General features: G+C 43.5%; 2 protein-coding genes across 3 annotated transcripts; one reads left to right on the top strand and one right to left on the bottom strand.

Moving 5' to 3' along the window:
- Positions 1–20149: 20149 nt before the first annotated feature.
- On the top strand, positions 20150–49741 carry OTUD3 (OTU deubiquitinase 3). Its single transcript, XM_029230081.1, has 8 exons — positions 20150–20447; positions 27063–27211; positions 32325–32437; positions 36037–36159; positions 41483–41614; positions 42167–42263; positions 43463–43647; positions 44653–49741. The coding sequence occupies exons 1-8, from the start codon at positions 20227–20229 to the stop codon at positions 44827–44829; spliced, it is 1197 nt and encodes a 398-aa protein (XP_029085914.1). The 5' UTR covers positions 20150–20226; the 3' UTR covers positions 44830–49741.
- A 5901-nt stretch (positions 49742–55642) lies between these two features.
- On the bottom strand, positions 55643–58925 carry PLA2G2E (phospholipase A2 group IIE). Of its 2 annotated transcripts, none has more exons than XM_029231197.1 (4): positions 58832–58925; positions 57941–58082; positions 57626–57732; positions 55643–55785 (listed from the first exon to the last, which is right to left on the bottom strand). In XM_029231197.1, exons 1-4 carry the CDS (start codon positions 58869–58871, stop codon positions 55643–55645), a joined length of 432 nt encoding a protein of 143 aa, XP_029087030.1. In that variant the 5' UTR covers positions 58872–58925. The 2 variants fall into 2 exon arrangements, with proteins under 2 accessions (XP_029087030.1, XP_029087031.1); XM_029231198.1 differs by having other exon boundaries at positions 57941–58079; positions 58832–58871.
- Positions 58926–71255: the final 12330 nt, after the last annotated feature.

Genomic DNA, 71255 nt, shown 5'->3' with positions numbered 1-71255 from the left:
AGGCAGTATGAATCAAGGGTCTCTTTGGCCATTTACAGCAATAAACACACCTTACACGTGTTTAACCCTTGTACTGTTTTGAAGGTGTGTCTTTAAGACCCCCTGGGAACATTCAGCCAATCACTCTTCACTCACATCCTATGGTGAAGAAAATCTGGGAAGCTGAGAGAGAGAGAAAGAAAGAGAGAGAGAGAGAGACAGAGAGAGAGAGAGAGAGAGAGACAGAGAGAGAAAGAAAGAAAGAGAGAGAGAAAGAGAAAGAGAGAGAGAGAGAAACAAATCAAGTAATAAATGAAATATAGGCATTACTCCAGTCCAAACTTGTTTCAAATCCCAGCCTTGCCATTTATTAGCCTTGTGATCTTAGGCAACTTAACTCCTGAGCCTCAGTGATTCCATCTGTAAAATTGGAGAGAAAACAGATATCTCACAAGTTTGTTGTGTGGATTATAAGCAATAATAGTGGGAAGAATGATAATAAGAAAACATGTAAAAGGCTTGCACAACTGTTGGAAAGATTTATGTATCATGTATAGAAAAACACTTGGAAAGCAAACAGAAATATTCACAGTAGTTAAGTAAACGACTAAATGAGGCAGATCCTGTAAAGTGCTTATCACGTAATAGTCACTCAGACATGTTAACTATCATCCTCTATTACTATTTCTTGGTGATGAGCTCACGAATGATGGTTACTTTTTTCTTTATACTCTTTGGTCTTTTTTCTCATATTTTCTAAAGTGAAAGTATAATAATGTTTGAAACAACAAATATTTGCAGGGCACCCATCAGGTCCTGGGCACTGTGTTGGTGGCTTGGCATAAATTCAGAACAGATGAGGTCTTCGTGGAAAATCCAGGCTGAGATGACAGCATGGTATCTTTACTGTTGCTGTTCTCCCTCCCGCTCTTTGCGATGCACTGTTTGTAGACTGGATACAATGCCCGGGATAAGCAACATAGCCCTCATGGGCTCAGCATTTTCTTTTAGGCTTTTGGATGACTCCTCACAATCGCAAACCCTCTTTCTGCTTCCCCCACCCCCCAACTTTTTTAACTACTTTCCCATCATAAAGTACTAGAAAGGGACATTAAAAATCATCTAGCATTGCCTATCGACTTTACAGATGGAGCATCAAACTGCAGCTTCTCTCCTCTCCCACCGTCTTTTCCATTTCTTCTGTTCTCTTTTCCTTTCTTCCTCTGACACCCCACTTCTACTTTTCTTCTCGTTGTACACAATCTTGATGAGTCTGTGGTGGTAAGAGAAGTTTCTGGTTGTGCTTTTCCTCTTGCTGGCTTGCTGTGTGCTCTGTGCCCACAGGCTGCAGGGAATCTTGCATGGAGGTGTTTACTACCTCTCCATCAATGCTCTTGCTCTTTAAGAGGCAGAATGGGGTGGCATTAAAATACTCTAGACCAAATATTAAGAGTCTCCAAGTTCAAGTCCCCAAATATCAATAATACCAGCTGCGATATTGTCTGTGCTTACTCTGTGCCGGGCTCTGTACTGAGCCCTTTTGATACGTTTTCTTGTTGATGCTGAGACACCCAGAAACGTGTTTGAAGAAAGACAGCTTCACAAAGTAGTTTATTCTAAAGAATGGATGGGGCTTCCCTGGTGGCGCAGTGGTTGAGAGTCCGTCTGCCGATGCAGGGGATACGGGTTCTGTGCCCCGGTCTGGGAAGATCCCACATGCCGCGGAGCGGCTGGGCCCGTGAGCCATGGCCGCTCAGCCTGCGCGTCCAGAGCCTGTGCTCTGCAACGAGAGACGCCACAACAGTGAGAGGCCTGCGTACCGTAAAAAAAAAAAAAAGGAAAAAAAAAGAATGGATGGATGAATGCTAGCCAGACCAATCACCTGAATCCAGTTGTTTTAAAAATTGTTCAGGGGACTTCCCTGGTGGCGCCGAGGTTAAGAATCCGCCTACTGATGCAGGGGACACGGGTTCGAGCCCTGGTCCGGGAAGATCCCACATGCCGCAGAGCAACTAAAGCACCTTTAGTCACAGTGCTCTTTGTGGAACATTATAAAAATTTTATACATACTGTCCCCAAAGAACAAATTAATGCAACTATGCTATATGCTCAACTCCACTAAAATAAAAAGAGTGGTTGAAACATGTCTTTTTTGAGCTTTCTCTCTAACTTTAAGCTGTTATTTATTTGTTTAGTCATTTATGAGCATTCATCAGATAGTAAATAAATACTATACTTATTGGGGGTCTTTTATGGGTCAGATTCTTAGTAGACAAATGGTAGTAAGTTCCAAAAGTCTGGGGGAAAAAAAATCTTTAAGTGAGAAAAAATTAAGAGTGACAAAAATTTAGAACCTTTCTGGGAATGTTCACATTTTGAAAGAGGTTTCACTTCTTTTTACCCAGAAAAGGTAGCTCTAATTGTGGAATTTAAGCCGTGTGACATTTCAAGATAGGACATCTCTTTGGAGGCAAGGATACCCTTCCAAAGCCATGCAATTGAGGCGGCACTTACCTTGTCCTGGAGAGGCCTTTCCAATGCGTGGGCCTCAGTGCCAAAACATTCTCCAAGGTTCTTCCTAAGATAAGGTGGGACTAGGGGTCCTTGGGAGCCCCCTTGGTGGGACTTGACCTTTGTACAACTCTGAAGAAATAAGAAGAGAATAACAACTGAAAGAGCATGACCCAAGCGGCACTGGCCCCGTCTGAGAGGTGGAGCAGGTGTTTCCAGGTGTGTCCAGGTTGCCATGTGGACAAGTACGTCAGTTTGCACCCACCCTGCTGTTTTCAGAGAAACCCTCTCCTCTTCCTGGTGTCATTTGCTCTGGGTTTTAGCTTCCTCAGCTATGTCTCTGAGTGAGCCTGGGCCTCAGGGAAGCCGTCTGTCCCTACTCTGTCTCTCAATATCTAGAAACACATCTGTAGGTGGGGAAGGAAAGACAATGGAAGATCACTGACTTCGGAGTGTTGAACCAAAGGTCTGCTGCTTCCTAACTAGATGGCCATGGCAAGTGCCTTAACCTCCCCAGGCCTCAGTTTCCTAATCTGAAAGGGAGGATCATGATAGAATCTTCATTACAGGGTTATGTGAGAACTAAATAAGTAATTCACGGAGGTGCTTTAACACAGTGGTGAATGCTCAGTTAATAGTAACTTGGGGACTTCCCTGGTGGGGCAGTGAAGAATCTGCCTGCCAATGCAGGGGACACGGGTTTGAGCCCTGGTCCGGGAAGATCCCACATGCTGCGGAGCCAACAAAGCCTGTGCGCCACAACTACTGAGCCTGCACTCTAGAGCTTGCGAGCCACAACTACTGAGCCCTTGTGCCACAACTACTGAAGCCCGAGCGCCTAGAACCTGTGCTCTGCAACAAGAGAAGCTACCGCAGTGAGAAGCCCACGCACCGCAACGAAGAGTAGCCCCCTCTGGCCGCAACTAGAGAAAGCCCACATGCAGCAACAAAGACCCAATGCAGCCAAAAATAAATAAATAAATTTATATATAAAAAAATAGTAACTTGGGTAGTTATTAATGTGCTGAAAATTCAAGATATGGGATCATCCAATCCTTAGGGAGACTCATGGACCCAGCATGCATCTGTCTCCTATCACTCTCTCCCTGGCGGTCCAGAGTCTACTATGCATATTTCTTAAGAAGACAAGTAGCTTTCTCTATAGGGTAATGTCCCCCACTGCTGGAGGGAATTCAGGGGGGTGGAATGGAGTGGGCATTGGAATCTGATCTCTGTGGATGACTCACCTGCTTTTGCTTGAAAGCTGCCTTTGCAAAATGGGGACAATAAAACATTTTCCCCTTCACTGCCCCACCCTCTCTCCCAATTTATGAGGCTGGCGGGAGCACTGATTAGCCTGTAAACTGCTGTGGTTTCCCTTGGAGAAAAATATCTAACAGAAGCGATGTGCACAGGGAGATCAGCTCGGTGGTTTGTGACCACCTAGAGGGGTGGGATAGGGAGGGTGGGAGGGAGGGAGACGCAAGAGGGAAGAGATATGGGAACATATCTATATGTATAACTGATTCACTTTGTTATAAAGCAGAAACTAACACACCATTGTAAAGCAATTATACTCCAATAAAGATGTTAAAAAAAAAAAAAAGAAGCGATGAGGATGGTTGCAGTTTACAGAAATGAAGATTTGTTTTCAGAGCAACACTTCCTGATACCTGGAACTGAAGACTTTGTTCTATACAGACTCAGGCAGGTGTAGGTGGAAGTAGCATGCAGCTCAATCTTGAAGAACCAATAGTCTTAGAATTGATGTTTGTGTATGAATCCATGTGGTAGGATAAGTGATTCTCAGACCCTTGGCAACAGGAAAGTTTTGTTTAAAACTTCGTGGTTAGGAGCACAGACTCTGGAGTTGGACTCTCAGGTTTGAATTACAGCTCAACTCTTTCTAGCTGTGTGGCTTTGGGCTGATTTACTTAATCTCTCCATGCCTCAGTTTCTTCATCTGTAAAACAAGAATAATGATAGTACCTAACTCATAGGATTGTTGTGAAAATTGAATGGGTTAAAAAATTTAAAGCTTTTAGAACAGAGTTCCTGACTGCGTAGGGGGCTTGATAAGTGTTAGTTTCTATCTATCTATCTATCTATCATCTGTTTATCAACATCATTATCATCTGGACTGAACAGTGCAATGTAGAGGGAAGAATCTAGGATTTGAAGCATATATACCTTTTATTCCAATCCTGCCTGTACTACTCAAAAGTTCTGTGATCTCTGGATACAACTGTTCTTAAGTTTTTGTATTCAGTAATGGCTGGAAGCTGGAGATACTTAAGTGAACTGTATAAAATACAAAAACATCTTAAAAGTATCAAATAGCTAACAAGCCAGTGAGGGGTACTGCTTGAGATCTGGGAAAAGACAGGATCCCAGAGAGGTGAGCATTACACTTAGGGCCACTTGTATTGTTCCATACATTTGCTGATATCAAGCAGGCCGCTCTCTCAGACACGGTGGAACTAAAGTAAAATACTGAATCCCATCAAGGGTAAGAATCCTGGTAAACCATTTCCACTTTTAGCTGAGACTCAAAAGGGCTATACCCTAGGAGAAGGGGTGAGATGGAAATAAACAAGCTGTATCTCAGACTGTAGCCAGTCTTTGAGTCACCAGGTGGTCCAGAAAAACGTCAGTCTTTTGAATTTGGTTGGTTAAATCATCTTAGGCAGTTAGTACCCTCAGGTGTTTGATAGAAGCTAAAGAAAATCCTCTTTTGAGAGAATATAACATCATCCTGGCCACAAATTGTTTTACAAAGATGTTTTAAACTACAATATTCTACTATTATTAGTTAATAATAGTAATAATTAGTTACTATTATTAGTTAATTAAAGATAACTAAGCACACTAAAAGACAAGGCACCATGAACAAGAGTTAAGAGAAACAAGAGACAATGAAACAGATCGATAGGGGCTAGTATTGTTAGAATGATCAGAAAACAACAATAAAACAACTACACTCACTATGTTCAAAGAGATACACATAAAACTGGAAAATTCTGTCAGGAAACAGGAAGTGATAAAAAGTGACATAGCAGATTTGAAAAAGAACCAAATAGAAATTCTAGAACTGAAAAATATAAGAACCAAAACGAAGAATGCAGTGGATGGTTTTAACATTGGATTAGACACAACTAAAGAAAGAATTAACAGCACGAACTGTAAGACAGGTAAAAAGAGTATCTCCAGAAAAAAGCATGGGGAGTCAAAAAGGCATGAACTACAGAAGAGAAGTAAGTGACGCAGAATGTCTAATTTAGGATTAATTGAATTTGGCTTTTCCAGAAAAGTATTTTTCCCAGAAGGAAAAACAGAGCAGAGCACAGGTTATATTTGAAAAAAATGACAGAAAAATTTCCAGAGATGAGGACACATCTTTCCAAAGACACAAGAAGCCCAAACATTCCCAAGCAAGATAAACAGAAAGAAATTCACATGGGAACACCTAATGGTAAAACTGCCCCAGTGATTCCCTATTCCTGGAACATTCTTCCACAATGCCCATTCTAGCTAAATCCTATCCACAAGTCACATCTTATTTTACATCTAATGTAAATTAAAATACTTCATGTCCCTCCTTCTCGCTCCACTTCTTGTTAGGTGGTCCATCTTCTTTGCTCCCACAGCATCCTGGGCTTACTCAGACTTTTTTACTTATCATACCTGAAATTGCCTCTTTATCCGGCTGCCTCTTACACCAGATTGTGAGGTCTATGAGAGCAAGAATGTGTGTGTAGTACTCATTGTTGACCCCCGCACCCCAGCACAGAGCCTGGTACACAGAAAAGCACTAAAAAAATGTGTGTCCAAGAATGATAGTCATCTAAACTCTTTGAGCCTCGGTTTTCTTATCTGGAAAATGGGTACAATAATACCAATATCATGCATTCTGTATATGGTTGTAAGAATTAAGTTTAGATAAAACGTGTACCACACCTCTACTGATACAATAATGCTATATATTTGAACACCTTAAGACTCTGTTTTCATATTTGTCTAGTGAGGAAAATAATTCCAGTTGGGTTGTTTTTAGTATAGGCTGAGACAGGCTATCCATCATGTCACAGTTGACAGTGAGCTAATGGGAATTAAATGAGCTAAAGGGAGGCCAGGCCCATTTGTTGGATTCCTACCATGTGCCGTTTGCTGTGCTAGGGGCATTATTTTCATTATCTTATTTTAAGGCGTATGAAAACATGAGACATATAGTTCTCTTCTTCTCTCTTAGATGCCTGAGAACTAAAAACCTTGCATGGATCTCATCACAGAAGTGTCCTGGAGGAGGAGGAAGAGGAAGAGAGAAAAGATGTTTTAGATTTGGGGAGAAGATCTTTTTTTTTAAATTAAAAAAATTGATTTTAAAAAATTTTTTGGCCGTACCTTGCAGCATGTGGGATCTTAGCTCCCTGACCAGGAATCAAACCCAAGTCCCCTGCATTGGAAGCATGGGAGTTTTAACCACTGGACCGCCAGGAAGTCCCAAGAAGCTCTTGATCTTCAAGTTCCACTGCAAAGTCTGATCTCAAGGAAGAGAGAGATTACTTTGTTGAGCAAGATTCTCTCCTCCTGTATCCCCAGGCAATTAAAAAAATTTTTGACAGCACAAGTCAGCAAGGTCCCAGGGTCCCAATATTCCTCATCCTATAGTCACTAACCTTTTCAGAAATAAATATTATAGTAAAAACCACCTCTTTCTGGAAAGGTGAGGGGGGCAGGGGGTCAAAACTCTCATGAGGCTGATTTCAAAGGATTCAAAGCCCTGTATTTAGTTATGTTCATCCAGCAAGCACTTTGAGTAGGCATTGTATGACATACTCATTCAATATTCGTAATGCTTTAAGGTTGTATTAGTTAGTGTTATAATACTGGATGCTCTAACAAATATAACCTAAAATTTCAGAGGTTTAACACAATCAAAGTTTGCTTTTCCCCTCACTTAACAGTCCAAAGAGGGTGTTCCTGGTCAATGGGTGGTTTTCCTCTTTATGGTGACTCAGAGACCCGGGCCTGGAAATGACACACATCACTTGTATTCACATCTCAGAGGCAAAAATTTGTCTTTGGCTGCATCTGGGTGCAAAGGGGGCTGGAAAATGGAAACCATGGTTGGGCAGTTGAAGTTGTTGATGAAACAACTTCAACTTCACACTACGGAAGAGGAAGCATAGGTTTTTGGTGGACAGCTAGTTATCTCTTCTGTAAAAGTATCATCATCATCATCCCCATTTTTTGGATGGGGAAACTGAGGCTTATTTAAATAACTTCCCCAAGGTCCAAAGCTGATAAGTGGTAGAGGCTGGATTTGAACCCAGGTAGTCCATTTTCAAATCCCACGTGCTTGCCATTGTATCCTGCTCGTTCACAGTGATGAATAAGATGTAGTCTCCACTGTCAAGAAAAAGACAAAGTCAGACACACCCTTGAAATTTTATTTTCAAGATTAAAGCTCTTGGGACGTCCCTGGCGGTCCAGTGGTTAAGACTCTGCACTTCCACTGCAGGGAGTGCGGGTTTGGTCCCTGGCTGGGGAACTAAGATCCCACATGCTGTGTGGTGTGGCCAAAAAAAAAAAAAAAAAAGCTCTTGAAATAAGCTAAATAAGTACTTGAAAACTAGTGCTCTCACAGTCATTCAGAGGTCAGACGCCACCTTCTCAGAGAGGCCTTCCCTGCTCCCCTTTTCTTCCAACCACCCTGCTCCTCCAGATACGCTATTTCGTGTAACCTTGTGTATTCTCTCTGTAGCACTATCTATCTGAAATCAGGCACATACTTGTTTCCTGTGGATTGACCGTGTCCTTGACTATAATATAAGCTCCCTGGAAGCAAGGAGCTTGTCTGTCTTGCTCACTTTGTATCCCAGTGACCATCACGGAGTCTGGCACACAGTAAATCCTCAATAAATTGTTGTGAAAAGAATGAGTAGACGTATCCACAAAGTGCAGATGCATTCATTTATTCATTCTCACATTCATTCACTCATGTATTAGTCATTCCTTCCTTCCTTCATTCATTCATAGACTCTTTCTAAAATGCCAGGGCCTAATCTAAGGATAGAGAGATGATAGTCCTTGGTCTAAGGGTAACTTGTGAAACCCTGGAAGGCTTCCGGTAGGTGGTAATATTAGAGCTGGAGGGAGTATTTAATTGTGCCTCAGAGAAGGGGGTGTCATATTACTTCTCTTGATGCTTTTACACCTTCATTTGGTCTGTAACCAAATACATTGCTTCCCTGGGCTTTGTAAACTATCATTGTTCAGCAAGGAGACCAGCCCGGCTACCACTTTATGATGACAAAGCTCCTGAACCCTGTACACCAGGGGTCCCTAAGCCCCGGGCTGCGGACCGGTACCTGTTAGGAATGGGGCTGCACTACAGGAGGTGAGCAGCTGGCGAGCAAGCAAACCTTCACCCGCTGCTACCCATCGCTCCCCATCGCTCGCATTACCACCTGAACAATTCTGCCCACCCCCCACCCCCGTCTGTGGAAAAATTGTCTTTCATGAAACTGGTCCCTGGTGCCAAAAACGTTGGGGACCGCTACTATACACAATATAAAGAGTAGAGAATGGACTCACAATGGGACAAGGTGGGCTTGCCCTTTCTGTCTTTCTTAGAGGGGGCCGAGGGCAGATGCTAGGTTCATAGCAAAGGGCTGGCACCTTTCTTTAGCCTATAAATAAAAATGACCCAGCCATCCATATGATGGTCCGCCCATCTCAAAGTCCTGATGTCACAGCAATGCAAATGTCACAGCTGTAGGCATCAGTGTCCCTAAGGAGAGGTACCCAATGTTTTTCTTAGAAATCTGAGTGCCTACTCTCCTATTTTCTTTTTGGGTAAGTTAAGTCAATGGATATGGCAGCTACTATGAATATGCTTAGATAATGTCACAAGTGACATGTCTGACGCGGATCAAAGTTAGGGTCGGCTGCTAGAGAATGAAGTATTTGACCTTTCCCCGTAAGAGGCTGCTCCAGCCTTGGCATTGTGAGTTCTGATGCCAGTGGGAAGCTTTAGGGAACAGGATAAGAGCAAAGAACCAGGTGTTCCAAGGACCGTTCACATCTTTTGGGGGATGTTTTTCTTATTACCACTGTAATAAGGTTTCGATGTCTGAAATCCAGAAAAATACAAACACGCAACAATACAAACAAAAGAAAATAGAAATCACCTCCATTTTCAAGAGCCCGGAGGTCATCAGCGAGCATTTTGATATCTACTCTTCCATTCTTTCTGTGCGTGTGTGTGTCTTTCTTTCTTTTTTTTTTTTTAACAGAAATAAGATCCTTATCTCTTTGCAAACTGCTTTTTTTCACCTAATAACACATTGTATACATTATTCCATTCCATTTCATTGGATCGATCATCTTCTACGAGACTATTTGGAATGGCGAGAGATATTCTATGGTATGGTGACATCCTAGCTTATTTGAAAAACCCACTCTTGCTGGATATCTAGGTTGTTTACCATTTTTTCCCATGATAACAAGTGCTGTAATGATTATCTTTAAGGTTAGGCATCGAGTCAAATGGTGTGCACATTTTAAAAGCATGACTAGCTCTTTACCAGCAAAGTAGAGAAATTCTAGCGGCTCTAGCTGAACAAATAAAAATAAAGGCTAATTTAAATAAAGTGGGTGTGTGTGTGACAGAGGGAGAGAGATTAACTGTAAATACAAAAATTAAATGTTCATTTCTTTAAATAGATCTACTCCACCGGGGTCATTTTGGCCCCAATTCCTTTTTCATCTAACCAAAAAAAAGAAAAGATGTTTGGTAGGGGAGTAGTAGGTATAATGGAACCACCAGATTTTACTTCCTTTTGTTACCAACCAGTGTTCTTGGCCTCCTTAATCAATAGAAATTGATCAGAGACCAGACAAGAAATTCAGGCAAGGCTTTATTGGGGCCCCTGCTACAGCAGGGGGCAGCAAGAACAAGTAACAGTTTCCCTTGCTGGCTTGCCCTTGGAGGGAGGTCAAGCTGGTTCCGTATATGGGGTGAGGGTAGGGGTGTGCCCAGGTGTCGGGCCGGAGGGGTAGCTTAAGTGGTTTGCCCACCCCTTTGGTGGTGGTGAGTGCAGGGGGCATGTGCAGGACGCTGCTTTGCTCCCGGCTCTTCAGGAGTGGCGGCTGGACTTTTTGGTCTCTTTGTATCTTCTTGTCCAGAATTTGTCCCCTAAGTTTCTTTGTATGTTGGAACTCGAGGAGGAGACGTTTGTCCAGGTGCAAGCATTGCAGCAAAGGGTTCCAGGTCCCAGCCTGTCTCACTTTCCAAATGTTTTTGAGTTTGTCCTTTTGCACCCGGAGGTTTCACAGAGGATTCTTAGGTGAGCTTGGGAACATTCACTTTTTTCTTTTTTGAGATTTGCTGATACACACCTTTTTATTCCCTGCATCTTCTACAAGAAGAGAAGTGGACACAGAACCAAAGGCAGCTTCCTGGGATGTCAGAGATGTATCTTCTTCAAGGGACAGACGTGTTGTTGAGGAGGGTTGGGGACAGTGACTTCCAGGACCAGCAGCTGGCAGCAGCTGTCACCATGAGATTCTGGGGTTTAGTATCTGAGGAGTTTTCTTTCTCTCTCAGTGACCAGGCCCAGCTTCAAGTGTCAAAGACAGTTCCCTGCCAACCCAGCCTGCCAATAAAAGCTGCTCCCATTTACGGGATGCTTGGTATAGACCAGGCAGTTTACATCCTCAACTTGCAAGGTGGGCATGAGTATCTCTATTTTACAGATGAAGAGACAAGAATTGAATGGTTAGCTAACTTACCCAGCGTCACATGTTCAGGAAGCTAAAGAGTCAGGATTCTAACTCTACTCTCAGTGATTCCAGAGCCCCTAAATTCTTGCTGCTACACCTCATTTCTACTCTGATTTATTGTTATCCTTGTGTTTTACAGGTAAACTTTAAACTCATCAGGGTTACGAAGATTTTGGCTACTAAAGGAATTGGGTTTTTTGGTTGTCTATGTTTTAAGACTCCAGCATGCCATTTTCTACCAACCATACATTTTAATTGTCCAAAAAACCTGGAGATAAATACTCAGAGAATCCTGAGAACATGTCAATGCCTTTATCTAAAAATGTGGGCTTTTGGTTGCCATCGTGAAAGGGACCCACCATCTTTCAGGAGTGGGCGCAGGACCCTCTCTGGAAGCTTTCCCAGATGCTCTTGCTCTGCTCCTTCAGTTCTGGATGGGATGCCCTAGCACCCTAAGCCTGGCACTAGAGAGGTGATATCACAACGAAATGTTCACTTTTGATGTCTGCCTCTCCCAAACATGAGAGCCTTCTTGTCACCAGTGCTCTCTGCCTTGGGTACCCAACAAAGGAGTCTAGGCTTGATTTTCTAGCACAGTGGTCCTCACTCTTTCACTTTCTGCATTTGTCCAGTCCACTCCCATTAATGGGGCCTCTTAGGCCATAGATAGAACTAAGACAGAGTTCTAGCATGGAGGAGCCTAGTCTAGTGGAGAGAGGCAGATAGCAACTCTGAATATTTAATAGCAAAAACTTGAGAATGAAACAACAAAAACTCCATGTATAAACATGGATAACTTTTAAAAATTTAATGTTCATACAGATGGCCAATAGGCACGTGAAAAGATTCTCAACGTTGCTAATTATTAGAGAAATCAATACTACAATGAGGTACCACCTCACACCGGTCAGAATGGCCATCATTAAAAAGTCTACAAATCACAAATCTGGAGAGAGTATGGAGAAAAGGGAACTCTCCTACACTGTTGGTGGGAATGTAAACTGGTATAGCCAATATGGAGAACAGTATGGAGGTTCCTTAAAAAACTAAAAATAGTATTGCCATATGATCCAACAATCCCACTCTTGGGGATATATCTGGAGAAAACTATAGTTTGAAAAGATACATGCACCTCAATGTTCATAGCAGCACTATTTACAATAGTCAAGACATGGAAACAACCTAATGTCCATTGACAGATGAACATATAAAGAAGATGTGGTACATATATACAATGGAATACCATTCAGCCATAAAAAAAAATGAAATAATGCTATTTGCAGCAACATGGATGGACCTAGAGATGATCATACTAAGTGAAGTAAGTCAGAAAGAGAAGGACAAATACCGTATGATATCACTTATATGTGGAATCTAAAATATTACACAAGTGAACTTATTTACGAAAGAGAAACAGATTCACAGACACAGAAAACAAATTTATGGTTACCAAAGGGGAAAGGGGGTGGGGATGGATAAACTGGGAGTTTGGGATTAGCAAATAAAAACTGCTATATATAAAATAGATAAACAACAAGGTCCTACTTGTATAGCACAGGGAACTATATTCAATATACTGTAATAAACCATAATGGAAAAGAATATGAAAACAAATATATATGTATAACTGAATCACTTTGATGTACACCAGAAACGAACACAACGTTATAAATCAACTATACTTCAATAAAAAATAATACATTAAAAATACAATGTTCAGTAAACAAGTCATAGAATGATACATTCACTTTGGTATCATTTACGTAAAGTTAAAAATGCTAAACCATACTGTGTATTGTGTAATGATACAAGCCTATGTATGATAAACACCAGATGTATGAGCATGGTTGCCCCAAGGAGCTAGGGAGGGGGCAGCTGTTGGGGAGCAGTGTATGTGGGGCTTCAGCTGTACGTGACATTTTGTTAGGCGTGTTAGTGTAATTGCATTATTCTTTATCCATTTTTTTCCCCAAACAGTATGGCTTGCAGCATCTTAGTTCCCTGACCAGGGATGGAACCCAGGCCCACAGCAGTGAAAGCACCGAGTCCTAATCACTGGATGGCCAGGCAATTCCCTATCCATATTTGTAGCTGTTAATATTTCATTTAAAAAGGCAGGTTTTAAAAATATACACATATAGTCCCATCTCAATTTTATATTTAAAAGTTCATTTATGTTCTCATAGAGAAAAGATAGCAGGAAATATTAGGTTAAACCACATGAAATTGTCATTTTTGTAGGTTAAAAAATGGTTGATTATCAGCAATCTCATATGGGTAAAACTGATACACTGAAATGGCAACAATCGCTATCTCTGAGAGTAGATTTATGGATGATTTTTTTAAAAAATTCTTTAATGTCTTTTCAGATTTCCTCCCATGAACAGGTTATATTTTCCATATCAGAAAAATTTCTATGTGGATCGTTTGGAAAGAAAGAGAGAAAGCTGTCTTTCTGCTGCCCCCTTGTGTGCCCTATAGCACAGGGCTCCCTTTCCTTTCACCTGCCAGGTTAGTTAATCTGCACCACAGGGTGGGGTCCTGGCACGGGCGCTGATGGAACAGTTGCAGGTGGTTTACGCAGGATGATGGTAACAACAGACTCTGAGGGCAATTAGGATCTTTGGCACAGAGATACCAGGCAGAGCAATTATTATGGAGCCGTAAAGATAAATCCTGCAGCTCAAGGACTAGCAAAGTCATTTTGAATGAGTATGGGCATCTAGTTCAGGGACGGGAACTCCCTTTCCCACACCGATCACCTTCTTCTCTCTTCAAGGGTCATTGATGAAACAGAAATCAAGCGAGGATCACATGAAAACAGAAACTGATGTCTTTTAATGCCCTCAAGAGCAGGGTAAAATATTCTATTTAGTTGCCGGAAAAATTAGCAATGGAGGATATGAAACTATTCACTTTACATATATAAATAATTTGGTATATGTAATATATTTCGGTTTTATAGCCACTTAAGGGAAAGTGGAGAGAATGGGCAGTGCTGAGGTAGAAAAAAAAGAGAAGTAAGGGAGAGAGGAGGAAGGAAACTAATACTTAATGGATCAGGTACTTTGTTAGGGTCGTGATATTAATACCTCAGAACAACTCGCAGAAGGAGCCACCACTGCTCTCATTTCCCAGATGAGGAAACTGCAGCTTGGAAAGATTATGGAAAATAGTGCTGGTCACACAGGCCGCAGAAATGGGATTTCGACTTAATTCAGCCTGACCACTCCAAAAGTCCTTTCTTTTCGGTCCGCCATATGCTGAGTGGGTGAGACAAAGGGGGCGCTGGAAATCCAGAGAAAGAGGACAAGTGGGGAAGTAAGAGGGACAGAGGCACCCATTGGGACCAACCACCACCAAGAACAGGAGCCACAAATGGAAAAAGAGGTTTGAAGGGGTGACAGAGCTTCATGTGTATGTGTGCACATGTGCCCAAGTGAACGTGCAGAGGGGGTTCTGGGTGGTGGGGTGGGGGGATTATCCTCGTCCTGAGTATTTGATGTATACATATGTGCTTTATGTCCATCAAATAGAACGATGTATCATTAACTCAAATTTAGTACTACACAGTCTGTGACAGTTTGGACATGGCTGAGTTGATATTTAATTTTGCTTAGGAAGCCCTGTCCTTACAGGAAAAGCAAATTAACAGCAAAACGAGATTGATCCAAAGATGACATGGTGAGAAAGGCAAGAAAGCAAGATGCCGAGAACTCTTTTATTATTATTATTTATTTTTATTTATTTATTATTTTTGGCTGTGTTGGGTCTTCGTTGCTGCGTGGGGTTTCTCTAGTTGTGGCTAGCGGGGGCTACTCTTCGTTGCGGTGTGCGGGCTTCTCATTGCAGTGGCTTCTCTTGTTGCGGAGCAGGGGGTCTAGGCGCATGGGCTTCAGTAGTTGTGGCTCTGGGGCTCTAGAGCTCAGGCTCAGTAGTTGTGGTGCACGGGCTTTGTTGCTCCACAGCATGTGGGATCTTCCCGGACCGGGGCTCGAACCTGTGTCCCCTGCATTGGCAGGTGGATTCTTAACCACTGCACCACCAGGGAAGCCCCTGAGAACACTTAAAGACTTAAGTAATACCCACTTCTTGGGAAAAGCAATATGCTTATTACAAATTTGGCTTAGCTGATAAAGAGGTCCCCCAAAGAAGTCTATTGGGCTTCAGTTTGAAGGAAAGAATAGATTTTATTAGTCTAGTAAAAATAATTTTATTAATTTTGTTATATACGTAATACACAATCATATTGCACTCATTTAAAAAAAACCATGTAAGTTCACTTTCACTCTTTCCTCCCTCCTCATTTTTATCAATTTGGTATTTATCTTTCTAGACCATTTTCTACATATTTAGAAGAGTCAGCCCTCTGTATCTGGGGGTTCCACACCCATGGATTCAACTAATGGTGGATCCAAGGTTGGTTGAATCCACAGATGGGGAACCCGTGGTTACAGAGGACCAATTGTACTACAGTCATTTTATATAGGGACTTAAGCACCCGTGGATTTGGTACTGCAGGAGTCCTGGAGCCATCTCCCACAGTTACTGAGGGGTGACCGTACACATGTGTACCTGTAGAAAACATATAGTTCTGTTTTGTTGTTCTGTCTTACATAAAGGCTACATGGAGTGGATCACTTTACCACGTGATCTTTCATTCCAACACACATCCAGGAGAGCTATCCATTTGAACTCATCTAGACCTACCTCTTTTCCCCTTCACCATTTTTTAAAATGGTTGCAGAGTATTTCATAAATGGCTGTTTCATAATTGAAGAAGCCATTTTCCTATTGATGGATATTTACACTATAATGATTTACTTTTACTCACCACCATGCCTTAAATATCCTTGGACAGACTTCCTAATGCATGTGTGCAAGATTTGTTTTAGGACAGTTAATGAGATGTGGTATTTCTGGGTCACTGGGCATTTAAAATGTTACCAGAGACTGCCCAAACAGCTCTCCCAGTGGCCAGACTAGTTTAGCTCCCAACAGCAGTGTGTGAGATTTCTCATTTCCCCATACCCTTGATACTATGTTCTTGCAAGTCTTAAAGCTGCATTTCTTCACTAAAATTCTACTAGTCACACTTTTTTTAAAAAACTAATTTGAACTAAATTTGAACTAAATGCCACTCAATGAGGTTTGATGATTCTTTTAATTAATTCATTTAATTCACAAGTCCTCCCTCCCTTTGGCCTTTAGATATAATTTATAAGCAGTATTGATTTGCCCTCAAAGGGAGACATTGTTTAATACAGGCCTCTGATGACAGAAGAGAAGTGAGCTTATTCAAAATTCTAGGCATGGCCTGACAGGTCAAGGGCTTATGCAAGAAAAGATTTTACAAGAAGGACTGTAATAGGGAAGAACAAACCTGACTCCATATTAGATCTGTTTCTTTTACTTTAACCTTTGTGTTCTATTGCTTTTGCTTCCAGTTAAGAATGTTGCCTATAGCCTGAAATATACAGGATAGCCCATTCTCAAGGCTCTGACTTTTAAGGGTATAACACTTTTCCATTCATACAGTGATAAAAAATTGTAGAACAGAGAAGAACATTTATCTTGTTGGAGGTTTACATCATGACCTGACCTACGTGGACAGCTGCAAGAACAAAGGATTCCTACACCAAGAAGCTTGCAAAAACCAACCATGCCCCTCCCTCAGCTTGCCTTTAAAAATGCTTTGCTGAAACCTTGGGGAGTTCAGTTTTCTGGGCATGAGTCACCCGTCTCCTCACATGGCCCTGAAATAAACATTTCTGCTCCGAACTCCAACATTTCGGTTTGTTTGGCCTCACTGTGCGTCGGGCACATGAACTTGCGTTCGGTAACAGGGCAAGTCCTTGCATTTCTGTCAATATTTCCACATGTTCCACCCACCTTTCCACATGTTTTGTGGTGACAAAACCTTCTTCCCTGGTGTCTGAAGTTTGCAATGTCACTCTTTGCCCCGAGCCCAGGCGTTTTCCACAGTCAGAAGAATGATTCAAACAACTTCACTAAGCTGGTACTTACTGTTGGCCTAGAGCTTTACACTTTTATTTAATCTTTACAACTCTCCCTCTCATTCTTATGTTATCTTAGTCATTGTATAGAATAGAAAAATGATGTTCAGGAGTCAACTCATCTGAAACCAGGATAGAAACCCAGGCCTATCAGGCTCTAAATCTTTGTGATCCGCTTTAATGCAGAGAAAGTTAACTAGAAAGTCAGACAATAGTGATATCTGACAACAGATATAGTAGAAGGACTATATTGACAACAATTATGGGCAGTGTAAGGGAGCTAATAATGAAATAAATTCAGGTATTTTGTAGAGGACTCTTCGCAGAGTAGTTTATGAAAAAGTTATATGTGTCCTATAACACGGTGGTTACGAGCATATGTATACTCTGGAGCCAGGTGGCCTGGCTTCAAATCCTGGCTCTGCCACTTACTAGCTATGTGACTTTGGGCAAGTTACTTAACCTCTCTGTGCCTCAGTTTTCTCACCTAGATGGTGGGAATTAAAAATAACACAGATTTCAGTAAGTCAGATAGAGAAAGACAAACATAATATGGTATTGCTTATATGTGGAATCTAAAAAAAGGGTACAAATGAACTTATCTACAAAACAGAAATAGAGTTACAGATGTAAAAAAAAAATTATGGTTACCAGAGGGTAAGGGGGGGGGAGTAAATTGGAAGACTGGGATTGACATATACAGACTACTATATATAAAATAGAACTAATAAGGACCTACTGTATAGCACAGGGAACTCTACTCAGTACTCTGTAATGACCTATATGGGAAAAGAATCTAAAAAAGAGTGGATATGTGATATATGTATAACAGATTCACTTTGCTGTACACCTGAAACTAAAACAACATTGTAAATCAGCTATACTCCAATAAAAATTATAAAAAAATTTTTTAAAAGTCCACTTTCAAAAAAACCCCACATATTTCACTGGGTTGTTGTAATGATTAAATAAGGTAGTATTTGTAAAGCAATTAGAATAGTGCCTTGAACACGGTCAATACCATAAAAGTTTGTCATTATTATCATTATGATCGTATGTGGTCTTCACTGTTATTCCTGTTTTACAAATGAGGAAAAGGATGTTAAGCAACTCACCCACAATCATGGAATGAGTTAGCGATAGACCTGAACCGGTACCTGGGGCTCTGCCATCCTGTGCAGTGGTTTTTCCACTCCTAGCACTGCCTCCCAACTTAACTAAATACAAGCAGAGGGGTTGTTGCAGGCCTTGGGATGTCTGTGTAAGAAAAGGCGGGGCCAGGCATAACTCACATTCTTTCTTTCTGAGACTAAAAGAGGGATCTGTAGAGGAGGAATTTCAGCAACTTCAGAGAAGCATGTGAAACATTCTACAACAATTCAGTCCAGTTCCATTTCATGAACTTTTACTAGCATGTGAATTTATCTTTCCGACCTACTTCTCTTCCCTTCCATCCCAGACTCAGCATCCCATCCCAATCCACATCCCCAACCCCATCACCATCACCTGTCCTTGGATAGCTACAGGAACTTCCTACCTGGCATCCCTCCTTCAACCCATTCTCCTAACTAGAGCCAAAGACATTTTTTAAACATAAGCCTGCTCAGGTTAGTTCCTGATTAAAGTGTTTCAATGGCTCCCCATGGCTCTGAGAACTGGGACTAAACCTGTTCACAGGGCCCACAAGACTGGTCCAGATCTGGGCCTTCCTTTCATTTCCTGTCTCATAGCTCAAGTCCTGGGCTGCTGTCAGATTGAACTTTCTTCAGTTCCTCAAAATGGAGCTCTGGTATTGCACACACAATCCCCTCTCTCTTAACTGTCGTAGTCTGGCCAAGTCCTCCTCATCCTTTAAGCTTCAGCCTAGAACCCAGCTCTTCTGGGAAGCCTTTCTGCATTTTTCACTCCACTTTTTGCCCCACTGCACCCTTGATAGAATTTGTCATGCAGTATCGAAATTGCTGTGTCCTTGCCCATATGTCTCATTGGAATCTGGGCTCCCTGAGGGCAATCGCCATGTCTCTTTGATTCAGTGTTACATCTGGTATCTACCACAAGGGCTGAAGTGAGAGTTACTTACACACTGAAGATAAGTACAGACATTAGTTGAAACTGAGGAAATGGAGGCTATTCCCAAAGGGGAACTTGTAGGTAGGGAAAGTAACATCATTAAGGGCAGAAACATTAGGAACATTCCCAGAAATGGTGAAAGAGACTGGTTAGAGGGTCAAGACGTGGAGGAGACAGTGGCATCACCGTAGGAAGAGTTAAGAAAGAGGGTCCAGGATGAGGGAGAAGAGGGGATTACAGCAGGAGAGAGGGGATTACTGCTGGAGTTAGCTTCCAGGGCACGTGGATGTGGATTAGGGTTACCAACTACCCTGGTTTACCTGGGGCTAGCCCCGTTTTAAAACTGAAAGTCCTGCACCCTCGGAAAACCCTTAGTCCAGGTAAACCTGGGCTGGTCACCTTACGGTGGAATCAAGATTACAAGAGGAGCCAGTTTTGGACAAGGGCTACCTCCCCCTGAGTTATGAGGGAAGGTAGAGAAGCAGAGAACGCCAGGATTAAGTAAAGTGTATGCGCTTTAGTTCCCCGGCTCTCCTTGACCTTTTCCTGCTTTGTTCTCTGGTCCCACCGGCGGCTCACTTGGAGTACCACCCACCGATAGAGGGAGGAGCGAAACAAACAAAGATGGGTTCCCCTCTAGCCCTCCCAGGCGAGCTCTCTATGGCGCCTGTCAACCTAGCCGGGCGGAGGGGCGGGGTTCCATCAGATGACCTGGGTCCCCGGCGCCGGCGCAGGCGGGGTGGCAGTGTCGCCGTCGCCGGGTTCCGTAGCCTACGCCGCTTCGCCTCCTCGGCACCTGAGGCGGCCGCCCGGCGGTCCTGCGGCTCTCCCTCCTGCCGCTGCGGGCCGCGGGGCCAAGGACATGTCCCGGAAGCAGGCGGCGAAGAGCCGGCCGGGCAGCGGCAGCCGGAAAGCCGAGGCCGAGCGCAAGCGGGACGAGCGGGCGGCGCGTCGGGCCCTGGCTAAGGAGCGGCGGAACCGGCCGGAGCCCGGCGGCGGCGGCGGCTGCGAGGAGGAGTTCGTCAGCTTCGCCAACCAGCTGCAGGCCCTGGGGCTGAAGCTGCGGGAGGTGCCGGGGGACGGGTGAGGCGGGCCCGGGAGCGCGGGGGGCGGCGCCGGGGGACCCGCCGGGCATGGCGACCGTCGCCGGTTCTCGCCCATCCATTCATCGGGCGGCCCCGAGCGCCAGCTGCGAGCCAGCCGTTTCCTAATGCAGGGGGTCCGGCGGCGAGCGAGGCGGCCAGGCCCCTCCCCTCGAGACGCTCGAGTAATCCCCAGTTGCCCTAATCGTGGCAAAGGCTCCAAGCAAACTGTAAAGGGGTCCTGAGAGAGAATACTGGAGCAGGTCTCCTTTAGATCGGTGCTCAGGAAGGCCCCCCTGGAAGGTGACATTTAAGCTGAGACCTGAACGAATGAGATGGAGCCAGTCAGCCGAAGAGCAGGACCGCGCGGAGAGCGGTCGTAATGACCATCAGACGAGTAGAAAGGCGTAAGCCCCACTTGGTATAACGCTTGGCCTCCTTTGAGTCCTTACTGTTGGATATTGCCCTCCTTTTACGCTTGGGAAATTAGGTCTGTGAGGGCCTGTTGTTCACTGAGCTGAAGGCAGCTTCTCTAATTCTTACTTATATGGGCTTCAGTTTCTCTGTAAGCAATGGCGTTTACCCAAGTTTGCTTGGGGTTTAGACTGGAATCTGTGTCCAACTTTTTTAGGGAACACGGGATAAATAAACGGGGTGGGAGGGAGGGACTGGGCGAAGGGAAGGAAGAATGGCCTCGGGAAGGGGCATATGGATCCAGGAGCGTGGAGGGAAGGAGAGAAAGGGTAGGGGAGAGGGCAGGAGATCAGTTAACATCCCCATTGCAGGGGTAGGTAAAAGGGGGTCTGGAGGCCAGAGTGTGGCACTCTTGAAGAGATAGTATTAATAACAGCCTGGTTGTTTTTGTTCCTCCCTTCATTTGGGCATTTTTGTTGAATGAATGAATGATAAAAATATCATAGAGGGAGGCCAACTAGACCCTCAGCAGGGCCCCTCAGAGAGGCATTTTCTTAGTGGAGTCGCTACAGTTAAAAGCTTGCTTTGCTGGGTCTTGCTTTTAGCCTAGTACCTTGATTTTTGTCAAATATAGTTAATAAATATTCAGGGCCTTATTTATCCTAAGCAAACTCACAAGCACAAGACATTGCTCTATAAACCGAAATACCAGTTGAGTACTTTCCGGTGGGATTGGGCTGGGGTCTGCTTCTTCCTTGCAAATGATTGGTTTGCTTGTGTCTGCTGTACTGGGCATGGGCTTCCCACTGGCAGGGTATCCAGGAACTGAAGTACTCAACAGAAGATTGCTTATGAGCAGGAATTGCAGCACAGAGATGCTGGGAACACATTGATGACTAAGATAACGTTCAAGCTTAGTAAGAGAGACATAGCAGCAGGTCTCAAACATTTTGGTCTTAGGATCCCTTTACACTCTTAAAAATTACTGAGAACTCCAAAGAGCTTTTGTTTATGTGGGTTATAGGTATCAATATTTACTATATTAGAAAGTAAAATAAAAATTAAAAACATAATACACAAACACACATTATATTAACTTTCAGAGTGATAACATCGAGTATCACATATCAGGTAGCCTCTGGAAAACTCCACGGGACACTTGTGGGAGAATGAGAGTGAAAAAGATAAATAACATCTTAGTTTTGGACTCATGGATACCCTGAAATGTTCTCAGAGATACCCTCCCTTCCCAAACTGGGCCACACTTTAAGAATGGATGATATAAATAATTAAAATGCAAGTTGATATATTCTTAACAGTGACCGATTATAGTGGTACTATTGAGAAGGAAGTTGCCAACACTCCCAGAAGTGGTCAGGGAAACCTTGTTCATTCATCAAACGTTCATCGAAACCTACCGTGTGCTAGATGCCTTTCAGAGGGGGTCATACTCAGACTGGGTCATGAAGGACCAATAAAAATCCAATAAAAATATGCCAAGAGAACATTCCAGGCTGAGGAGTAATACATGTAAAGGCACAGGAGCACATTATTTTTGAGACATCTGCAAGTTGTTTAGGATGACAGGAGTATAGGGTACAAGGGTAGAAGTCAGCGGCAGTGAGGCTGCAGAGGCAGAGGCCAGCTTGACTGCAATGCTCGTGTCTCTCACTTCTGACGTCCCTATTCTTTGGACAATGTTAGATGGATAAAAGGATAATGATAGTTTCTCCTTTGGGGGCTCCATGAAGCTAACGCCTTTCTGTTCACAAATTCTTCCCATGGGTGCCATGGACTGTTCAGCCCTCTTTAGTGTTGTGGTACTTTGGGATATGGTGATGACAGGCTTTATCACTGTGCAGTGGGTGGTGCTTCCTGTGTATGTTACAGGTTAGTGGGCATCAACAGATTCTTTTAGTTGTTAACATTTATTGAGTACTCTTGGTGAAATATAAAGTTACGGTAATAAAAAAATAGTTGACAATCTCCACTCTTCTGTCTTTCCATTCTGGTCTGATTACAATATTGAGCAGCCTGAGATAGCGTCTCACACTATATAGGCGTATTCATTGTTAGCAGTATGGTACTTGTAGCATTCTGGAACCTTCGGGTACTTGGGAAGAAATTAGCTGGTGTTCTCTAATGTAGCCTTTACGTGAAATCAGTGTAGCATAGATTAATCAGGGAGCTACTTATGGATTTTTGTAATGCACCATGGCCCACCTTCATATTTGTTGTGTTATCTGGAGGGTGGACATAAATTGGATTCCGTTTCAAAACAAGAAATATTTTAACCTTGATGTTGTCCTTAAAAACATGATTGGATGTAGCGTGAAAAGAATCGCTAATTGGATTAGGCAGTACAATATTAACATCTCTCTGAACTATATCCAGTTGTATCTTCCTAAATGTAGCCTCAAAGTACATTGCTAATTAGTAGTGTTCCAATATTAAAGCATTAAAGAATCACTAATTTTAGCCATTTGTCTCTGTCTCAGGTTGTTTTATTGTGAAAGTTTTACCTTATTTTTATAATCGTAGGATCTTAGCGCTAGAAGGGCATTCACACTTTGTCATCTTGTCTGATTATCCATTAGTACCTGCATCACCTGTACAGCAGCCTCATCTTTTGTGTCTGGCTCAGTGGTTTTCAACCTTGGTGGCACAATAGAATCACTTGGGGAACTTTGGAGAAAATACAGCGCCTGGGCGCTCCCTTAGATCAGCCACACCAGAATCTCAGGCAGTGGGGCCTGGTTAGGGATAATTTTTAAAAATGTCCACATGTGATTTTAATGTGCAGTATAATTGAGAACTGCTGATTTAGAGTCTAGAGTCTAGACTGGTGTTTCTCAAACTTTAACATACAACAGAATCACCTGGAGGGCTAATTAAACCCTCAGAGGGAAGAGATTGCTGGGTTCCCAACCCCAGAGTGTCTGACTCAGTAGGGCTGGGGCTGGGCTAGGCGGCTCAGAATTTTCATTTTGAACAAGTTCTCAGGTGATGCTGATGTTGCTGGTCAGGGGTCACACTTCGAGAATCAGTGATTGAGACCAGCACTGTCTGATAGAAATAAAATGAGAACCACATATGTACAATAATTAAAAATTTGTCTGTTAGCCACATTAAAAAGGTAAAATGAAACAAGTTTTTAAAATAATGTCCAAAAGTGTAAGTCTCTTACAATTACAACACACCTCAGTTTGTATTAACCACATTTCAAGTGCTTAGTAATCACCTGTGGTTAGTGGCAACCATATTGTATAACACACATGTAGGCAATTCCCGAGGCTTGTCAATAGAAATGTACAAAATCCTTAGTCTGTGCAGTCCGTCTCTATAGACCTAAAATAAAATTACCTTTTATTTGCCAAAATCTATGTCCCTGTAGCTTCCTTGTTTTAGTTTAGTTTTATTGTACAAGGATAATATCCCTTTCACCATGACGAATAGTTGGAGGCAGCTATCATGTCCCCCTGAGCTTTCTTTAGGCTAGAAGTCACTCGTTGTTTATGTTTTTCATATTATTTAGTTTAAAGCCACATCAACTCATCTGAACCTATCTTAAAATGTAGTAACTAGAATCATATACAGTACTTTAGCTGGGGTCTGACCTCAAAGAACAGAACAAAATCTGACCCCCTATCCCCCGACTTCTACATACTTACTGCCATTACTGCAGCCTAAGAGCCCATTAATTTTTTTAACGCCTAACGTTGCAGTATTGTCTCATGCTAAATTACTGAGCACCCAAAACCCTTAATTAATGTAATTGGTTAGTTTTGTGAACTCAAATGCAAGACTTTACATATATCCCTATAGTGCAGTGGTTCTGAAGTGGGCATGATTTTTCCCCCAAGGGAACATTTGGCAATGGCTGGAGATATTTTTGGCTGTTAAAACTGGCGGGAACATGGTGGTAGTGGTGTTACTGGCATCTAGTGGGTAGAGGCCAAGGATGCTCCTAAACATCTTCCAGTGCACAGGACAGAGGATTATTCCAGAATGTCAACAGTGTGTGGGGTGGTGAGAAGCCCTGCTGTAGTGTATTGGGTGAGGGTGTGGACTCAGGAAACAGCTGGGATCTCCTAGAGGCCCTTTGGGCCCTGGCCGCACTGTTCTCACGAGGATCGTGAGTGCGCTTGCTGGGCTCCCTAAGGGAACCTAGGTTGTTTGTAGAGTTTGTTCACATTTCATGTGCTACTATCTTGTAACTCTGTCAGAAAAGGAAGTGATTTGTCTATCTTGATTTTTCATTTTGACTACTTGTTTTTAGTGAGCTCAAGGAAAGTTTGGTAAATATAGAAAAGTATATCGAACTAAGTTTAACAAATAATCCTAATTCCACTCCCCAGGGATAACTGTTACTAACATTTTGGTGCCTGGGATTGAATCCTGGGTCCACCACCTACTGATTTTGTGACCTTGGGCAAGTTACCTTAGGGGGATAGTAATAGTGCCCATCTCATAGAGTTGTAAGGACTAAACACATTTAATACATATAAAGTGTTTGGAACAGTCCCTGGCACATTGTAAGAGCTGTTTAAGTGATGGTTTCAGTGCTTTTTCTTTGCATACATTTGTATGTGTTTCTACATCTGTGTATATAGTATACAGACGAACATGCTTGCGCTCATGCAGTATATACAGTTTGATACCTACTTTTTTGGCTTATGTGGAGAACATTTGCCTCTGTTGCTGAAAGTTCATGAAAAGCATGTTACTTTCTGCAGAACACCATGAATTTTGAGGTGTCAAATGTAAAGCAACTAAATATGTAATTTTGCACCAAATCATGCCTTCTTTTAAACTGGATTCAAGAATAAACTAGTGGTGGCAGGTGTTAAAGTTTTAAGAAAAGTTTGAGAGAGAAGCTTAAAATTGAGAACATCTTATCCATTAGCTTACTTTATTCCTGTGGTTGAAAAAAGACTGCCATTGTTAGATTTTAGCAACAGACCCCTCATTCTAGTGTATAGAACTGTTATGTTCCAGTCCCTTCTAGAATGTTGCCCCAGATTGATGTAGAGTTTCTTGGATTCTAGTTTGTAGAATCTGTTGTCTAAATTCTCCCCTTCGCCCCACGAAAACAAACAAACAAACACAAAATATATATATATATCTCCTTATATGTTTGAAGAGATTCCTACCTCTCTATAACTTTCTGTTGAAAACTCACTTTTCTGAGTTGAAAAACAGAAAACCTCTGTCACCTATACATTTAGGTTTGAAGTCCTTCCAGAAGTGTGATGAGTTTATATTTTGGAATTAGAATATCATAGGTTTTCATTTGGAAGAGTAAGCAGTTTGGTGTGAAAGTGGACAACTGTTTGGCTTCAGAATGGCTATTTCCTTAGTTTTGAGGATACCAGATTGTGTTTGTCTTGTTTCAGTCTCTGTGTATCTGGGCTCTGTGTTTGTGGTATAGTTTGGAATTTTAGAAGCCTTTAAGGGGTTTGAAAGTAAAGATAACTCTTACAATTTATTACCAGCATTTTAATTTTAGAAACAAAACAGAAAGAAAACTTGGAGAGTTTCCATTTGGCAGGAATAAGGACAGCATTGTGGCCCTTGGGTGAGAGGCGATGAGCCGAGGAGGGAGAGTGTCCTTGTGAACTATGCCTGTGTGTTGTCCAGGTGCTCTTCCCACAGCTTTCCCCACTGTGTCCTTAGGACTCAAAGAGGATGTTCAGCTCAGCTGTTTCTATTGGGAGCTTGACACATTGCTATCTTTTTGGTACTTGTTAGGTGAATAGCTGAGCAGCCATAGTGAAAAGGGTTTCAGAAAAGAGGCAGTAGATATGATTTATTATTTTGGAAGGGGATCTGGGAGTCATAGCCCTTAGGTGTGGAATGGCCTGTAGTGTCTGGACCCTGTCTTCAGGTGGTTAGTATATCACCAAACTTCACTTGTTGAAGCAGCGAAAGTACAGAGAAGTTCAGTATCTCTCCTGAGTCAGCCAGCTGGTAAGTGGGGAATAGGATTCTTATTTGATGCCTCTCAAAAAGGTAATGTGATTGAATATCTTCCCTAGTGCTCTCCCCCCTGGTATCTGAGAGGAACCTGGACAGTCAGAGTTGAGGCTTTATCTCTTTTCTGTGTGAAAGATTTCCATGGATGGCCTAGCAGGAAACATCATTGTTTTAGATGAACTAAGTTCATTTTTAAAAGGTCTTGACCAGCGTTTTGTTTTGATAGCAATTGCCTATTCAGAGCTCTTGGTGATCAGTTGGAGGGACACTCACGAAATCACCTCAAGCACCGACAAGAGACAGTGGACTACATGATAAAGCAGAGAGAAGATTTTGAACCCTTTGTAGAAGATGACATTCCTTTTGAGAAACATGGTAGGTTCACCGTGGGACACTGGATCCTCCAGGAGTAAATGCATTGGGTAATTAAATCCATCAGGATCCCCTACCCTTCCAGCTAGGGGTTTGATTACATAAATTATGGCATTCATTTATTCAACAAGTATTTATTTGTCTGCTCCATAATAGGCAGCGTGCTAGGCAGTTGGGAATCATTAGGTTTAGATGTAGATGCCATTAATAAAAATGATGTTGGGAACTCTCTGGTGGTCCAGTGGTTAGGGCTCCATGCTTTCACTGCCAAGGGTGCGGGTTCGATCCCTGGTTGGGGAACTAAGATCCCCCAGGCTGTGTGGTGTGGCCCCAATAATAAATAAATAAATAAGTAAAATCTGAAAAAAAAAATGTTGATGTTAATTAACCTGAAAAGCTATTCATGACTTCTTATTTAGTGGTGGGGAGGGAGCGGGGAAGCAGGTTATAAAATAGTGTGTATAGATTGATCCTGTTTTTAAAAGGTGTGTGCACACAGAACCAAATTAGGAAGTCTGGAAAGATACTAACATTTTATGGTTAATTCCCGGCTCCATCTGTTTTTCAGAAACCACTCACTCTTTCAACAACTTTTATTAAGGGGAGATAATAATAAGACCTAATTTATAGGGGGTTTTGGTAAAGATTAAATTAGTTAATACAATTAAAATAAGTTCTTAATAAGTGTCAGCCCTCTGGGGATGATGGGACTATGAGTATTTAAATTATCTTCTGTAGATTTTTCTGATTTTTTAAATGATCATGCATTACTTTTGTAATCAGAAAAATCAATAAAGTCATTTTAATTTTTCCCCCCAAACCCAAACACAACCTGGTTTCTTTGAGGCAAGTCAGTTAGTGACTTAAATTAGTTCCTTAATAGGCTCAAAGCTAGTAAGAAAATACTAGCTTTTAAGCTTTGATTTTGACAGATATTTACTGAGAATCTACTGTGCTGGGTGCTGATATATATATGTTTTACAAATAACATTTTCATTACAGGTCTCACAGTCTTGTCTGTCTCTTATCAGGCAAGAGAATCATTCTGCGTTTTAGAGCACTAACTCTGGGAACCATGTCAGGAGAGGATGGGGAGAGAGACTGAGAAGGGAGATGAGTTAGAGAGCTCTGCACATTGGCCAGATGAAAGCATAAGCGTGTCTCCACCAAGGCAGCTACTGGGGATGATGAGTGGCGTCCAGACCAAGACACAGTTTGGCAATATAATTGACAGGACTTGGGAGGTGGTGGGGGGAGGGGAGGGGGGGGGGAGACAAAGGAGATTCTGAAGTTTCTGCCTGGGGAAAGACCAAGTTGCTGTACTGTTAATAAACTAGAGGGCAGCAGGAGGAAGACATTTGGGAGGGAAGCTATCTGTGATCCCAAAGCCTTTCTCTTTCCTCAGTGGGGAAGAACTCATCCATTAGGCACAAGCAACAAAACAGAAACAGTAGCGAAACTCCTAGCGATTAGTTTATTCTAGCCATAGCCACGGAGTTCTGACGGTCTCTTCCGGGGTCACTTTTTGTCTAGCAGACACCAGTTAATCAGATGGTCACCGGTTTACAAATTAAGTGTGGGTGTATGGAGCAAGTTTGGGAGTTTAATGCCATATAAAATGAGTTGTGTCATTGATCCAATTAAAAGATTTTAGGTGAAGAGAGTTTTTAGTTTGTGACTTTGAACATCTTCAGTGATGTTCACGTGGTAGATTTGGGGGTATGGCAGGACCCTAGGTGTACGGTGGGAAGGTGTTTTCAAGAAATGTCGCTGTGCGTGCCTGCTGGTTGGTTGGTGCTTTATAAGAGTTTGAGTATCATAGAAGTGGGAAGTGACTCTGACTGCCATAGCAGAAGGGAAAAGAAACCTAGTCTACTTGTGTGTCAGTTGAAGACTAGACTTGTTACATTTATTACTCTTACAGTTATTTTTTTTTTTGATGTCGGGGGTAGGAGTTTATTAATTTATTTATTTTTGCTGTGTTGGGTCTTCGTTTCTGTGCGAGGGCTTTCTCTAGTTGTGGCAAGCAGGGGCCACTCTTCATCGCGGTGCGCGGGTGTCTCACTATCGCAGCCTCTCCTGTTGCGGAGCACAGGCCCCAGACGCGCAGGCTCAGTAGTTGTGGTGCACGGGCCTAGTTGCTCCGCGGCATGTGGGATCCTCCCAGACCAGGGCTCGAACCCGTGTCCCCTGCATTAGCAGGCAGATTCTCAACCACTGCGCCACCAGGGAAGCCCCAAGTTATGTTTTTAATGTCTACCTACCTTGTTATACTATGATATTCTTGAGGGCAGGGACTGTGTCTTTTCCCCACTGTGGCAATGGCTGGCACATGGTAGGCACTCATATTTGTTGACTGAATCATTGAATGGCTCACTTAACTCTTCAGGACCTGGTTACCCTTGCATCTGGCTGTGTCTTTAGGATTCTTTCTTTCCTTTAGACTGTGGCTTTGGAGAATCGGCATCATCTTTTCCCTAACTAAACAGATACCCAGATCAGAAACCTGAATGTTCTTAATGCCTTCTCTCCCTCCCTCCTCATACCCAGTCATTCATTAAGTCTTGTCACTTCTACCTCAATGTTTTTTTTCTCATTCTACTGTCTCATAGAATCAGGCCTCTTTGGCCATTTGCCTAGATTTCTTCAATACTGTTTGCCTCCTGACCCCTTCAGTTTGTTTTCCACATTGCAGCCAGAGTGGTGATCTAAGTGGACATCAAATAGGTCTTCCCCTGTCTAATGCCTGTTGGCAGCTCCCCGTTGACCCCAGGAAAGTACCAACTCTTTAGCCCTTTCTGATCTGTGATTTTCTTCTTTCCCTACCCTCTTCTCTTGTCATTTCCTAATATATTTTCTTGCTTCCCCACCCTGCCATCTCAGCATTCTGAGTCCCTGCCAATACTTGTGTAGTCCACAAGCTCATCATGCTCTCTTTCTCACTTCTGCTTGGAACATCACCCATTCCTCTTCTGTGTGTCTGTCTTTTACCTGCCCTTTGGGAAGCAGCGTAGTTGTCTCAGCTGAGAAGCTTATCTGGTACACCTTGCCTCCCCTCCCCACTGGTCAGACTGGCTTATGTTCCCCACCTGGAGTTAGCCAAGCTGCAAGGTTTAAGGACACGGTCTTACACGAGACTTCCCTGACTTCCGACACCAGCCGCAAGTTTGTGGTTTCCCAGAACCACTCTCAGGTTTGATAATTTGCTAGAAAGACTCAGAGAGCTCACTGAAGGCTGTTATACTCACAGTTGTAGTGTGTTACAAGGGAAGAATACAGATCAAAATTAGCCAAATGGTAGAATCTGGGAAGGTTACACCTATACAAAGAGTATTGGCAACCAGGGACCCTCACCCAAACTTCAGTGTCCAGAATTTTTATTAGGGCTTCCACTGTGTAGATGTTATTGATCGATTGCCTAAGTGGTTCAACTCAGTCTCCAGCTCCCCAGTCCCCCAGGTCGTTCTAATATCACACGGCCAGAGAGGTCCACCGTGAGTCGCCTCGTGCATAAACTTAGCATCAGCTGTCAGCTGAGGCTGAGGGGGCTCCTGTGGATAACAGACACCCCTATCACTCGGGAAATCCCAAGGGTTTAGAGGTTCTCTCACAGGAGCGGAGGGCGGGTAAAGGCCAGACCTCTCTTTGGGTAAGACCACGTTCTTTACTACATGTTTCTTTCCTAAAGCACCTACACATCAGCAGTGTCCAATTTCTTGTTGTTTGTTCCCCACTGGTTATAAACTCCTTCAGGGCAAACTGTGACAGGCTGTATAATGGAGTGGCCAGGAGCCAAGGTCTTGGATTCAGGATGCCTGGGGTGAAACTCAGCTCTGCTCTCTACCGGCTCATGACCTTGGACACAGTTGCAAACTACTGTGTGCCTTGGTTTCCTCATCTGTAAGATGGTGTACATGATAATACCTTTTTTCAGGGGATTGTTTTGAGGATTAAAAGTGATTTGTGAGTTGGTGGGAATGTAAACTGATACAACCACTATGGAGAGCAGTATGGAGGTTCCTTAAAAAACTAAAAATAGAACTGCCATACAACCCAGCAATCCCACTACTGGGCATACACCCTGAGAAAACCATAATTCAAAAAGAGTCATGTACCACAATGTTCATTGCAGCTCTATTTACAATAGCCAGGACATGGAACCAACCTAAATGTCCATCGACAGATGAATAGATAAAGAAGATGTGGCACATATATACAATGGAATATTACTCAGCCATAAAAAGGAACGAAATTGAGTTATTTGTAGTGAGGTGGATGGACCTAGAGTCTGTCATACAGAGTGAAGTAAGTCGGAAAGAGAAAAACAAATGCCGTATGCTAACACATGTATGGAATCTAAAAACAAAAAGGTCATGAAGAGCCTAGGGCCAAGACGGGAATAAAGACAAAGACCTACTAGAGAATGGACTTGAGGACACGGGGAGTGGGAAGGGTAAGCTGGGACAAAGTGAGAGAGTGGTAGTGTATAAATGGACATATATACACTACCAAATGTAAAATAGATAGCTAGTGGGAAGCAGTCGCGTAGCACAGGGAGATCAGCTCGGTGCTTTGTGAGCAGCTAGAAGGGTGGGATAGGGAGGGTGGGAGGGAGGGAGATGCAGGAGGGAAGAGATGTGGGGATATATGTATATGTATATGTAGCAGAAACTAACACACCATTGTAAAGTAATTATACTCCAATAAAAACGTTAAAAAAAAGTGATTTGTGAGAAGAAATTAATAAAATCTGAAAGAGTATGAGAAGTGAGTAGAGCGGTGCTTGCCACATAATAAGCATCATTAATGCAAACTGTTATGGTTATTGTCACATTTCCAATGTCTCTCATAGAGTTAGGCATTTAGGAAGCATTTAGAAAATGTCTATTGAAGGAATGAATAAATGAGTCCTTTCTTTATGAGTGATTGGTGCCCTTCTGAGTAGGAGTCTGTGTACTGTTTAACCAGCTTCAATTCGTAGACTGACAAAGCTAATGGACTTTTTCAGGTATGTTCACTGTTTCTCGTTATTTAGAACTAAATTATACCAAAGCATGTTTGCATTTGGATTTTTCTATGATAAAGACTTCATTTTTCTTTCTCTCTTTCCATGCAGTGGCCAGTTTGGCAAAGCCTGGAACATTTGCTGGCAATGATGCAATTGTAGCCTTCGCAAGAAATCATCAGTTGAATGTGGTGATTCATCAACTTAATGCCCCTTTGTGGCAGGTAGGTCGCCTATTCAGGCAGTTATGTTAAGCTCTTGTTTATAAATTAGCTTTGGGGATGTCCTCAGATGATGGGGCTTGACTTACGATATTGAACTATGCAGGGTGACTTTAACCCAAGATGGGAAGCTTGTGGTGGCTTGGAGTTAAACCCTGCATTACAAGTGGAGTCTGAAGTATAATTCAAAACCCTTTAAAATGCCAGAAATGTCACTCAGCAGTCAGTTAATTGGGTAGTTTGGGGTGGAGAGCCTCCTGTGGAAATAACTTAGATAATTTTGTAAAAATACCTCAGTGAGAATTTAAAGGATTTGCATACATATTCTAGTTTGAAATATATCTGTTCCATGTATATGTTTTTGTTTTTTAGATGGAGAAAAACAAAGACCAAATTCACTATAATAGCTGTTGCTAAAAAGAATTTCTGAACAACAAAATTTATTTCATGGCCTAGGGTGTCAAGCTCTATTTCTGTGCCCTGCCCGGCTATACATAGCGGTTCCAATGGTTTTTCTACAGCAAGTAAGATTTTACAACAAATGCTGCGTTTGTGCTGTGGGATGGCAGAGCACGCTGCTGCTGGGTCGCTTAGGCCTGCCTTACCCTCCTTTACCTTTGCTATTCTATTCTAAAGTACCCTAGTCTCCCAAACCGTCCATCAAACTGAACATTCTGGAGTACGGAAGGTCAGAGGTCAGGGTGAAACTGTACACAGACTGCCACCCCTTACTCGTCCTCCTTGCACTCAGAGAGCTTTTCACTTTGTGGCTCAGCTCCTGGAGACTGGTCAGGTGATTCCTATCAGTCTTCCTCTCTCCCCTGCTCCACTACTCCCCCATTTCTAACTTTGTTTTTTTTAATTAGAAAGTAAAACATAATGATTATAGAACAATTTCAAAATTCAGAAAAGCCCATTAAAGGCAAATAAAAATCACTCAGAGTCATCATACTCCCCAGAGATAATTACTATTAACATTTTAGTGTGCATCCCTGTTATTCACACACACTCTTAACTATAAAATCATTCATGTATGACTGGGAAGAGACTATCACAATGTCACACGTTTTAAGCAAGTCTACACACACACAGACACATCCATACGTGTATATATACACACACTGTGTATCCCTATATATTATATTATTATCAAGGCACCAATGGCCTTTTTTCCTCATTGGTTTCCTATATCACCTGCATATATATTTCTTTGTAAATTGCTTATTCCTTTGCTTAGCCTTTGCTCATTAAAAATAAAGTCATTTATAGAGATATAATTTACATGTAGCAAAATTCACCATTCTCTGGTGTATAGTTCTATGTGTTTTGACAAACATAGTCATGTAAATACCACCACTATCAATATACAGTATATTTCCACCACCCCAAAAAGTTACCTCATGTCCCTTTTCAGTCACTAGTCCCCTCCCCCCACTCCCAGATTCTTGTAACCACTAATCTGATTTGTCTCTTACAGTTTTTGCCTTTGCAGGATGTCATATAAATGGAAGTATATAACTTTTTGTGTCTGGCATAATGTCCTTTTAACAAAAATTACACTACAGCAAAATAAATTAGATACTCCATGGGTTGGTAAGGACTTTACGTTGCAGGGATACAGTGAGCAGGATGGGAAACAATATCTGTATGTGCTGTTCTTTGGGGTAGTGTTGTCACATGTACTGACACCGGGGAGAGCTATCATATTTTTAGTGAGGCTCTCTCTTTCTAAGGATGTCTTTGAGCCAAGAAGACTGGTTGCCTCTTTCGTTGTCCCAATTTTTTGTCTTGAAATCTTTACTGCTTAGCAGAAGTCATCAAAATCATTTGAATATACAGCATAATGATCCTCTTCTTGAAGGAATATACTCAGGGCCAACTCAGTAACTGTAGGTTGCCTTTTCCTCCTTTGATAACCGTTTTTAAAGTTTCTTAATTATCTAGGTAGTTGTGGAAGATAATTCTGCATAACTAGATTTTTTTTTCAAATACATTTATTTCTGTAGTGTCCTCTTGCTAAACATTCAGAGTATATGTTTTTAAAATAAATACATTTCCTGTATACTGGAATTGTCTACTAGGTTTTCCCCATCTCTCCCCACCCCAGTGAAGCACCTTATAAAATTTGAGAATTGAAACTGAATTGGTTGCTACTATCATGGGTAAGAGCTCTTACATTAATAATGAGGAGGTTTATATTCACAACGTACATTTTTTTTTCTGGCTACAAATGGAATATATGCTTCTGTAAACAATATAGACACGTGTGACTTAGAAAATGAAAGTCCTCTGTGGTCTTTTGAATATACATCACAATTGTGAGCATCACAATTTGGTGACTTCGTCAAGTTATTTTTTCTTATTCATAATGCATATGTAGTGTTATTATTATTTAAATATATAAGTGTTTAAAAAATAAATAAATAAATATATAAGTGTTTTAGGGATTATGTCATTCAGAGATTCTGATCAACTAATTTCCTTTCCAGTAGTCTTCCTGGGAGATGAATGGTGCTCTCTCTATTTTGCATGTGTCAAAACCAGACCCTCTGCCCTTTGAGACCTAGATATTCTACCTGGAGAAAACTTGCGTGGTTCTGACTTCTAGACCTGTGCAGTTCCTGTTTGTTCCATGGTTTTGCTGTGGTTTTAGACCACAGATATTGTTTAAATTAATAATAGTATCTTACTGCCTGTGACTTTCAGCAAAAACAAGAAGGAGGTGCTGATATTTTGGGGTTTTAACAAATAGACAGTTACTGGGCTTTCTAAAGGACAGATTCAGAATTACTGTAGAGTTTCTGCAGAGTTGGTGGTTTGGGGGGGATGCCCAGGCTCCACTTCAGGCCGTCTGTATTGCATGACTCCAGGGAGCACCATTCTGGTTGGGTTGTGCTGCAGGGGCACCATTCACACAGAACGCCTTGTGAGTAGTGCTTCCAGGTTGTGCAGTGCAGTAGTACTGCCTGACTGTATATAATTTTATTTTGCAATTGATATAAGTGGGATGTTTTGAGTTGTTAATGTTTCTCAGTATGTGTTTGATGAAAAATGCTATTTTTGTTAAAAAAAACAGTGTGGATTTACTGTGAAGCTAGTGAAGCATAAGTGTCAGGTCCTTCATTTTTATGGAGCCCCGTTCAAGGTCTTGGGAGGAGTTCTAGCAATTTTATATATGTAATTTTATATTCTTTTTCTCAAAGAGGGTCCCAAATTGTTTGAGTTTCAAGCCCAACAAATCTGCATCTGCCCCTGGGCCTTCCCTCTTGGAAGGGACCTGTGCATTTGAGGGGCTGAGAGGTACTAACACTCCTGAAACTTAAGCTTATTTAACTTCATGGTAAATCTGCCCCTGGTTTTTGAATATGCATTTTTGTATGGATTTACATCCATATAGTTGCACATTAAAGCACGATGAATCATATATACATGAGTGGAAGAAAGATAACTCAAAAATTGCTTAGGACGTATCGCAGTCATATTCCCAATTCCTTCTATATAGAGCCTGTTGACTGGGCTTCCTGGGCAATCAGGTGGCGTTTCTCTTCTGAAGTGGACACTGTGCAGATCCGCGCTGGCATCTCCCCTTCCTTTGCCTGCAGATTCGTGGTACGGATAAGAGCAACGTGCAGGAGTTACACATCGCGTACCGGTACGGAGAGCACTATGACAGCGTTCGGAGGGTCAACGACAACTCAGAAGCGCCTGCACACCTCCAGACTGATGTGAGTGAAGCCTCCGTTTTCTTCTCTATTCTCAGCCCTGCAGGAACCAGGTCGAGAGCTGTGTACCTTGGAGCTAAAAACCAGTGATGTTTTAATAGAAAGTTGCCTTTAAGAATCTCTGGGCTTGATTTTTTTTTTAAATTTTGTTAGTTCAGGTGAGAGCAGCAGATAAAATTATTGTTCTTTTGCTTTCCCTAACAGCTGATGGCTATGATTGCATGAATATAATTTATATAAACATTTAAAATAACTTTTATGTTTTAAAATTAATCCATGCTTTGTATCTAAAATTCAGAAACTATAGAAAAAGTAGAGAAGAAAATTTAAAATGCACAGAATCAACAATTTTTGGTATTGTTTTCGTATTTGTATAGCTTTGTTTCCTGCTTTTTTGCCATTAACATTATTTCACAAGCCTTTCCTCACATTATTAGACACTTTCTTTGTAATTAAAAAAATAAAGTAAATGTCGCTCTCCCACCCTTGTTTACCTCCCTGGATGCAACCAATGTTATTAGTATATCATAAAATTACCTAGAGATATTTTACATATCAAGCAAATATGTGAGTATGTGCATGTATTTCACTTTTGCTGGAGTACATTCTTCCTATCCACAATTGTAGCATCCTCTGTATACTGTTCTGCACCATGCTTTTCGAATGGAACATATCTCGGAGTTTAATTCATAGCAGTACATAAGGAACTTCCTAAATCTTTTTAAATGGCTCCATAGTATTCTAGTGTATGGATGCATTATAATGTGCTTGAATAGTCCCTTTGATGGACTTTTAGATGGCTTTCAAACTTTGCTTTTACAAACAACATGCAGTGCCTTATATGTGTATCTTTTCACACATGTGCGAGTGTATTTGTGGAATAAATTCCTAGAAGGTTCTTACTACATCAGAGGACGTGTGCATTTATAATTTTGGTAGATATTGCCAAGTTGCTCTCTGTAGAAGTCTTAGTCAGTTTACACTCCCACTTGCAATATGTGTCTCTTCTGCACCTTTGCCAGCACAGTGTGTTATCAAGTTTTTAAATCTGTGTCACTGTTAGGGAAAAAATAGTTTTCTTAACATAGCTTTAATTTGTATTTTTCTTATTAGTGAGCTTATGCATCTTTTCTTGTGTTTAAAACCTGCTTTTGTCCTTTTTTGTGTGAACTCTATTCATGTTTTTTGTCCATTTTTTTCCTGTTCAATTTTCTTAATGATTTTTAGGAAATCGTTATGTATTAGGGAAATTAGCCTCTATTTGTGGTATGATTTGCAAATTTTTCACAGTCTGTCATTTGTCTTTTTATTCTTTCCCATATTGTCTTTGCTCTGAAGGAATTTTAAATTTTTATGTGGCTAAATTTATCAAGTTTTCAAGACAACATATAAATGTCTTCTGGGTTTTGGGTCATGATTAGGAAGCTCTTCCCACTCTGAGGTTAAAAAGAATTCTCCCATAGTTTATTTTAGTCCTTCTGTACTTTCATTTTTTAAAAGAAATTAGATCTTGTCTCTATTTGGGATTTATATTGATATACAGGTGTGAGGTATGGATCCAACTTTATATTTTTCCTTGTGGTTACCTAGTTGAACCCAAAACTGTTTATTAATTACATGTCTTTTGTCCACTGATTTAAAATGCTGCTTTTTTCATATAATAAATTCCCATGTGTAGTTGGGTCTATCTCTAGACATTGGTTCTATTCCACTGGTTTTACTCTTCATATGTTAATGTGTTCATTGTTTTAGTTAAGAAACAGTGTATTTTAAAATCTAGTAGAACTCTTCACTCATTGTTACTTTCTTTTTTTTTTGATTTCCTGTATATTCTTGCTTTTTTTGTTTTATATATGAGTGTTAGAATATGTTTGTCTAGTTAAAAAGAAGTCCTGTTGATAATTTGCTTTTATTGGATCTCATTAAATTAATAGATTAACAGGCAAAAATTTTCATCTTTATGATGTTGAATCTTCCTAGCCAGGAACCTGATAAGCTTTTTATTTGTTTCGTTGACTTTTTGGCGATCTGCGGGAGCACTTTTTTCATATAGCTCTTTCCCATTTTTTTTTTTTTTTTTAAACATCTTTATTGGGGTATAATTGCTTTACAATGGTGTGTTAGTTTCTGCTTTATAACAAAGTGAATCATTTATACATATACGTATGTTCCCATATGTCTTCCCTCTTGGCGTCTCCCTCCCTCCCACTCTCCCTATCCCACCCCTCCAGGCTGTCACAAAGCACCGAGCTAATATCCCTGTGCCTTGCGGCTGCTTCCCCCTAGCTATCTACCTTACTACGTTTGTTAGTGTGTATATGTCCATGACTCTCTCTCGCCCTGTCAAAGCTCACCCCTCCCCCTCCCCATATCCTCAAGTCCGTTCTCCAGTAGGTCTGCGTCTTTATTCCTGTCTTACCCCTAGGTTCTTCATGACATTTTTTTTCCCCTTAAATTTCTTTCCCATTTTTTACTGAGTTATTCTTAGATGTTTTATGTTTTCTGTTCCTGTTGTTAGGAAAGGATCTTTTTCCCCTTTATATTTGTATATATGAGATTTGTTAACAAAATGTTAATTATGTACATACCCAGCTATGCTACAGAATTTTCTTACTTTTTAATTGAGGTAAAATTCACACAACAGAAAATTCACCATTTTAAAGTATATGATTCAGTGGCACTGAAAACACCTATAAAGCTGTGTAACCACTTCCTCCATCCAGTTCCAAAACATTTTCATCACCGTGAAGAAAACTTGGTGCCCATTAAGCAGTCATTCCCCATTCCTTTTCTATCCCAGCCACCACCAGTCTACTTTCTGTCTCTGTGGACTTACTTAACCTGGACATTTCTTATAAATGGAATCACACACTATGTGGCTTTTTGTGTCTGGGTTTCCTTAGCATAATATTTTCAAGGTTCATCCATGTCATAGCACTTATCAGTACTTTGCTCTTTTCAAGGTTGAATAATATTCCATTGTATGATATATTACATTTTGTTTATCCTTTCATCTGTTGACGGGCATTTGGGTTGTTTCATACTCTTTGGCTGTTGTGAATAGTGCTGCTATGAATATGTGTGTATCGTATTTGAGTACCTATTCTCAACCTTTTGGATATACAGTTGACCTGTGAACAACACAGGGGTCAGGGGTGCCAATTATGTGCAGCTGAAAATCCAAGTATAACTTATAGTTGACTGTCTGTATCTGAGCTTCCGTATCTGCAGTTCTGCATCTTTGGATTTGACCAGTCGTGAATTGTATAGTACTGTAGTATTAACTGCTGAAAAAAATCTGTATAAGTGGACCGTGTAGCCCAAACCCGCCAACTGTATATCTAGGAGTGAAATTGCTGGATCATATGGTAATTCTATCTTTAACTTTTTGAGAAACTGCCACACTGTTTTCCACAGTGCGTAGCTGCACCATTTTACATTCCCACCAGCAGCGTATTGAGGGGTCTGCTGTCTCCACATCGTCACCAGCACTTGTTATTTTTATTTCTTTTTAAAAGATACATGTACTTTAAAAGATTAGTGTATACATGTCAATCCCAATCTCCCAATTCATCCCACCACCCGCCCCTGCCCCCCACTGCTTTCCCCCCTTGGTGTCCATACGTTTGTTCTCTACATCTGTGTCTATTTCTGCCTTGCAAACTGGTTCATCTGTACCATTTTTCTAGACTCCACATATATGCGTTAATATACGGTATTTGTTTTTCTGACTTACTTCACTCTGTATGATAGTCTTCAGGTCCATCCACATCTCTACAAATGACCCAATTTCGTTCCTTTTTATGGCTGAGTAATATTCCATTGTATATATGTGCCACATCTTCTTTATCCATTCATCTGTCAATGGGTAATTAAGTTGCTTCCATGTCCTGGCTATTGTAAATCGTGCTGCAGTGCACATTGGGGTGCGTGTGTCTTTTTGAAATATGGTTTTCTCTGGGTACATGCCCAGTAGTGGGATTGCTGGGTCATATGGTAATTCTATTTTTAGTTTTTTAAGGGACCTCCATACTGTTTACCATAGTGGCTTTATCAATTTACATTCCTTATAAACATAGGATTTTCCAGAATTCTTTTTGTTTGGAGTAGTTTTTTTGTTGATTCTCTCTCTTTCTCTTTTTTTTTTAAGGTATAGAATTATATTATCTGCAGATAGCAATAACTTCTTCCTTTTCAGTTCTATACTTCTAATTTTTCTTTTTTTTGGGGGGGGCGCTAATTGCATTGCTGTTACCTCCAAGACATGGTTAAATAATCATGGTGGTGGTGAAAATCCTTGTTGTGTACCTTACTTGAATGGGAATGAAGCATCATTCTGTGGATTTACCGTGGTTATTTAACCATACTCACACTATGAAACCTTTAGGTGTTTCCAGTTATTCACCACTCTTAGTGGCGCTGTGAGGAGCGCTTTAACAAAAATTCTTTCTATACTTGACATTATTTCCTTTGGATGAATTTCAAAGACTTGCTGCACATAGCCAAATGGTTAGGGTAAATTTTTAGAATAGGTTGCTTTTTATTAACATTCTAAGGAATAGACTGACATTGCTAGAGTCCACTTACACTTTTACATGCAAAAAGTGGAAATGTCCTTGCTCATTTCCTATCTCCCTGCATTAATAGCAAGCAGGGGGAGAAAGTGATTGGGAGCCACAGAGGGATGATTTCAGCTTTTCTGAAATGGGTTTAGGTTGTAAAAGCCTGTGGATACCAAGTGAGCGGCTCTTCAAGTTTTTAGAATTTGACAGGTACCCTTGAGTGTGGTGGTAGCACGTGAGGTTAAATGAGTCACGCTCACCTGTGATAATCTGGTTGGGACAGGAGCTCCGGCACACTGAAGCTTGCTGATGATCAAATAGGGCCTAGGGAACCAGATGAGAGTTGTATGTGTGTTTCTTCAAGATGAGTTGTCCTGCTGAAGAAGCTCATTGGGTGCTAGTGTAGAGGATCGATTCTGTTACTAAGCTCACAGCTCTGGAAACTGGCTGAGACAGATATGTGCTCTCTGAGTCAGCAGTCATTGCCAAAATGTTGGTCTCTAGAAGCTGTAGGCGCTCTAATGCCATTTTTACTGAACAGTTTATCCCATATCTTGGGCCTTTCTTTTTAATACTTCAGTTGTGGCCTGGAATCTCAGTGTCTGGATAAAATTTAGCCTAGTGATTGCTATTCCTTTAAGATTGTCGCTGGAATCTTTTCCCATATATTTAAATGTTTTTGAGATTAGAGGGTCTTCCTGTATTGCAGATTCTGAACACAGTTTGCTAGAGTTCATGATTATTACTCTTTCTGTGTACTTCAGTTTCAGATGCTTCATCAAGATGAATCAAATAAAAGAGAGAAGATCAAAACAAAGGGAGTTGACTTTGAAGATGACCTGAGAGATGAAGTAGAAGATGCTGTCCAGAAAGTTTGCAATGCAACTGGATGTTCAGTTAGTATTTGTCATGCAGTAACAGTGGTTTATAGACAGGCATTGCTGTGCCTAGTTTATCTGCTAGTTTTGTGGCATCACTCTAGCATGCTAACACCTGATGGGCCAAAATAGGCCCATGATATTTGTAGTTTAATTAGCTTATGTGATACAGTTTAATGAGAGATGTTCATTCATTTCTCTCTTGTTTGCTAGACTTTATCCAATACTGTTCAAAATCCTAAGGAAGTATGTGGGTTTATTATTTTCTGACTAGTGCGGTTTTATAAGAATTCATTTTATTAAATGGTTATTTCAGGTGATTAACCTTACTGAAAATTAAGACATGTTCTAAATGGAAGGTCTTGAAACCTTGCCTCAATGACATCCTTTTGTTTATTTTTAGAATAGGTTGCTTTTTATTAACATTCTAAGGAATAGACTGCACATTGCTTGAGTCCACTTACACTTTTACATGCAAAAGTTTATAAAATTGTTTGTCAGGTTATTGATGTAGAGGTAGGTAGAAAAGTATACCCAGAGTCTTGATTTGTTCCTTTGTTTCTTTCATAGGATTTTAATTTGATAGTCCAGAACCTGGAAGCTGAAAATTATAATATTGAATCTGCGATAATTGCCATGCTCCAGATGAACCAGGGGAAAAGAAATAGTAAGTCCATGATTGATATTTATAAGGTTTCAAAATGATTATGTTGGTGATTTTCCAAATACTTATTTTTAATCAAGTGACAGGTAATAATTATATTGTTATTTATTCATTCAGCAGCTTTATATATGCAGGTGTTTTTTACTAGGTGCCAGCCCTGTGTCAGAAAGAGTATAGTCTGGGGTGGGGAGGGGCTTGGTGGAGAGAGATAAGTAAATTGGTATAATAAGACATAATGAAGTGTGGGTACAGGCTGCTAGGGGAATGCATGGAAAGTCCACCTTGCTCAGTTTTGGAGGAATGCAAAATGTCAGGGAAGACTTTAGCCTTTTAGAAATAAGATCCCGTTATAATACCAAAATGATCATTGAAATGGAATGGAGAGAAAAATTATTTTTCTAGTGGAAATATTTAAATTACTGGCACCTGTCAACTGGTGATAATTCAGAATTTCTTTTTGCTTGAACTGAGTTTAATTCTGTGATTCAGAGGAAGGAAAGAAGTTGTTAACAATGAACTGTTTTCTCAAGTTATTTATTTTAAATGATTTCAATATTTATTGCCAGACATTATGTGCCACATACTGTTCCTGGCATTATAGTTTTCTAATTGGGTATTTTATTATCCTCCTTACACATTTGCTATGCCTTCTTAGAAAGCTGTAAGTAACTTGGTCTTTGTGATTTTAAAATAATGCTGTGCAGTGTCTGTGCTATCCCATATGGTATGTACTTGACATGTGGCTAAGCGAGACTGACTGAGGAACTAAGTTTAAAATTTTATTTAACTTTATTTAATTTTAATTTAAATAGCTGCGTGTGGCTCGTAGCTACTGTATTGGAGAGCACAGCTTTAGAGCTTGTTTCCTTTCTGGTTTTTGGGTACAAATGAAAGATTTCCCCCTAAAAATTCATGTTAAAAAGTGGTTTAATCTAACAGAACAAAGCGCTCAGCTGGTAGGAAGCTGATGAGATGACTGGTGGTCAACAGGTTATGTTAAAATTGATCTTCCGATTTCTACCAATTATTTTTTCCTTATGTTCCCCACTGCATTGACTTGATATTAGAATTTTGCCTCAAGGAAACTTGCTCTCCAAATGCCAGTGATCTAGGGACCCGGGTAATTTTGGAGTCATTTAACAGTAATCGCACTGTGTAACTATCTTAGGTTTTCAATTTAACAAAATATCTTTCTTCGGAAGATGCAGAGGAGAACCTTGAGTCCAGTGGCCGAGTGCTGAAGCAGTGTGACCCTTTATGGGAGGAGGGTGGCAGTGGCACCAGAATCTTTGGAAATCAGGGCTTAAATGAAGGCAGAACTGAAAACGATAAGTCTCGGGCCAGCCCTAGTGAAGAAAACAAAGCAAATAAAAATCACCTCCCAAAGGTAGGAAAGATGGGGCTGCAAGGGCAAATGGTGGGCTGCTGTAATTCGGTGGCGTGGAGGGAACTTGGAGCTCAATTTAGTGTGTGATTTTCTCTTGATCTATGAAAGTGGTTACTGTAGGAAATACAGGGAGTGCATGAGGGTATATCATGAAGTGGAAGGAAGACCTCACTTTGTCCTCCTGGACTTTGCAGTGATGGCTAGAAGGAAGTATACTGTGAATTCATACTCATACACGCGGATCGGCTCCATTTCCTGCCTAACATTACTGCGTGTGTGGGTGCTTTCCATGCTAACCCATGTGATTGAATCCCATTTTTTTGTAAATACCATCACCTTCAGTGAACATCTTTGTGTATAAGTCTTAGTATTTTGCATTATTTGCTTGGCTAGAATCCCAGAAGAGGAATTAACAGGTTAAAGGGCATGGATATTTGAATCTTTTTAAGGTCTTTTGGTAAATTGTCAAATGCTTCCCCGAAAGGTTGTACTGCTCCCTTCCCAACCCCACTCCCACAAGTAGTATATGACACCATTAATTTTACTGAATTTGGAACTTATCGTAAAGACTTTCACCAGGAAATTCTGAACTCAGAATGCAACGGTAATGTAAAAGATCACAGGCAGAGGCTAAGATGTGATAAGCTTCCGAGGATTTTGTTAGGATCCCCTGGGGCAATAAATTATGTACAGGAAGGCATCCTGTGGCATATTTGAGTGTTACCTCCTGCTGGACTAGGGTTAATGTTTCTTTAGGTCATTTTGAATTGGTTTATGAGGAGAATGGAATTGATTTCGTTTGCTAGCTCAGCAAGAGGGTATAAAGTTAAATGTAAATTTGAGCAGTAATGGGAAATAAATCATTTTTGGTCTGTTAGGTGGGTTTTCTCTGTTCTCGTTGAAAGGCAGTCTGTACCCTTTGCATCTGTCAGCCCTGCATTTCCCGTCCACTGGTGCAGCCTGTGTCCCCGTGCAGGCGACTCAGGTGGCAGTCTTCTCTTTCAGGTCACGAACAAACAGAGGCGAGAACAGCAGCGACTAGAGAAGAAGAAACGACAGGAGGAGAGGCACCGTCACAAAGCCCTGGAGAGCAGGAGTAGCCACAGGGACAACAACAGAAGTGAAGCAGACGCGAGCACCCAGGTCACCTTGGTGAAGACTTTCGCGGCTCTCAACATCTGACTCTGGCCTCCTGGGAGTTGTGAGAAGGGAATGGAAAGCGGAGGGCCGTGTGCCAGGCTTTCCAGCGAGGCCATCCTTTCACAAAACGAAACTCAACCCACAGAATCACACACTGAGTTAGTTTCCTTCAAGCTGCCTCCTTTTTGGTTCAGTTTTGTCAGTGATGTGTCTTATTTAATGAAAGTGCAGTGAAGCCATTCATGTTCCATAATTAAAATATCGACTTTTAGGGGTGGATAGTTAGGTCAAAAAAAACCTTTTTAAGTGTGGTTTTATTTGCCCTGAAAATCGGAGTTCGGTGACCCCGTGATCTTTCCTTAACACTCGGGGTTTCACTGTAATTGTTCATGAAGTAGTTTAGATTAATTGCTAGAAATTCAGAATGACAAGTTTCCTTTGTTTCTCTTTCATTTTCAAACAGACATTCATACGCAGGATAGTTTATAAATGATGTCCAACTCAGGTACATGTTTAGAATTAACTTTCTTCTAATGCAAGTTAATCAGAAAATAATTCAGGAAGTGTTTTCCCAAAGTAATAGGATGTGAAGGTTGTGGCCTGTAGTCAGGGTGGAAATTAAACAGCTGCGTTTCTCTTCTTCCTGATTCTGATGCTCAGATGGGATGCAGGTGCTGTTGGTTCGTTTGCACTCAAGCCATATGATAAATAGGCCAGACTGTTAATTAGGCCTGGGCTTTGCTGGAAAATCTGTAGTGTTGCTGAGTAGTTTGTACTTGTTTCTTGACAACGAGAAGACAGTGTATCGTCAGTGCTTATGATACAGTTCTGGGATTCTGATAGCGTGGAGCGCAGAAGCCATAGTTGTAAAGGCAGAAGTCAAGAGAGTCCTGAGATTTTGCTCAGGAAGAAGTCTGAAGAGGTAATTGATTTGGGGTGGGGGGGTTGGGGGTGTCTGGAAGGATTTCTAAGGCTTTTCACGTTCACATTTTAAGTAAGTAAGTGTCCTTTCTTCCTTACTCTTCTGGATTTAGAAAGATGCCTTCAGAGAGATAAAAGGTAACTTGACCCTTCGCTGAATTTTCTTAGTATTGTGAAAATGAAATCCCATAAAATGCTGCACTTAACTTCTTTTTAGTTAAGCCCTGTTTGGGGATTTTGCTGTTCAAAACACTCTCCAGCACCCTCCAGAAGTTGTCAGTGACTTAGGTTAGACTAGCAGGGCAGAGAACTTACTTTGGCTGAGGCCTTCAAATGACTCCACAGTGCTGAAATAGATTTGGGTGGTGGAGAGATTTCATTCCTCAAACCGAATTAGGTGAATGTGAACTTTAAAACTGGAATGTACGAAGTGGCCAGTCTTGGGCTCTCTTTGCCTTTTGGGGACCTAATATTTGGAGCAATAGTGAATTATTAGTTACCTCCCCCATCTCAAATTTCAAAATTATCAGAGTTCCGAGGCAAAGGGAAAAACTATAAAAAGCTTTTGACACGTATAGACACATCATTGTGTGGGCTGGCCTTGGATTCATTGGATTGTCTTTATCAGCAGGTGATTTGCTTTTGATGTTTGTTTGACTTTGGTGACTTTTTGTGGTTGGAGCATCAGTCGTCTCTTGGAAGTGCTCCCGGAACATCCTGGTACAGTACATCGTAGTATGTAGCAGATTTAGAAACTGCACAGCATTTTTTCTTCGCACATTGCGGAGTCCTGAGTTAGAGCCTCTAGTACTCAGTCCAGACAAGTGAGGGGTCTCCGTTGTCTCACTGTCTCCAAGGGAGTGAGGTCCAGTGCTTCAGGATCTGTTCTCTTGGCTTTTAATTCTGGGCACGTTCCTGACTCTGGCCGAGCATTTCTGAGTGAGCACTCTTTTTTGTCTGTTTTGTGCTGTGAGAGTACAGGAGACCAGATCCCCTCAGAAAGACTGATTGTGTACCAGAAATTCAGCAGAATTAGGAGTCAGAAATAGCTTGAGGGAGACCCATTGTCAGAAGTAGTAGGATCGCTTTATTTACTTGGTTAATGAAGGTGGCCTTGGGCCCTATTGTTTTTTCCTGTTGGGTTTTAGAAGTTGCTAAAAAGTTGCTAAAGAATACTGGGCACGTTTATTTATAAATTACCTAATTCTGATCATAGGCTTCGGCATTTCTTGGGTAAAATAACAGTGGTTTTAAAAACTAATCAAATGGCTTCGGTAGTTTTCTTTTATTACCATTTCATAGTTTTCCAGTTATAATTGGTCTGTGTTTAGTATGTTAATTATTAGGAATGGGGAACATGTATCCAACTTTAGTGATAACTTCTAGCTAAGGGTTTAAATTTAGCCTTCACTGCCTCAGTCCCACCAAAGTATGAGGTAGATGGAATCCACGTAGTACTTGGCTGCCTTGGTAGGCACTTGAGAACTACTTTATTGGCAGCCAAAATGGAGGCCCAGCATGTTTAGTCCTGGGATGACTGTGGTCAGTGACGGTTACCGGGTATAGTTACTCAGGTGAACTGCATAGGAGGAGGCGACTCTTTCTTAACCTCTGTGGCTGTTAGAGGTTTGTTATGTGCGATTGTCTCAGTAGCTTTGGTCAGGAGAAGGGGGATGAGGCTGTGGTCCATAGCTGCTTACTAGTCTTATAAACTGTATATAAAGGTTTTATGGATTTTAAAAAGAGATTTTTTTAAAGGTCAAAATACAAAATAAAATTTTAGTAGCATCAGCTTTGTACTAGAGAGGTAGATGTATTGAAACAACATAGAATCACAACTTCTGAATTAATATAGTTGCCACCAGGAGATATTAGAGAAAGAATGTATATGTATATTTAATTTTTCAATAATAGGAAATATGCTTTCAGGAGTGAAGTCTGGTTGAAGAATTGTGGCAGAAAGAAGAATCTTAAGTGTTAGTTGAGCTTGTCTATAGTTTCTTTTATAAGCTCTGAAAACACTTCCCCACCTATTGTGATTCTGAGGGCTTGTGAAGTGGGAGCTCCATTGTGGGGCAGCTAGAGTGGGCCTTTGTGTAGGTCATTTCTCATGGTGCTGCCTGCTTCCCTGGGGAGCTTTGACGGTTCGAAATGATACTGTCCTGGGGTGGGGGGAGGGCCACGCTGAGGGGGGAGAGCTGCTCCCATGTTAAATAGGTAGATATCAGATGGACTTGGCATTGAACTGTGCTCGTGGTGAGTCCCTGTCATCAGTGTGCAGTTTCTCTCATTCTGAGAAACTGGACTGCCTGGGTTTTATTGTGTCCACATAGAATGCTGTCAGTTTTACCTCTGTGAGATGTTCAACTCGAATGTGCAGTCAGTTGAAGGAAACTTGGGCTCCTAGTCAGAGCTGACTAACTCTCACCCTTACCAGAAGGGTCTGTGTGGATGGCGTGACAGTGGAGCTTTGTAGTTTCAATGTCACATCTGTGGCCCTCTCTGACTCCCATTTTGGGTAGATGCGTAGCTCTTCACCTTTTTTTACCTCAAGGCTCTATCTATAGCAAACCTTTAGACTCAGAGTCTGATGCAGTTTTTGTGTTTTGACATTTTCATTATTCACTGTTTTGTTCATCTCAGCCTTCAGAACAGGCGTTGCTCAAACTCTGGGGCCTTCCGACGGTTGTTCTGAGGTGATTTAATAATGGCACTTTCTACAAGGTGTGTTTTTCTGACTCTAAAGCAAATTGTATTTTTCCATTGATGTTGTTAAGTTGAAGATCTCGATGGCATGTGTAAATGATAGCAGATCTTCTGCTGTCACATGCGAGAGGGGGAATGGATAATTGGATTGAAGTGGAGACATTGAGCACCCGGCGCGAAGTGCATTGCACAGTACGGAACTCAGAAGGTGCGCACAGGGCCCGGCTCCGGGGAGGAGCTGGGCCTCGTTGACTGCTTGGCTGCGTCTGTCCAAGGTAACGTTCCCTGTAAAAACCTCAGGCTCTTAGCCATTTCCTCTGAGGAATTACCTTCTAGAGCCTCGCTCTCCTAGTTCAGACTACTTTGTAGCTTGATTAAAACGTTTAGCATTCTCGCAAAGTTACCCGAGAAGGGGCTGGTACCGGTAGAGAACAGTTTCTGTAAGAGCGCGGACTTCTGCGTGGTGACTCTGGTTTAAGCAGGGCGTGCCCCTGGTCCCGGAACTACCCCTGCTCGCTGTGCTGTAGCCCTGGAAGGTAATGACCGCTGGGCGAGACCTCGGTGGTCTGCCCCTCATCCTCTGCATCTCGACATCCAGCCCCTCACTGTTGCCAGCCATCTGTGGTAGTTGTTTGAGCACAGTCACAGACCTCGCCTGTGGTTTGACCCCCTGGCAGGTCCCTCAACCAGAACTTGAGGAATGCGGGTGTGGGCTCCTCTCATGGTTTATTTTCCTTGGGGAGAAGGGCCCTCGGCCTCCCTGGCTCCCCTTCCAGCGTCCGCCACCAGCACCGAGCTCCGTGAGAAGAAGAAAAGAGCCAGGGGTCGGACATCAGGCCTCCGTGTTCCTCTTGCTGATGTAGAAGCGCTGGTGGGTGTTAATCCCCTTTATGAAGGAGGGCAGGTGGGTCTGTGGAGAACACAGGGGCCTTCACAGGCTCAGCCACCTTCTCTTTTTTTCTAATTGCACTATACTTGTCCTCACTGCAGTCCGAAGATATTTAAGACCTCTGTGGGGTCATGATCCATAGACTTAGCAAGTCTTGCCTTATCTGTGGAGCTGGATGGGGGGAATGTGACCATTGTCTGATGTCCATAGTTCATTTCCTCCAGGTTGTTTCTTTCCTCAGATTGTGTTACTCTGAACCATTTTACTTTTTATTTACCAAAGTACTGTACTTGGCTACTTGCAGTGTTTTCAAAACCAAATGTTTCTTCTTTTGTGTTTTTAATCTTCAATACTCGGTGCAATAGAAGCTGCAAAGATGTGCCACTTTATCTATGAAATGGAGTTTTGTATACCAGTAAATTCTAGTTTAAAGAGAAAGTTTCAAGTTGTCTTTGTCACTCTCTGGCCGCCGTGTGCATGAGACAGAGAGCATGCTGGGAAATGTCCTCCTTAGAGACCTTGGCACGGAAGATGTGCACGTTCTTCCAGTGTGTGCTCGTCTGGGGTCTCACTGAGCTTAAGTAGCTGATTGTAGCTTCCGTCCAGGGGAGTATGGCCGCCGCACACACCGGCAGGGCCATCCCTCAGATTTCTGCCTGGTATCTAAGAACGTCTCTGATAGTTCGTAGTTGTCTAAATACAGAGCAGCTGTCTTTTGGCTTCCACCTTGGGGTTCCTCTAGAGCTCGGGGGCTTGGTTTGATCCCATTCCAGGAGGGAGCATCTTCCCCCAGGCGCACGTGGGCAGCGGTGACTGCACGGACTCACCTGGAAGAGGTCCTCGGGAGGGGGAAGGGCGGCCACAGAAAACCAGAGGGAGGGGACCCTTTGGCCCGTGCAGCAGGGCGCCGCTCGCACCGGGCTCCAGGGCCAGTCACAGGTCAAGATTGCTGCCATCTCACCAGCCTCGCCGCGGCCTCATGATTTTGGCCTCGAGGCTCCTGCTCGCTCTTGGTCTATGTTTGTGCTCATCAAGCAGCCTTTGAATTGTTTCTGCAGGATCTTGGCACTGAACAGTGTCCGGTACCACCCTGGGTGGAAGAATTCTCCAGCTACTGGCAGGGCCGACCCCCCTTGGGCACTGTCCTCCCTGTGTGATTTTTGCCTCATTCCGTGACCAAGAGACTTCTGGGTGCACAAATGCTATCCAGTTCCTGAGCCCACGAGGCCCAGACTCTGGACTCTGTTAACCCAACTGAGAATCTTTCTGAAAGATCTGCTAGGACCAGAGTGCTGTCCCGATGTAAGTGTCCCCTCCCCCAGTTGGAAGACTTCCGTGGCCTCCTTAATTCCATTCCGCAGTGGTTCAGCTGGGGCCGGGGGCCGTGGGGCTTCCTGGCTGGGTCTCGGTGACCCGTGAGATTGGATGGGTCTGTAAGGGCGGAAGTGTCCTCAGGCCACATAGGGGATAATTAGAGAACACAGTTTATTATTTACATTTTCCTCCAGGCTATAGCCTTGCTTACTCTGGGTGAGTGACAAGTTATGGTGCCAAAGATTGAGATACCATAAGAGGGAAAGTGGCAGCTCCCGTGTCCCCTCTTGTTAACTGCTTATGGTTGTCTAGGAGAAAACAGAGTTGAAACCCCCAGGTTTAAAGTTACCTGTTTGCCAGATGCACAGAAGGTGCATGTTGGCCTTGAGATACAACCAAAATTTGTCATGAAATGCTCTGCTCCAATATGATTTTGACTGGACTGCTGGACAGGGTGGGCCCTCAGACCATAGTGATGCAGCGATTTAGAACTTTCTGGGTTGAATAGGGTCAAGAACAATCTTGCTGATTCATGGATTCTGGCTTGGCAGAAGGAAAAATTCTCCACCTTGGAGAAGCTTGTCTGAATTTCCCTATGATAGAGGGATTTAGATATCTCAAGATGCTCAGTTTTTGTTCAATTTATTCACCAATCCAGACATCCAAGAATCCATCCATCATTTACTGAACCTGTGCTGTGTTGGAGTCTTTATTTCTGGGCATTGAATCAGACATGGACCTTGTCCTCGAAAACCTTTCAGCCCAGCAGTGAAAGCGGATATGTTAACTATGACCCAAGAGAACACAGGCCATAAAAGGAGGTACTGATAGGAGGGCTGTGAGTTCAGAAGGGAAATCAAGGAAGGCTCCGTGGAGGAAGTGACATTTAGACGAGGCATGAAAGGGAAGATAGGAGGTGGAAATAGGAAGCTAAGATATTTGGGCCCGAAGGACCAGCATAAGCAAACCCCTCCAGTGGGAGAGTAGGATGGCCCACGTGTTTGGGACAGTTTATTAAGGGTATACAATTCGTTTGGAGAAGGACTGGGAACTCCTTTCTTCAAACACTTGTCGCATGCCTTTTGCTACTGGAAGACTAATGCTGTGCATACTGAATGAATTCCAAAGATCAGAAATACCTGGTTCCTCCTGACCTCTTCTTACAGTGTCACGAGTCAGCCTGTACGTGCATTTTGACCTTGGAACACATCACAGGTAACAGCCCTCCAGGAAGAGTGCTATGTACCGTCTCTCCAGCCAATTTTACCTCATTGCCTCTGTGGGACAACAGATCAGGGCACTGAAGGTTAATGATTTCCAAACACTTGTCCATTTAAGATAAATGTTTTAAGATAAATGGCACTCAGAGTAGTGGGCCAAGGGGCTATTCAAATAAATTAGTATAGTATTTATCATGTGTATGATGCCGCTTCTGTAAAATAATCGCAATTATCATGTGTCTGTGGATTCAATTAAACAGATATTTATTTAGCGTCCACCATGTGATGGATTCCACAGGGGAGACAAAAGTGCAAAGTGACCTAGCACAGATGGAGCATCTGTGATGCTCCAGGCACTTTGAATAAGTTATCTCATTTAAACCTTAAAACCACCCAGTGAGGCTGATGGTCCCATCCCAATTTTACACATGAGGAAATAAATAATGGGTCCAAGATCACAGAATTGAACCCAGGGCAGTCTGCCTTCCCCATATAGGAACCCAAAACAAGAGCCCAAATAGCTGGGGTAAGTATCCCTAAGAAAAGGATAAACACATTGCTTGGCTGTTCAGAGGAGGGTGAAATCTTCTCCAGGTGGAAAAGCACGTGGGAAAGGTGGCATTTGAGATGTGCCTCAAAGCACATGCATGGGAATGTGGTGATAGGGAGCCTGTGAGAGGGAGGCTCCCGGGTTAAAGGAAGCTATCGCACAGAGGTGTGAAGACAGGTGGGCATGTTCTGGCAGTGGCGAGGAGCACAGAGATATATATATGGCGGGAAAAGCAGATGACACCAAGCTTGAATGCCAGGGCTTGGTGGACAACGGGGAGCCACTGATGGTTCAGGGGCAGAGGAGTGATATGATGGAAACCAACCTCTGGGAAAATGAAGCTGGCATTGTGGACAGGATGGAGGCTGGATGGAGAACGGAGGGCTGAAGAACCTTAGGTCCTGAGAGCCTGATCTTAGCTCTATTATGACACTTAGCAGTATAGAGTAATTGGTGTTGTCTGTCTATAGGTTGGCCACATCAGATTTAGCTCTGTCTCCAGGTTTCAGCAAGGGGCCAGGAGCATGGTTTGTATGAAAGCGTACTGAGGGAAAGAATGGAATTTAATACAGTATTCAGTTCTCCAGCAGTGACGCTGCGAAGAACCCTAAAGAAGTGGACGAATGTCCATGAAATAATAATTGGACTTAACTCTGGAATTCCAATGTGATTTGATTTCTAATCGCTTACTCAGCAAGTTATTTAATTGAACACTTGGTTCATAGCTTTTGTTAGGGGCCAAGTGGGAACAAAAGCAAAAACCATCCAAATCCTATCATCAAAATTGGAGACGCAAGCTATGAAACATTCAGGTAACAAAGTCCCCTCCCCAGCCTTGATTTAGTCCCCATGCCTCATTCAGCCATTAATTCATTCACTCATTCATTCATTTGATAAATTAATAAACATAAAGCATTTAGAACAGTGCCTGGTGAATGCCAAATGCTTAATAAACGTTAGGTATTTTTTGTTATTATGACTATCATTCATTCATTTATGGGATGCTTATAATGTGCTAGGCATTATTTTGTGTACATTCACACATGCTAATTTATTAAAACCTTGCTACAATCAACCTACCAGGGAAATGTCATTGTTCTATTTTACAAGTGCAGACACTGAGGCTGTCTGTGGCCATATATCAGTGCTTTTTGGATTTCAGTGTACACACACGAGTCACCTGGGGGTCTTGTTAACTCGGCGGTCTGGGGTCAGGTCCAAGATTCTGCATTTCTAATAAGCTCCCTGAGCAGCGAGGTCTAGAACAGATGCACCACTGCTAACTGGCAGAGCAGAGGGCTCTACCTGGAAGCTCCGACATCAAGTTCAGGGTTCTCCTTTCCTTTTTTCAGCCTTTTCCACCAAGTCTGCACTGGAAATCAAGCGTATGTACTGTAGACACAAACAGGATTTAGACGGAATCATTCTTGCATTCACCAAATATTTATTGATTCTTCGAAAAACAGACTGCACCGAGGCTTGTTCTTAAGTTCCAATTTTCACCCTGTCAGATGGTTAAGCAACTGTAACATGACAAGGTACTCCTTCCATCGCTGCCTTGAATCCATAACGCCCAGAGCACCACCTCTCTCCATCTCCCGCAGGTCAGTTCCTTCTTCGTGTGTTTCTCGTGTATGCAGTCGTACCATCATTCTAAGATGTCTGTAAGGACTTACTGATTATTTCTCAGCATATGATTACTGAAAGTGCGAGGCGACCGGTTTCACTAGACCAGAAACATACTTTGCCCCCATGATGAAGGGAAATTCAGGCTTAAGCCAAATTTGTTTCCACCTATTAGCCTGAACAAAATGGACAACAGAGGGCGCCTCAGGACCACTCTTCCCAACAAACACTGTGCTCTCTTCCCCACCCACACACACTGTGCTTTACGACCTGGTCTCCTGGTGATTATTCGCCAAGGATTTGAGTCAAGTCACAGCCACAACGCACACACATCTGCCCCTCTCGTGTTTTGTTTGTTTGCGTTTGTTTTGCTAGCACAGAACTTCTTCACCTTTTAAAATGTATGATGATCATCGATTTGATGGCTTCAGGCTCCTTCCTGCCCTCAAAGTCCTGAAAGTTGCACATGTGCCATGAAATGGACAAAGGGAGTGGATGTTTATTACCTGGCCGCTGAGAGCGTTGCCTGTGCGATGCTTTTTTACATGCTTTATCTCATTGAATAGGCTCATCCCAATCCTGGAAGATTTTATCAGCATATTATAGATAGAGGAGATATATCTATATGTAGGAGTAGAATCTGCTGAAGTTCATTGCTTCCCAGATAGGCTGCATTCCATTTGATGGGAATCCTTTGGTGCTTTAAATTGGCTCCAGAGTTGGCCCTAGGGTGTTGGATGTTGAAACCTTTCCTCTTCCCCTCCCTGTATCAGGAGCCTGACCTGGCCTGGGCATCCTCACAGCTGACCTCCCCTGGGCACCCTAGGCTGTCCAAGATGACAACCAGAGGGGTAGAGTGTCAGTGACTGATACCCACTCATGAAGAAATGAAGGCACACTGGCATGGGAGTGAGGACACCCCTTCAGGTAGAACTTTCCCTCTCTGAGCCCCGGATGCCCATCTGTCAAGGGAGGGCTTCGAAAAAGGTGATTTGAGAGCTTCTTTTCACTTTGAGCCAGTCTTCTAATGGGAGGGATTTGAAGCCTGATGACATGGTGGGGACAATATTTTTAGGTTGGTATTTTGCGTGCTTCTCACATTATGCCATATGGCCAGAAACATTCCTTCTAGAGATTGCCATTATTATCTTGGATAAGATGGTGGAATGTTAGAAAAAGAGAATCACAAAAACTCACTGTAATGGGAAATTAAAAGGACAGAATGTCAGAACTGTGCACAGGGGCCATCCGTGTCAGACCCACGCTGTGTCCCAGTACTTAGCACATTGTTGGCACATGGTGGGTGCTCAAAAAACGAATGAATGAATGAAACTGTAGACTAATTAAGCCCTACAATGATAGAATCTGAGGATCAGTATTAGAATTATGGGAAAATATCATTCACATATTCGGAAGAGGGAACTGAGATCCCAGGGGGTGGGTTATAGAATCTTCTGGGTGCTAAAGGGCCCCGGGCATGGCTCTTCCTCATCTGGGAGCTCTCAGGGAGGGATGGGTTTGCAGGAAAGGAATTTTCCAGAGGGAGGGGCTTTGGTGCCAACGTTCCGGAGGTCTGGGGCTCCAGCAGCTGAAGGGCAGGGGGCCGCAGGGAAGAAGCGGAGCACAGCCTTAGCAGGGTGGGGTAGGTCCGGTGCACAGCTTGTTGGGGTAACGGGCATATTTGCGGTCGTAGGTGCCCAGGTTGTCACGAAAGCAGAGAGCAGCCCTCTTGTCACACTCGCAGGTCTGTTGTTGGCAGGTGGTTCTGCCGGCTGGATGGGACGAGGTGAGTCAGGGCCTGGGCGCCTCGGTCCTGCCACTCTCAGACATGCAGGGGACTGCTCTGGGGTCCCTGTTCTCAGCCCCATTCTCAGCCCATTCTCATGGGGGATGTTCCAGGGATGGGTGAGAGAAAGGGCAGAGTCCCGGAGGGCCTGCTGGGGCCCAGGATGCTGGGAAGCCTGGAAGTTTGTTCTCCTGTCCTTTCCCAAGCCCACTCCACTGCCCTTAGCCCTTTCCCCCATGGGGAGACCATCTGGTTCGCTAACTGTCGTCCGCCTCGGCCCAGGGAGGGTGCATTTCCAGGCAACTCCTTCTCCCATGTAACGCGTTACTGACAGTGAGGCAGCCATCAGCCAGAGAGGAAAGCTGGGACGCTTACAGCAGCTCAACCCCAGATGGCCTCGGCGTGCCCCAGAGGGACTGAAACTGGGGCCTGCTCGGCCGTGCCTATCTCCCTCAGAGCGGACGAAGCCCATCTTCCTAGCATTAACTTTAGGGCTCCCCCTCCACACGTGGCCACACCCTGCCTGGGGAGCAGAGCTGACGTCAGCTCTGCAGGCACCAGGGGCCCCAAAGCCTCCTCTTCCCTCCACTGCCTCTGTCTGCCCTGTGTGGCTCTGGCTCCTTTTTGTCCCCACGAAGACATCCCCCGGCTCAGAAATATCCAGGTTCTTTACTGTGCTTCGCAAAGGTCAGCCTCATTCCCCATCCGGGTTCTGCTCTCACCTGCTCTTTCAGCAGCAGTCAGAGTTGGAAGGGGCTTAACAGCCACGTCAGCTCCTTTGGGGGGTTCTTACCAGAAGCTGGACTAAGCCAGGGAACTGAGTGATTGTCTCCCTTTTGTAGATGAGGAAGTAGAGGCTTTTGAGGGGTTACGTCACTTGCCCAAAGACATACAATGGGTAGGTGACTCCCTGACCCGGTGTCCCTCTTCACCTAACACCTCCCCTCACTCATCCTCTCAGTGCTGTCCCTGACAGGTGGCTTCCTAGCCTTGCATGAACCCCCAGGGATGGGGAGCTTACTACCTGTCAAAGCTGCCTTGCTGGGAACAGGCATCTCTGAGCCAAATCTGCCTCCAGTGGTTCTGGTCCTTGTTCTGCCCCTCCCCCAGGACAGACCTTAGAGATCTGAGTGGAGTCTTCTTTGACCCTCCTAGACCCTCCTGCTGTGCCCCACGCTGGGCCTGCCCTCCTTCCAGGCTGCTCCTGGCTTTGTGGCAGGAAGAAGGTTTGGTTCTCTGATCTGAGCTCCCTCCACGGGGCTGGGCTGCGTGGGGCCCTCCGCACTCTGACTCGGGGCAGGCTGCTTCCCCAGGCCGGGGACCAGAGGAAAGCTACTTGGTCCAAGTGGGCACTGGGCCTGGCAAAGATGAGCACCGGTGCGCTCAGCCTTTGGGAGCAGGGTCTGCTGTCCCAAATCCAAGCTCCAGCTCTCTCTGTCTGGGGCTCTGCCCTCAAGGCTCTGTCCTGGGAACCTTGCCTCTAGCTGCCACCCAGGCCCTGGGGAGGGCTGTGTGGGTACAGCTGCCCTGGGGCTCAGCTCTACCGCCTCTGGCTCCTCTCCCCAGAGGCTGGAGCTGGGAGGGCTCTGGCTAGGGAAAGTGCCTGGGGTCAGGGCAGGAGCTGATGGGTCACGTGCTCTCTAGGCTGGGTGCCACAGGAGCATCTGGGTAGATGGACAGGTCTCTCCCCACTTCCGTGATGATGGAAGATCCCACGCCCGCCCCAGCCCAGGTGACCAGGCTCAAGGGTCTCCGTCACGAGAGGGTTCCTAGCTGAAGCTCTCCCCCAACCTGGTGTCTGGGGGAGTCTAAGGCTGTTCGCTTACCACAGAAGATGCTGTGCCTGCTGGCAGAGAAAAGATACATTTCCAGTATGGGTTCACAGCCCAGCTTCTCCAGACTCCCATAGCAGCAGTCATGGGCGTGGCAGCACCTATAAGGGTCATGGTTGGCTTGGAGGGGCCTGTGAGCCAGGCTGGGCAGAACCAGGGGCTGCCTGGGGGGCTCAGTGCCCAAAGGGGCTCAAAGTGGAGGTCGGCCCCAACTTTCTAGGTGCCCCCAGCCCCTCCCTCCTCCCAGGATGCTCCCCCGGCCTCTCCATCCTCCAGCGAGGTGCTCTACCTGCTGGACCACCTGCTCACCAGTCTGTCTGGTCCACTGGCCCGTGGGAGCCGCCGAAACCACAGTAGCAGCCATAGTCAATGTACTGCAGTGCAGGCTGCCCTTTCATTCTCTCAGTCATCACCCCGAACTGGACCAGGTTCCCGACAGCCAGGGCCACTGCTGGGAGGGAGGGTGGAGGAGGTCAGATCCCTCAGGGCCCCACCCTCTGCAGCCAGCTGCCCCTGATGTGCCCCCAAATCTGAGTCCAGACATCTCTCTGATTGTCTAGGTAACCTCACCTCCCTAAGCACCTCATTCCCAATAATAGCAATGCTAAGCAGTAATAATACCCCCATGACATCATCGCACCTTGATCCCCTAGTCCTCACCCGCTCGTGTCAGCACACGTGACCCCCCACCCCCCACCCCGCTCTCCTTCCACCATCTCCCAGAATACCGCCCACTCATCCTCCCGGGTCCCTACCCTTTCTGATCGCCTCCCCAGGTGTCAGCCCCATCCCCGCAGGAACTCTGTCCCTGTCAAGTCCCATCAGGTGTCGCTGGATGCGCTTCCAAACCACCTGGACTTCCCCAAACTCCTCTAGGTCCTGATGATGCAGCAATGGGGGGCTGCCGACCCGGGCAGGTTAGAGCCAAAAATGGAAACTTAAGTGAGGGATGGAGCGGGGCTGGCAGGAGCTCGTGTGCTGTCTGGGATCCCTGCCAGGCCCTCTCCCCCGCCCCACCGGGCCATCCGGGCTGCTGTCTTCCCCTCTCCCCCCTCTCCACTGACTAGTGATGGCTCCGGAAGAACTGGCCTCCTCAGGATGTCCAATCACACCCTCCTCAGGGCCCAGCTCAGGGGCTTCCAGGGAGTTGGGGATTCCTAGCTGGGGCAGGGGAGGGGTAAAGGCAGGAAGGTTACTTACCCATGAGGCAAAGTAAGGTCAGAAGAGGGGGAAGCTTCATTCTGCTGGGAGGGGAGGGTGCAGGGAGTAGAGAAGCTGGGCTGCAGGAGAAGGAAGTCAGCAGGGGTGCCTCTGACCTCAAGGCCTCTCCGCATTAGTTAAATACCAGGGTCCTGTCCACTCCCCCTCATTAACCCCTGAATGCCCAGTGACGTAATGATACTTCCTGGTCTGACACTTTGGCCAAGTCTCCAGGGGAGGGGCCAGCCTGGGGCCTGTGGGCTCTGCTTCCAGGCAGTTTGGGGAAGGTGGGGTCGATCTGTGGGCTTTCTTCTCTCCGCCCTTCCCCTCCCCTCCTCCTTTCCCCAAATCACCGCGCTTGGTCCCACCGAGGAGCTATATGTCTTGGCTGTGCTAGGCGCTCTTCATTCTTGGTGTCTTTTTCTCATTCTCATTTTATTGATGCAGCCTAGAGAGGCTGAGAAACTTAAGTTCTCAGCTCCCTTGGCCAGGGAGCACCAAGGGCAAGTCTGTCCTGTTTCCATGACGCTAGCTCCTTCAGCATGGCCCCGACTCCCCTTCCTGCCCCTCAACCAGCCCCTGTGTTACCCAGACGGAGAGTGGTGATGGCAACTTGACTCCATAGCAGGGGGCCATTTGTCCAAGAACCTAGAATCCAAAGCCTGGGCGCTCAGCCAGCTGGGCTTAGGGTTTTTTCTTTATTGTTCTTTCCTGGGCAGGCTCCTGCTTGTTTGACAGGTAGCGAAAATACTCCCAGTTAAGAATTCTGTCTCCCCAAACCCTCGAGTAGTGGAGCGTGGCTGCCATAGAAACAGGCTCCATCTGACTCAGCTGGAAAACCCACATTCCGGCATGAACTGGAAACTTCCATCCTTTTGATGTCATCTTAGGGCCTGGGTCGGGGAGACAGTAGCCTCCTGGTCCAACTTGGCCCCCAGAGAGCGCTGCTGTCCCCATCGTCGGGTCAGAACACTGAGGCCGGGCTTCAAAGCTTGGCTGGAGGTTCGTGGGATGGAGGAGAGGACCCGACTCTGTCGTGATCAGAAATGTCGAGGTCCCACAAAATGCAATACCAATTTATGATAAAAACCCTCCAGAAAGCATGCATAGAGGGAACTTACCTCAACATAATAAAGGCCAGATACGACAAACCTACAGCCAATATCGTTCTCAATGGTGAAAAACTGAAACCATTTCCACTAAGATCAGGAACAAGACAAGGTTGCCCACTCTCACCACTATTACTCAACATTGTTTTGGAAGTTTTAGCCACAGCAATCAGAGAAGAAAAAGAAATAAAAAGAATCCAAATCAGAAAAGAAGAAGTAAAGCTGTCACTGTTTGCAGATGACATGATACTATACACAGAGAATCCTAAAGATGCTACCAGAAAACTACTAGAGCTAATCAATGATTGGTAAAGTTGCAGGATACAAAATTAATGCACAGAAATCTCTGGCATTCCTATACACTAATGATGAAAAATCTGAAAGAGAAATTAAGGAAACACTCCCATTTACCATTGCAACAGAAAGAATAAAATATCTAGGAATAAACCTACCTAAGGAGACAGAAGACCTGTATGCAGAAAACTATAAGACACTGATGAAAGAAATTAAGGATGATACAAACAGATGGAGAGGTATACCGTATTCTTGGATTGAAAGAATCAACATTGTGAAAATGACTGTACTACCCAAAGCAGGATAATCTGTCTATTGGTGTAAGTGGGGTGTTAAAGTCTCTCTCTATTATTGTGTTACTGTCGATTTCTCCTTTTATGGCTGTTAGCATTTGCCTTATGTATTGAGGTGCTCCTATGTTGGGTGCATATATATTTATAATTGTTATATCTTCTTCTTGGATTGATCCGTTGATCATTATGTAGTGTCCTTCCTTATCTCTTGTAACATTCCTTATTTTAAAGTCTATTTTATCTGATATGAGTATTGCTACTCCAGCTTTCTTGTGATTTCCATTTGCATGGAATATCTTTTTCCATCCCTTCACTTTCAGTCTGTATGTGTCCCTAGGTCTGAAGTGGGTCTCCTGTAGACAGCATATATAAGGGTCTTGTTTTTGTATCCATTCAGCCAGTCTGTGTCTCTTGGTTGGAGCATTTAATCCATTTACATTCAAGGTGGTTATTGATATGTATATTCCTATTACCATTTTCTTGATCGATTTGGGTTTCTTTTTATGGGTCTTTTTCTTCTCTTGTGTTTCCCACTTAGAGAAGTTCCTTTAGCATTTGTTGTAAAGCTGGTTTGGTGGTGCTGAATTCTCGTAGCTTTGTAAAGCTTTTGATTTCTCCATCGAATCTGAATGAGATCCTTGCTGGGTACAGTAATCTTGGTTGTAGGTTTTTCCCTTTCATCACTTTAAATATGTCCTGCCAGTCCCTTCTGGCTTGCAGAGTTTCTGCTGAAAGAGCAGCTGTTAACCTTCTGGGGATTCCCTTGTATGTTATTTGTTGTTTTTCCCTTGCTGCTTTTAATATTTTTTCTTTGTATTTAATTTTTTGATAGTTTGATTAATACGTGTCTTGGCGTGTTTCTCTTAGGGTTTATCCTGTATGGGACTCTCTGCACTTCCTGGACTTGATTAACTATTTCCTTTCCCATGTTAGGGAAGTTTTCGACTATAATCTCTTCAAATATTTTCTCAGACACTTTCTTTTCTCTTCTTCTGGGACCCCTATAATTTGAATGTTGTGCATTTAATGTTGTCCCAGAGGTCTCTGAGACTGTCCTCAATTCTTTTCATTCTTTTTTCTGCTCCCTGAAAGTTATTTCTACCACTTTCCCTTCCAGCTCACTTATCTGTTTTTCTGCCTCAGTTATTCTGCTATTGATTCCTTCTAGGGTTTTTTTTTTTTTTTTTTTTTTGCGGTACGCGGGCCTCTCACTGTTGTGGCCTCTCCCGTTGTGGAGCACAGGCTCCAGACGCGCAGGCTCAGCGGCCATGGCTCACGGGCCCAGCCGCTCCGCAGCATGTGGGATCCTCCCGGACCGGGGCACGAACCTGCGTCCCCTGCATCAGCAGGCGGACTCTCAACCACTGTGCCACCAGGGAAGCCCATCTAGAGTATTTTTAATTTCAGTTATTGTGTTGTTCATCCCTGTTTGTTTGCTCTTTAGTTCTTCTAGATCCTTGTTGAATGTTTCTTTTATTTTCTCCATTCTATTTCTGAGATTTTGGATCATCTTTACTATCATTACTTGGAATTCTTTTTCAGGTAGGTTGCCTATTTCATGTTCATTTATTTGGTCTTGTAAGTTTTTACCTTGCTCCTTTGTCTGTAACATTTTTTTTTTTGATGGGTGGGGCTGTATTCCTGTCTTACTGGTTGTTTGGCCTGAGGCATCCAGCACTAGAGTTTGCAGGCAGTTGGATAGAGCTGGGTCTTGGTGCTGAGGTGAGGACGTCTGGGAGGCCTCATTCTGATTAATACTCCCTGGGGTCTGAGGTTCTCTGTTAGTCCAGCAGTTTGGACTTGGAGCTCCCACCAGAGGAGCTTGAGCCTGACCTCTGGCCTGGGACCCAAGATCCCACAAGCCGTGTGGCATGGCAAAAAAAAAAAAAAAAAAAAGAGCGATACAATAACAAAGAATGAAAAACAAAATAAAATTAGAAAGATAAAAAATATAATTGAAGCAACTGCAATAAGGTAAAATAAAACCACAACAGAAAAAAAAAAAAAAAAAAAGCCTTGACCATGGTGGGTGGAGTTTAGGCGGGGCAGGAACTTAGGCAGGGGTGGGGTTTAGGGTGAGGTGGGACCTAGGCCGGTCGAGGGGTGATGTTCAGGCGTGGGGCAGGGCCCGGGCCCTACTTAGCGCCTGTGCAGAAGGGGAGAGGCCGCACCTCCAAAGGAGGGCCTCCGGAGTGTGGAGTTCCGGAGTTGGGAGCTAAGGCCCTCGGTGAGGGGGCGTGGGTGGAGTTTAGACTCAGCGCGTTGGAGGGGGTCTCCCAGTGTAGAGGTGGGCCCTGGGGGCGGGGTGTAGGGGCGGGGCTTGGGCTCTGCGCGGCAAGAGGGAGGCTCCAAGGGCAGAGGATTTCCCAAAGTGCACAGGGAAAGCGCTGGCCACCTCCCCTTCCGTTCCTCCGACCCCCACCCTGGCACGGTCCACCCCCAGGGTCTCCCCGTCCCCGCTGGACCCCTAGTCATGAGTGGGTCCAAGTGGGTGTAGGAACTCCTCCCCTCCTCCAGCCACCCCTCAGGGGTGCCGATCCTGGAGGTCCAGCCTTTACTTTTGCTCCCCCTTCCCTCCCTCCCACTCCCTCAGGACCCGCGCGGCTGGAGGGGGCCTTGGTGGGCAGAGGATCAGGCCCGGGATCTCAGCAGGCTCCCCGGGGCCCAAGTAGGCAGGGGAAACCTGGCCAAGCTCCCGTTTGATCCTCTGCCCTCCCAGTTTCCCGCTTCGGGCCTGAGATTCCTTCCCCTCCCCCGCGCCGCCCCTAAGGGGTGCCAGTCCTCTCCTGCCTCCACTTCTCCTCCTCCCTCCCTCCCCCCCGCGCTCACATCGTACCAGGTCGCTGGGGGTTCCTCCTGACCCCTTAGGTGTCCGTGGTCCCCCACGGGTGCCTGGTAGGTACCCTAGCTGTGCAGAGACGCGAATTCCACGTCCTCCTGGTATGCCATCTTGACTCCGCCCTGAGCTCTTCTAGTTCATGAGTCATCCAGTTTCCTTTCACCAAATTCCTTTTTGACTTTGGTTAACCAGAGTAGGTTTCTGTAACCGTTCAATGTGCTTGCAAACAAAAACCTTTATTTCATATAGAAATTGGCACCAGAAAGAAGGTTGTAAGCAATAGGCCCTGGGATAGGTTAACGGGCACAGACGGGGCCATGATTTTCGAACGCCAGCTGCCCATGGTACCCATAGTCATTAAACAGCCACCTGCTCACAAGGGCAAAGCTTGGCGTGCTGGGTGCTTGCTGACGTACAACAACTTAAGAGGGATGAGGAATAGAAAGACCTCATGATGAGATGATTGTTTTGACGGCATTTGGTTAAAGAGGGAGGTATTTATCATACCCAGGACCACGCATCATATTATATGTCAGATTTGTTTATTTCTTCTGTTCTCCCCTAATAGGATGTGAGTTCCTTGAGGGCAGACACTTTGTCTCGAACACTGTTCTTCCTCCAGTGCCTAGAACAATGCCTGGCACAAGGTAGGCACTTAAGTGAGCAAATGCATGCATGACTAAACAGCAAGCTCTAGTTTAGAATTTCTAGAGTAAGAAATAGAAGGGTTATCCCAGAAAGAATCAAAAGAATTTGCTAATTCGTATTATAAAAAAATCTGGGGAGAAATTGTGAGAAAAGATGTTGAAGCTCCTCCACCAAGAGTAAAATGTTGTGTCAGGTTGAACTTATTACTCTGGATGCCCTAGCCCAAGGTTCTGTAATTCACTGTGCTAATCTGGGCAGCTCTGTGAGTCTAATGTCGCCTGGGTTGGTGAACTCATACGCTGGTTCACGGCATGTGGAAAGTCAGAACTCATTGTCTTAACGTGGAGTATCAACCAGAAAACCACAGAAGGCTGCAAATAAGAAAAGAGTGTATTTGGGGTCTTAAGAACTGCAAGTTAGGGGCTTCCCTGGTGGAGCAGTGGTTAAGAATCCTCCTGCCAATGCAGGGGACACGGGTTCAAGCCCTGGTCCGGGAAGATCCCACATGCCGCAGAGCAACTAAGGCTGTGTGCCACAACTACTGAGCCTGCTGTCTAGAGCCCATGAGCCACAACTACTGAGCCCTCATGCCACAACTACTGAAGCCCGTGTGCCTAGAGCCTGTGCTCTGCAACAAGAGAAGCCACTGCAATGAGAAGCCTGCGCACCGCAGCGAAGAGTAGCCCCCACTCGCCGCAACTAGAGAAAGCCCTCGCGCAGCAACGAAGACCCAACGCAGCCAAAAGTAAATTAAAAAAAAAAAAAAGAATAGAATTGCAAGTCAGGAGACACAGATTCCGGTAAAGTGGAAAGAGTGTTCTGGGGAAGAAAAGGAGTCAGGGGCTTATAAAGGCAAAAGCCATGAAGCTGTACTCTGATACAAGAAAGGAAATATTTGTGCTTAAGGGATGGCTATCATGGGTCGTTTTAGGGTAAGGTCCAATCAGTATCTTGAGTTTTTGCCAGATGTTCTGTTAGGATAATAAGCAGTCAAAAGGTCAGATTCCATCCAGGCTGAGATGTACCTGGGTCATCCTTCCTCAATGGCCTCCCTCCCTTTTCCATTTTAGAGAGCTCTCTTACCAGTACCAACTCCATTTTGATTTTCCTTTCACAAGAGGGAGGAATGAAACAGGTGAAATTATTTCAGTGGGGTTGAGGGATGCCCAGGGTGGCACAGCGAGGAGGCAGCAGGCAATTATCAGGAGCAAAATGAGTGGGGGGTCATCCTGGCAATAGCTGGTGGGTGAGGTGATGAGATCTCAGAGCATGGGCTGATCTACTTTGGAGTCACCAGAAATGAAATGGGCTGGTATCCCACTGAGATCGTGTTTGATTTGAGTAATTGACACACCCGAATGACAGGATACTGAATATACAGCATCTCAACTTCAGTGAAGTTCCTTAGGGTCTAGGAGCCTGTCAGGATATCCCTTCTGAATTAGAGGGAGACTCAGACTGGCATAGATTTCCATCAGGTACAGCTGTCAATCATCCTGGGACTTCCTATTATTATCTTTGTGAGTTTTTTAAAAAATTAATTAATTAATTAATTTTGGGGGCTGTGTTGGGTCTTCGTTTCTGTGCGAGGGCTTTCTCTAGTTGCAGCGAGCGGGGGCCACTCTTCATTGCAGTGCGCGGGCCTCTCACTGTCGCGGCCTCTCTTGTTGCGGAGCACAAGCTCCAGACGCGCAGGCTCAGTAGTTGTGGCTCACGGGCCTAGTTGCTCCACGGCACGTGGGATCTTCCCAGACCAGGGCTCGAACCCCTGTCCCCTGAATTGGCAGGCAGATTCTCAACCACTGCGCCACCAGGGAAGCCCTATCTTTGTGAGTTTGATGCACTGTTTTTTGGACTTTACGTCTTCACCTTAACTTACATTCTTATTTTGTTGGAATGCATCCTCAGATAATTTTCTAGGAAAAAGAAGCAACTTCTAAATCCTTCCATGTCCCAAAATTTCATGGTTACCTCACAGTTTCTCTGGATGTAGAACTCTATCCCAGCAGTTGGCAATTATAGCCCGTGGACCAAATCAGCCCTTTTGCCGAATTCTTATTCCTTTGTAGATAACCTCTTTATTTCCCCCTCTTTCTCAGAAGCTATAAGATCCCTTGTTCATCTTTAGTGTTCTAAAATTTTGCAGCAATGTGGCTAGGCATGAGTGTTTTCCCCATCTGATTTTCTAAGCACTCAAGTGAGGTCGTTCAATCTGAGGACTGTTATTCTTCAGCTCTGGGGGATTCTCATGTTTCTTTGAGAATTTCTTTTGCTCTGTTTTCTCTTTTTTGGATTTCCTATAAGATGACTGTTAGACTTCTTGGATTGATTCTCTGAGTCTCTTTTCTGTTATATTTTTTCTTTTATAGTCTTTTGGTTCTACTTTCTAAGAATTACTTTGACTTTTTCTTCCAACCCTTCTTTGCTTTTAAAAATTACAGCAATCATATCTTTTTTTAAAACTTCTTTCTTGTTATCCACTTACTGTTTTAACATAACTTCCTGGTGCTTTATGAATGCATTATTTTCTTGAATCTTTCTGAGGGTAACAATTAGAGATTTAAAAAATATATCTTCTGGGGCTTCCCTGGTGGTGGAGTGGTTGAGAGTCCGCCTGCCAACGCAGGGGACACAGGTTCGTGCCCCGGTCCGGGAAGATCCCACATGCCGCGGAGTGGCTGGGCCCGTGAGCCGTGGCCACTGGGCCTGCACGTCCGGAGCCTGTGCTCCACAACGGGAGAGGCCACAGCAGTGAGAGGCCCGTGTACCGCAAAAAAACAAAAAATATATCTTCTGTTCTCTGAATTATCTCAATTTCTACGGGGTTATCTCCGTCACCTTGTTTATGTTGGCCTCCTTCACTTTGTAATGTTTCTTTACGTTTATGGTAGCCCTTGATGGTCTGCTGATATTATAAACAAGACAATAAACATCTCCATGCATGTGGGTGGGGCCTGTCATCCAGTGCTTTCAGATGGATGGGCAGGGAGCTGCCTTTGTGGCAGCATGGAGAGCTCTTTTATTTTGGGCATGAAAGTCCACATTAGTTACCCTAATTATTGTTAGACAACTTTTTGAAATAGAAGTCCTTTGATTTTTTTTTTTTTTGCTAGGAGTGTAGTGGGGACTGGGGGTGGGGAGATGGGATGCCCAACCACTAGGCATTCTATGTGTGTATACGTGTTTATGTGAGTGTGTGTGTATACGTGTGTGTGTGTGTGTAGTGAGGAAGGTTTGTTTTAACATCTCCTCTCCATTTTGTTGGTAATAACCACTTTTTACTTTGCAAACCATCTCTCCCCTCCATTCTATGTGATCCTGTACAATTATTCGTCATGGTGCCCTGCATTTTCCACCACTAGGGTAGACTCGTGACCCAAGATATCCAAGCACAGGTTGTTTCTCCTGGCTACAGGGGTATTTCCAGGAATAAGCTCTTAAAATGGACCAATCAGAATCTTTCCTTAGATTTGATTTATGGGTCTCCCCTTTCTCTGGGGCCTTGAGCTATAAAGACCATGCAAGCCTGGAGCTGTCAGTGACCATGCTTCTTGACTACATGGGAGAAGCTTCCTATAGAATGAAGCCACTATGCTGGTGGAGGCGGGCAGAGAGATAGACAGAGACAGAGAGACACAGAGAGATATTGAGATTCTTGGATCTAACATTGTTTGATTTCTACTCTGAACCTTCAAGTTATGTAGACCAACAGATTCTCTTTGTGACTTAGGCTAGTTTGACTTGGGTTCTGTCATTTGAAACTGAGAAGGATCAAGAATAACCCAGAAGGTTTCTATGGGTAGCAGAAATCTGGTTCTACTTGTACTCAGGAGACCCCAGGAGGGGTATCTGGGTGGTACAAGGAGGTGAGGCTGAACACCAGGTGCAGAGGTTGGAAACTTCAACGAAGATCCACAGGCTCAAGCATGGCTTGGAAAGAAAATAGCCTCAGCTTTTCAAATGGGCCAAATGATCACCAGGAAGTGCAGCATGGTATACCAAGACCCTTTCCCAAATGTCCTGGGCTGGGTCAATCCTGAAGACGATGGTACAAGTTCAAGGGAGGGGGAAGAGATTCCTCCAAGACATGACTTAAATTGCCTACCAACCTGCATCAGGTGAGCTAAATTGATTTGATTTGAAAAGTTAAAGCATTGTGACATTTCATGTACTTGAGTGTCATGGAAGAGATCATGCTGTTGACTCTCCCTCATCTTATCATCATCGTCATCGTCCACCTATCACCATCCCCATCATCTCATCTCCCAAGTCTATGCTGCTCCGTGTTAAGTGACACCATGTGTGAAACACTAACAGCCAAGCTTAGGCCCATCCCTTTCTCATTGTTCCTCACCAAGGGTTAAAACAGGTTCAAGTCTTTTCCCACCCAGGGTCACCTTGTTATACTTTGATGTTAGACATAGAACATCTTCAGATCAAGATCTGAAATAACGTGTCCATCAAGTCCTTAGCTGCTGAGATAACAGAACAAGGGTGATCCAAGAACAGATGAAAGCAAGTAAGTGTCTTCAAACATTAACAAAAGGCCGGAACTAGACAAGGAAAAAGGAATCTATCAGCGAGTTAGTCAACATGGCATAAGATCTGCAAGACAGTTTCAGAGTTCCGATATGAGGGAGCGGGTCCAATCAGGGAGGGCTACTCCACAGAACTAGGCTCTATGTCACGTCTAGAAGGAGTTGAATTAATTACTTAATTTATAATACAATGGCCTAAGGGGCAAAATAGTCGTGACCATTCATTACATAAATGTTGACTGAGCATCTCTTATGTGCCAGGTTATGTCCTGGTCCAAGAACAAACCGGATATGTAGCCCATCCTGCAGGTCTGTTGTCCCAAAGAGGAGATAAGCAGGTGCAGAAATAACTTTGATCCAGTAGAAAGAAATACGTGACGTAGGAGCCATACACTTAGAGATAAAATTCTACAGTATTTGTGTTAAAATGTTTCAAAATGTTAAAAAAAAATTGAGTCAGGTGAGATAAGATGTTCTTCTGGATCTGGGTTAATAAGAGACAGAATTTAAAGTTCACTACGAAAGCTACCTACATGGGAAGGGGAAAATATTATTTAATGACCTTCCTCCAAAACCCACATCTGATGTCTGTTAGGAACGTAAGAAATAAACAGGGAATAGAACTAGGGAAGCCCAATACAGGTGGCATTTGATACAAGCTGCTGTTTCCACACAGGTGGAGCTTCAGGTGATATTCTTAAGCAAATATGGGCAGGTTCATGGGGAAGGACTTAGCAAAAGTGTGGGCCAAGCAACTTCACCTTGACCTTGAACTAGGAGCCTGCCTTAGCACAGGTACATGAGATAACAGAGGTCTTTAGCAGATGCCGGAGGGCTGTGGGAGCTTTAGGCAGTGTGCACAGCTGAGGCAAAAGGATTCATGATGGGGGAACGAGGCTTCCTGTAAGCAGATCCTGAAGACACTGGGGGCAGAACGATGACCTGCTGAATTTCCTGTGTTTCTTCAGCCAGGTTTGCAGACCAGGACTTTAGCTTCAGCTAAATTCGAGTGTGTTTTCTCAGGACAGTGCTTCTCAACCTTAATGTACATATGAATCCCTTGGGGGTTTTCTGAAAAGGCAGATTCTGATTCACTTAGTCTGAGTTGGACTTGACTTTGAATAACAGGTAGGTCCCGTTCCAGACCTGCTGAATCAGGATCTGCATTTTAAAAAGTTAATTATTTTTGAAATTGAAGTATAGTTGATTTACAATACTTTATGAGTTTCAGGTGTACAACATAGTGATTCAATATTTTTATAGATTATACTCCATTTAAGTGATTATAACATATTGGCTATATTCCCTGTGCTGTACAATATATCCTTGTAGCTTATTTATTTTATGCATAGTAGTTTGTACCTCTCATGACTAGTAACCACAAGTTTGTTTTCTTTATCTGTGAGTCTGTTTCTTTTTTGTTATATTCACTAGTTTGTTTTACTTTTTAGATTCCACATGTGAGTGATATCATACAGTATTTGTCTTTGTCTGACTTATTTCAGTTAGCATGATGCCCTCTAAGTCCATCCTTGTTGCTGCAAATGGCAAAATTTCATTCTTTTTTATGGTTGAGTAGTATACTCGTGTGTGTGTGTGTGTGTGTGTGTATCTCCATTGTGTGTATATATATCTCACATCTTCTTTATCCATTCCTCTGTTGATAGACACTTAGGTGGCTTCCATATCTTGCCTGTTGTAAATAACGTTGCTATGAACATTGGGGTGTATGTATCTTTTTGAATTAGTGTTTTTGTTTTCTTCAGATTTATACCCAGGAGTGGGATTGCTGGATCATATGGTAGTTCTATTTTTAGTTTTTTGAGGAACCTCCATACTGTTTTCCAGAGTGGCCCTAAATGTAAGGCCGGAAACCAGAATCTGCATTTTGACAAGATTCCCTGGGAGATTTTCAGACACGTTACATTTTGAGCAGTGCTGCTCTAGAGTATGAAGGCTTTAGCTTTTAGCATTAAAGGCTCCTGTGGTCGGTATAGATGGATCGCCCAAATTCCTTTCCCTTTACATTGTTTTGCATGGCCTCAGAGCCAAGGCACTAAACTGTAGAGGATCATTCTCAACCAAGGGTGATTTGGCCTCCAGGGGACATGTGGCAAAGTCTGGAGAGGTATGTGGTTGTTGCAACTGAGAGGATGTTACTGGGATCCAGTTGGTGCAGGTCAGGGATGCTGTTAAACAGCCTACATTGCCCAGGACAGACCCCACAACAGAGAACTCCCCAGCCCCAAATGTCAATAGTGCTGAGGTTGAAAACCCTGCTGTAGAGGGATCAGCCTTGGATTTAGATGGCTTGTCCAATGTGGTCAATCCCACACAAAGTCTCAAGTTAGCTCTGAATTTATCAATGACAGAAGTCAGGCCATGGTCAAATTTTAGACCCACCCATGGAGAGGTGGTAGATTTTATAACAGAGAAAAAAAATTTTAAAGGAATGGATACTTTTACTATAAACATAACATCGCATCTACTTGTAGTTAAGGTATAGAAATGATGCAATTAGATTATTGTCAACTTGAGGGTTAAGGCAATTAAAGTGGCCTGCATTTGTAACATTTCTCATGACCTCATCATTTTTAATTTAAGAAAGTCTCTTTCCTTTCATTTAAGTCATAGTGTATACTTTCTCTTACACCTATTGCAAGTATTGGGCACAAGGGAATTAAAAATGCCAGGAAAATGCAA

This window comes from Monodon monoceros, unplaced genomic scaffold, assembly GCF_005190385.1.
Source record: "Monodon monoceros isolate NGI ecotype Baffin Bay Population unplaced genomic scaffold, NGI_Narwhal_1 Super_Scaffold_18, whole genome shotgun sequence".
Lineage (NCBI taxonomy): Eukaryota > Metazoa > Chordata > Mammalia > Artiodactyla > Monodontidae > Monodon > Monodon monoceros.
This window is presented reverse-complemented; position numbering and strand designations above follow the sequence as displayed.

What these genes read in the sequence shown, in the direction of transcription:
- OTUD3 (XM_029230081.1), top strand. Translation starts at nt 20,227, where the DNA reads ATGTCCCGGAAGCAGGCGGCGAAGAGCCGGCCGGGCAGCGGCAGCCGG. An exon ending in CATTCCTTTTGAGAAACATG is followed by an intron (nt 27,212 to 32,324) that starts GTAGGTTCACCG and finishes CTTTCCATGCAG; the next exon opens with TGGCCAGTTTGGCAAAGCCT. An exon ending in ATAAAAATCACCTCCCAAAG is followed by an intron (nt 43,648 to 44,652) that starts GTAGGAAAGATG and finishes CTTCTCTTTCAG; the next exon opens with GTCACGAACAAACAGAGGCG.
- PLA2G2E (XM_029231197.1), bottom strand. Translation starts at nt 58,871, where the DNA reads ATGAAGCTTCCCCCTCTTCTGACCTTACTTTGCCTCATGG. An exon ending in CCAGTGGACCAGACAGACTG is followed by an intron (nt 57,733 to 57,940) that starts GTGAGCAGGTGG and finishes TGACCCTTATAG; the next exon opens with GTGCTGCCACGCCCATGACT. An exon ending in CAGGCACAGCATCTTCTGTG is followed by an intron (nt 55,786 to 57,625) that starts GTAAGCGAACAG and finishes CGTCCCATCCAG; the next exon opens with CCGGCAGAACCACCTGCCAA.